Source organism: Adiantum capillus-veneris, chromosome 26, assembly GCF_014529385.1.
Source record: "Adiantum capillus-veneris isolate H3 chromosome 26, ASM1452938v2, whole genome shotgun sequence".
Classification (NCBI taxonomy): domain Eukaryota; kingdom Viridiplantae; phylum Streptophyta; class Polypodiopsida; order Polypodiales; family Pteridaceae; genus Adiantum; species Adiantum capillus-veneris.
Window position 1 is genome coordinate 39,494,373 of NC_140956.1, and position 52,366 is coordinate 39,546,738.

At 38.3% G+C, this 52,366-nt stretch overlaps 1 protein-coding gene and 1 long non-coding RNA gene across 2 annotated transcripts; both read right to left on the bottom strand.

Annotated features, from left to right (window-relative positions):
- Positions 1–21,573: 21,573 nt before the first annotated feature.
- On the bottom strand, positions 21,574–27,071 carry LOC147423299 (uncharacterized). The gene is made up of 6 exons (XM_086501363.1): positions 23,409–27,071; positions 23,152–23,302; positions 22,920–23,041; positions 22,773–22,851; positions 21,899–22,001; positions 21,574–21,796 (listed from the first exon to the last, which is right to left on the bottom strand). The coding sequence occupies exons 2-6, from the start codon at positions 23,215–23,217 to the stop codon at positions 21,723–21,725; spliced, it is 444 nt and encodes a 147-aa protein (XP_086357489.1). The 5' UTR covers positions 23,218–23,302; positions 23,409–27,071; the 3' UTR covers positions 21,574–21,722.
- A 258-nt stretch (positions 27,072–27,329) lies between these two features.
- On the bottom strand, positions 27,330–34,665 carry LOC147423300 (uncharacterized). Its single transcript, XR_015186677.1, has 3 exons — positions 34,588–34,665; positions 29,424–29,545; positions 27,330–29,110 (listed from the first exon to the last, which is right to left on the bottom strand). It is a non-coding gene; the product is annotated as an uncharacterized LOC147423300 (long non-coding RNA).
- Between the last annotated feature and the right edge of the window lie 17,701 nt (positions 34,666–52,366).

A 52,366-nucleotide genomic window follows, 5' to 3' on the forward strand; every position in this document is an offset into this window, starting at 1 on the left:
TATATGAAAGATTGCTACACCACACTTTGACTTTTAACGTCTCCCAATGATATGTGTTATGATATTAATAAGGGTGACACGAGTCCACATACCATAAACTACTGCACATGATATTTTTATGATGCAAAAGTTAGGCCTTGCAGACCCACATTCCTTGTTGGAAGAATTCAACGAGGAAGATAGAGAAAAATCTAAAAGAGCTCACTAAAATTTTCATTACTTCCTCTATTTTTAACTAGAGTAAAACACTTTTTGACTTTATCATTGTTGAGAGGTGCTTGAGAGTGCGGACACTCGGTAAGGACCTCGAGAGTATTAGTTTAGTAGGACGGACTAGGTGAAGGGTCCTTAAGATTAGTTTGTTGTTGGGAAGAGTATCACCTAAGTAGACATTAGAGATTAGGTAAGGAAAGTTGATTTTTTCACATTCTGCACTCTTTTTTCATGTTCAATAGGAGTAGGGTAAGTATAAAACAGCCAAGACTGCATCTGATTTGAGGTGCACTTAAAAACACCAAAAAAATAATTAAACTTATCTTTGACATGCCAAAGATAGGGCCTTTTTGGGGTTGAAACTGGGAAACTGAACTTGCAAGGTGAAAGAACAAGTTGTTTAGACCATCCCCATTGAATTTGTTATCATTTGGACCATTGAAAACCTAGTCGGGCCCAAATCTGGTAAACAAAATTGGCAATTGTGATGAAACTAAGGAAAGTAAAGTAATTTTTGGACCAAACATTGAAACCAAAGCAAGGGTAAACCTCAAACCAAGGGAGAAGTCAAGGTGTGAAACCAAATCTGCAAAAGATTACAATTTTGAAGAAATTTATCTTTGGCGCGCCAAAGATAGATCTCCCACCAGGAGGTGAATTTTGCAAAACTTTCAATTGACATAGCTTCATTGGAGCATTATATAGCTCTTGAGAAAGTTTGAACAAGTTTGGAGCTGTACAAGGGAAAGAAACACCAAAAAGTTGAAAACCTTTACAACGGGACCAAAAAGGGTGGGAAAACACTGGTAGATAGTCCAAATTTTTTGAAACTCATTGGACAAGCTTGAAATCACATATAGAAACCCAGACAAGTCACATTGGGCAAAAATATCTTGAAATAAGAAAAATCTATCTTAGGCGCACCAAAGATAAAATTTTCACCAAAAGGGTAATTTTGTTGATTTGACATCAAGGTTATCTTTGTCAAGCTATGAGAACCCATCCAAGTGATCAAAGTTAGATTTACTCTCTCCATAAGATGTAGCCATCTTTGGTGCACTTAAGATAGCCTGCACAGAATTACAAAGTTTGGGACGCATTGAGTGTATCCAGTGATTGGTGGTAGGAATTGTTAGACACTTTATGACTTCATACTAGCAATTGTGGAATCACATCCGGTTTGACGTGCTGGTGTGCATGAAATCACATCTTGGAAAAAAAATGCTAGACAACGGAGCGAAAGCACTATGCCTAGAACAAAAGGCAATTTTCCATTTTTGAAGTATCTGTACAATTAAGTTGTTTGAGTCCCTATACGAACTTAAGATATGGTAGAGTGTTGGGAAATTTGGGCACGTTGGGAGAATATAGGAGTGGAGCATCCATGGAAACTAGTGTAAACCAAGGAAGACCTTTAGAGACTATAGCAGAACAGGTGCCATACCCTTACTACGACTCAAGTTCCAAGATTTCTTTTTTGACTCAATCAGGGGTTGGGACCTCACTCAAGTTCAAGCATATTTTGACCTTCTTTAAGATTAACAACTGCGATGCCCCAATTTATTTGGATCTTGATAAGGAATTTGCCATAAGGGTAGATGACCATACGATTGAGTTTGAAGAGGAGGTTAGCATGAACAAGCAAGATACTTCATATAGGGATCAAAATGGGGTGCAATATCTCAAAATGCAGGATCCTAATTTGGTAGAAAAATGGGGATTGGAAGTTGACACTTTAATTCCAAACATGGTCGTAAAGGAAGGACCACATGTACTAGAGTTAGAGGGATATGATTTGATAGACACTAAACCTCTAAAGCGTATACCCATTGACATCCCTAGGCTTGGAGTCTATTGTTGGGAAGACAACAATGTCACAAACATGATCTGGACTGCTCATGCCAAACCAAAGCAATTGACACCCTTGAAAATCGTGTATATTTTCAAGATAAAAGAGAAGGGTTTAGCAGAGCTTCCCACTCACCTCTTTAGGGATTTCTATAACAACAATTTTGTTATGATGACTCTAAAGGATATTGGACTGACCAAATACCAGGGACATTTAATCCGAGAAGTCATTACGGGGACAATACCTGAAATTGAATGGAACATGGCACCAAATGAAGGAGCCTATGATAGCATGGCCAATCAGAGAGGAAGCAGTGCAAGAGGCAGTCACCTCAATGATAGAAACAATGGAAGAGATGTAGAAACTATCTTTAACAAGGGAAGAACTAGTGACACTAGGACAAGAAGGGGTCCACACGCATCACACCTACCAAGAAATTGGTTTGAAGGCCTAATGGGATAAACACTAGCTAGCAGAACGGGTGTGGAACACAACCATAGAGTCAGACAAACAGATTTCCAAAAATGGGTCAAAAAATACAGTGGGTTATGGGATCCGTATGACCACTTAGCAAGCTTCAAACAAGTTCTAAGAGCTGAACGTATAACAAACTTTCACAAAGAGTTTGAGGGGTTTGGAATGATCTTAGAAGGCAAGTATTTGACTTGGTTCCATACCATACCTCTTGCATCAATAACTTGTCTAGCAACCTTGGTGATGAGATTTGTTGCTGCTTGCTAAAAAATGGGAATCAAGCATAGCATTGTGGCACAAATCTATAGTTTTAAATAGAAACAAAGAGAAACAAAAGAGATTGCGTGAGTCATATGAGACAATATATTGATAGATGTTTGGAGTTGGAAATCCCCAATCAAGGAGAGACTTGTCTCATTGTTCTTGGAAGGATTACTTAACAAGGAGCTGCATGCTATTTTGTATAGCAAAACACACACCACTTGGGAAGCATTGAGCCTGGACGCAATTGATTTGGGAGAGAATTGTAAAATTTTCAACGAGGAAAGCATTGTTAATGACGCACAAAGTGAGCAAACCACATCTATTATGCTAGCACAAGTAGGACCAACTGTGGCATCTCTTGTCAACGCTATAGAAGACATGCTTAAGCGAATGAATGGCATGATGACTAACATGCAAGGATGTCTATGAAAGAGCTAGGACATGGTCCACCTCAGGAACAACCTATGGGATAGCACAAACCATTAAAATGATGTGCCATTGAAGGAAAACGAATGTTTCTTCATCCTTGTTTGTGTTTGAGGGGAGGTAGTTTGTGTGAGTGCTATACACTTTTCTGTTATGTGCAAACAATACCCACAAGGGGAGGGTTGTTGAGGTGAAGATATTGTAACACTCACACTCATGGGAAAACCCCCTAGTCTAGGAATCATGTGTAAGATGTGTGTGTGCCATTGATAAAGTCAAAAAGTGTATGTCAATAAAAAGCTTGTGTGTATGTAAGAATCATGTGTAGAAGGAAAGGTTGGAATGTGACAAGCTTGTATAAAGAAACCCTTTGTGTTCAAATGCTATCTAATGCAATCATTATGCTCTCTTTCAACATGAATGGTTCTCTTGTCTATCCACTCTAAACCTCACATCCCCAAGGCACCACTGGGGGGGGGGGGGGGGGGGGGGGGGGGGGGGGGGGGAGAGAGAGAGAGAGAGAGAGAGAGAGAGAGAGAGTAATGGGGTTGGACTGAGCGAGGGAGGGGTGTTAAATAAAGAGCAAGGGATAGAGATAAGTGGATTAGAGAGAGGGGGGAAATTTTTTTGTTTATGTTTAAGAGAATTTTATGCTATATTACTTTCTATCTGCTGAGTTAGGTCTCTTTATTTATTATTTTTCTTACGTATTGTACCCTCAATTTTTTCGCTTTCAATCAAACTTTCCCTTTTTAAAATGGGAAAGTTATAATGCTTCAAAGTTACTTGATTGATCAAGTTGCTCTCTCAAAATTTATTGCTTTAGATGCTATAGTTGATATGAGTACATAGCAAATTTATGTATCTTTGTAATGTATAATCAATCATGTTGGAGAAGGTGGCTACATATTTAAGGAGTATTTGTCAAATATTTATAAAGTGAGTATTACATATCCATCAACTCCACAACGCTTTGTTGTTAGCACTCCCATTTGTATTAAAAACAAACCATTTTTTGTTGAATCAAGCATAGTATTTGTCAAATATTTATAAAGTGAGTGTTACACATCCATCAACTTCTCAATTCTTTGTTGTTAGCACTCTCATTAGGAATAAAAACAAACCATTTTTGTTGAATCAAGTAGTGTAAAATTCATTGCTTTAAGCACCTTCATGGGATTCACGTGTCTATAGAAGAGTGTTTGCATGGTTCACCATTCAATCAAAATGAAGAAGGCTCATGGATCTTTTGAGGTCTGGATCATGGAATAACACCATAACAAAGATCATGTCCGATGTCATTTTTTGGATTCCACCAACCAATGGAAAAGGACATGCAGTGGACTCAATGGAACATCAATATGACCCTCTTCTTTGGACAAAGCCATAGACCTTAAACCTTCTCTAGGGTTGCACGATGAAGCCAATGTGTTGGTCCTTTGAAATGCATCATTGAGGTTTGTTCTAGACTTGTGAACTATGGATATTGTAATTCTACACACTCCTATGGTAGCTTGTTGAGAGCACCAATACCCGATGAGGTGTGTGACACAACATTAGACAAAGTAGTATGTCACTTTTGTTCTAATGTTGCATTATGCATTGGGACTTGTCAACGTTTTTTGTATATGTGATGTCGTCGAATGAGATATACATCAGGCTATTTATTTATCTTGGCACATATTCTCACAATATTCATCGATGGCACATCCAAGTCACTCATAGAACAAAGGAAACGGGGAAAAAAGTACTTGTTGTAGACCATCAAGCGAGAGCCAAAAAAGTCCAAATGTGTGTGGTGAAAGAGATAGTGTTGATGTTTATTCTTCAACATGAGGGTGCAGGTCAGAGAATTGGTGAGAGAAAACTATGCACTATGATAGAGGAAATAGGTCCCTTGGTGCAAGATAATCGATAATCTATCCATTCCATTTACTATTGTGTTGGTTTTATTTACTTTGAGTTATGCTACATAATCCTATCCTATTTTTAATCATCCTTTCATTGAATGTTTCCACTAGGTTTTGAGAATTTGTTTAGATGATGCAAAAGTGGACCAAAGATTCATATGGCATTGACGTACTTTTAAATTTGAAACAAGATTTTACTTATGAATTCTTCCAAGGTAGCAGGTTTTGTAGCAAGTTAAAGAAAGGAAGAAGCGCTCTATTTTCAAAATGTACACAATAGAAACATCATTAGTGGTGAATCGTATGAGGCTAAATGGGACGAGAGATCTACATTGTGCTTGGTTTCAATTTGATCATACCAGATGGGTTGGGGATTTGATAACAATGGCATGTCATGTATATGATCCAAGATATTCTTTTTGAGCATACTAGGTGTTATAGGGACCATTGTTTTGCAAGAAACTAAATGCTTTATTGATATGTTGGCCAAACATGGGTGTGAGCCAGCATATTTTTTTAATTTCATGGCAAGCAAAGCACATGCAAACGAGAATCTAGAGTACCATGTGTTAAATGATAGTAAGAGCAATGTGATAGGTATTTCTATCTTTTTCATTGAAAGAAAAGCATGCCTCAACACACAATCAAATATATAGTCACATTCTTGCAAGGAAACCACAAAGAAATTTGTGAGAAGTGGAGACAAGCACAATCCAAAGAGTGGACATCAAGGTAAAGATCAGGTACTTTTTTGTGTGCTTAGAGTAGGTTTTTGGTGGCATCTATTATACAAGATGTACACTATTGGTACAAAACGTGCCATGAGTGTCAAACCATGGGTGAAAGACGAATGGTAGCTAAGTCACAAGGGGCTATCATAGCTCAAAATACATTTGAGAAGTGGGGTTTGGATGCTATTGGTCCATCACCGAAATCAGCCAGCGGCAAGAAGTACATAGTGGTGGCTATTGACTATCTTACTAGGTGGGTTGAAAAAGTAGTCAGGGAGATAAATGCTCACACCATAGATCAGTTTGTTTTTTATTGCATTTGTTGTCAATTTGGAGTGCCTTGGGTGCTCATAGATGATCGTGGTCAGGATTTTGGAGTAACTTGGTGCGTACACTAGTGGATAAATCGGGTATTCAACACAAGTTTTCTTCTCCTTATCATCCACAATGCAATGATATTGAGAGTTCTAATGAAGAGATAGTCAAGATGCTCACCAAGTATGTGTACAAGCATGTAGAAGAGTGGGAGGCTAACCTTGACAAGTGTTTATGGGCTTACAGGACTTCTTGGAAAGTTGCTACCAACTTTACCCCTTATGAGTTGGTCTATGGTGGTGTTGCCCGTGAATTTTTTGTTGGGTTCATTGAAAGGTATGTGGTAGGTTGATAGAGCTCATCAAGATGTTTTGTAGGACTAGATCACTAGCCTTGAAGCTTTAAAGATGGATAGAGAAGTAGCAATGGATTTCTATGTGTGAAGTAGTAAGAATCAATCAACATTTTCCAGAGAAGCAAATAGAGAACGGTGATTTGGTGGTGAGTTATGAGAGCTACCTTAAATTTACGTTCCAAAAGAAGCTCGAGAAGAAGTGGATGGGATTGTACAAGGTACGTCAGCTTTTTCCAACGGTACCTACCAGTTGATGAGGATGAATGGTCAATTTCTCAAACACGTGATGCATGGTGTGTGTCTCAAGTTATACTTTGAAAGGGATTTGTTGCCTACTATGCATTGTTAGAATTGAGGGGGCTGGGAAAATATTTTGAGCAAGAGTTATCTACATCAATAATAAGTTTTTGTACATACAATAATAGTTTTTGTTTAGCTCGATGTTTCCTAGTTTTGCAGTTTCCAAGGTTCATAAACATGTTTTTGGTTGAATATGAATTTTCAACAAGGAGGTTCAACAATGATGGTGCAACTAAATTTGTTCAATGCTATAAAGTTTGCAAGGTAGAGCAATGTGTGCTTACAGGTATATGCTGCGGTGTTAAGCCAAGTATGAGCATCAAGGACAAGTAAAGGGGAGTAGATATGTATGCCTTTATGGGCCAATGTACCTTTCCAAGGTGGCTAATCAAAGTGTTTAAAGTGAAAAAATGTAATTCCTAGAGGTAGTCCTCAAAGTGTTCCCCGAGCTAGTCCAGATGGCTCATCAATTGGAGCTATGGAGTTCAAGTTAAGGCGGCTTCAAGGTAAAAATGGTTTGCAAATCCCCATCGGGTTGGACCTTTTTAAATGGTTAATCAAAAAAGATGTGAGCACATGGACCTAAAGTGCAGAACTTATAGTGCATGTAGACCTTTTTGGATCAGCAATTTGAGTTCCAACGGCCAAGTTATGGGTAGTTAAAGTTTTGCAGGGGGCTAGGTTTGAACCAGTTTGGTCGCCTTGATAAGTGTGTCATCATGAATTTTTTGAGCTCACCAGGGTCTTTAGAGGTAGTTTACAACATGGGAAGTCCACTGGAGGTGATGGCACGTCAATCGGAGTTGTGGGCACCAAGATATGCCCAGTTGAAGCCGAAAATAATTGCATGGGAAATAGGGACAGATGATTTTTTGCAAAGTTTGGGCTCATTATTCGAGGCCATGGAAAAGTAAAAATGCAAAACCGGTGTTGCAAGTTGGAGTCAAGCGTCCACGCTTCAAGTGCTTTTTCCAAGGAATGAATGGGATCATTGAACAGTGAGCGGGAAGGGATCAAATGTGGTGCCGGGGAAAGTTTTTTTTTAAATTTTGTGGGGAGTTTTTTTGAAGCTTGCAGGTGTGGCTCTCATAAGCCATCCCATGGAAATTACATGATTCCACATGCAAAGTGGGGAGCCGGAGTGGGAGTGTATATATATAGAAGTGTGACTTAATATATGGCATGAAAGGAGGAGAGAGGGAGCTTGTGGGCAGCCGACTATGGCAACACCACCTTCCCGCTCTAGCTTGGCAATGCTGGTGTTGCGCAATGGCATTCATCCACCTCCCCCCCTCTTGCTTGGTGATGTGGTGCTACGCAATGGCATTATTGACGGTCCATTGGCTTTGTTGAGATACTTGTTGCCATTCCTTGGTGAGTGGTCGGTGGTGTTTGTCGGAAGCACTCATAGGGGACTATTCTCAGAGGGTGCACGTGGGCCCCTCCCCCTTTTATTGGAGGTAATTGGGTGCTTACTTGGGCTCCCAGTCACCTAAGCCGACCTCCATAAATAGGATCTCTTACCTGCATGTAATGATAAGTAAAGCACGGGTCTAAAAGGAGCGGTCCATGTGCGGACATGCAGGGAATTGGACGCATGTTCGTAGGAGAAGAAGTGTGCCTCGTAAAAAAAGAAAGTTTCTCCCCCTAAAAGGGCCCCCCCCTTTTTGCTATTTTTGAATAGCAGCTACATAAGTTCAAAGGGAGAAAAGAATAAGCACTGCACACATTCTCTTGCTCATAAATCAGTTGCCGATTGCTCCCTATTGTCGATTTCCCCACCCTTTCTCTTCTTCATTGCTTTTTCGCTTTGTGTTGATGTCGGTGTGTGTGTGGTTTCCAAACCGTGTGGTGGTGCATAGAGGGAGAGAAGTGTGTTGTGTAATGATGGTGTGTTTGATTGAAGTATTATGAGTATTATGCAAGCATTGATTTGTTGAGGTGTGGATATGCTTATTTGTGTGCAACATAAGGTGTGTGTTGTGAAATATGTGTTGTTGCAGAGTTGTTATTGAGAGGATTGGGGTGTTCTAAATATTTTGGGCTATAGAGAGGTAATCTTTGAGTGTTTCTAAGTGTGTTTGCATTCCTCTTCTCCAGCGTATATACAAAGCACGGGGAAAAACCTCCTAGTGAGAAAAAAAGTGTGCCAATAGTCCTAAGTGTGTTCACACACCACTACCACATATATGGTAGTAAATTCCCCCTGCAAGTGATGTCATGAATGAGAGCTAGCGCATAGTGTATAGGAAGGTTCCATGTTGTGAGGACGTGATCAATCCACAAAGGGAAGCAAGCCCAAATCTTTGTGAAAAGCTTTGAATTTATCACAAAGCAATGCCTTTATGAACTACAAGGTTTTCTTGTGTTGAATTTCTCACGAAGCATGTCTTTATGAACTACAAGGTTGTCACATACAACAAGTTGGTCTCTCCTACTGAGAGTCTTTCTCTAACATAGTGATAATGCACCTCAAGGTGCTTTGTGTGAGCATGAAAAACTGGGTTCCTTGCAATTGCCAATGCGCTCTGACTATCAGTGTATATGATATTGGCAATGCCTCGTCCAACACTCAAATTGGCCTTGAGGTGTTTGAGCCATACGCAATTAACCATAGATATGAAGACTACTCTATACTCAGCTTCACAATTAAAAGTGGCTACAATAGGTTGCTTCTTGCTCAACCATGATATGTACGAACTATCAAGCATGAAACAATAACCACTTATGGACATTCATGTGTCATAACAACCAACCCAATTTGAGTCCTAAAAAGCATGAAAATTTGGTAGCAATGATCCCCCCTTGGGATAAAACAACCCAAGATGTAAAGTGCCACTCAAGGAAAGATCATTTTAATAGCTTGTCAATGCTTAGATGCTATGCCATGCATAAATTTGCCTGTTTGTGAGATTGCAAACTAAATATCCGGCCTTGTATTGCATACATAAATAAGGCATCCAACAACACTCTAATAAAGAGTGACATCAATAAGATCTCCAACATTATGAAGGCTCAATGTCAAACTTGTTTCCATTGTAGTAGCAATAGGTTTGTAGTCCTCAAGTCTGAACTTACGTAGTAATGTTTCTATGTATCTTGCTTGACACAAAGCAATCCCTCCATCGCATTGCTTAAACTGTATGCCCCAGTAATGATGCCAAATCTTCAAGTCTTTCATCTTGAAAGTGGCATTCAATTTAGTCTTGAATTCAACAATGTGTGTCTCATTTAGATGATTAATCATTAAATCATCTACATACAAAACAACAATGAGAAATACATCACCCTTAAGTTTGACATACAAAGTGCTCTCAGGTGGATTGTTATGAAAGCCTTGCTTCAACCCCTCTCCACACTTTAGTTTCTTATCCTTTATTGACAACATTGTGAGGTTGCATTATATATACTTCCTTAAATATAGCACCATTCAAAAAAGTAGTAACAATGTTTGATTGTTGATGCACATTCAATCTAGAATGAGCTACCAATTGCCCATAGAAAATGAACAGTATTCATACGCCAAGTGGGAGCAAAATTCTTTTCATAGTCAATGCCTTTTTGTTATGCATAACCTTTGGCAATAAGTCAAGCCTTATAGCAATCAATATCACCATCTGGATCACACTTCAACTTGTAAACCCACTTTGTACCAATAACCTTTTTGCTAGGGGGAAAATCACATAAAATTTGTGTGTCATTCTCTATAAGTGCATCATATTTTAATTGCATGGTAGCCATTGGATTTTTTGAATTCTATGCTTCATCAAAAGAAAGAGGTTCCTTTTCATCACCTACACTAGAAACAGCCAAAGCATAACAATCCGAAGCATATGATGCATGGCAAGAACTTGAACGAGTACAACTAGACATAGGTGCATTCAATTTACTATCACACAAAGTATGAACAAGCCATTTTGGTATATGTGTAGCCTCTTCATTCTTAGACCTTTCCACATCAAATAACTTTCCATAACATTTTTAGAAACCCCCATAGGTTGTACATGTACCTCATTGGAACTTACATTCAAGCTTCCACCATTAAAAAGAGATAAAAAAGTGTCATAAATGAGCTTACATTATTATCTTTGGTTCATGATAACAAAGGATGAACAAAATCTTCCACAAGTGTATATCTCATGAAAACCAAGATACATTTTGTTTGTGGATAGTGTAATCTGTAACCTTTGCTTTCAGGATTGTACCCAACAAAAATGCATTTAACAGTATTTTCATTCAATCTTTTGCATTGTGTTTGTGGCACCAAGGCATAAGCTAAACAACCAAAAATGCACATGTGATTAATAGATGGATTCTTATCATGCCATGCTTCAAAAGGAGTAATAGATTCAAAGGATTTGGTAGGAAACACGTTAAGTACATATGTAGCACACATGACAACCTCAAGCCAAAACAAATGTGGTAAAGATTGACTCTTGACTATACATCATGTCAACTCCGTAAGTGACCTAATTTTTTTGCCAGCTTCACCATTTTGCTAAGATATCTATGTCATTGTACATTGGTGTTTTATCCATAATTAGCCAAAAATGCATTAAATTCATAAAACATATAGCCCCCCCCATCTGAATGGAGGGTGCCCATAGTACATTTAGAGCATTTTCAGCCATAACAAGAAATTTCTTGAAACACTTGAACACTTCAGACTTAGATTTAAGGGAACACACCTATGCATGCCTGGAATAATCATCAATAAGTTATGAAGTATAAGTGACTACCCAAGGATGGAGTTTGGATAGGCCCACAACCATCACTATGCACAAGTTGTAATCTGCATGTAGCCATGAACCATCCTTTAGAAACTTTGAACATTGTATCTTACCCACAATACAGTCGGCACAAACATGCTTAGAAGGTGCTTCAAGAGGTAGCAAAGAAGCAACCATATCAGAATTTTGCAAATGCAACAAAGTAGAAAAATTTAAATGCCCAAAATGTGCACTCCAAAATTTAGCATCTAAAGCAACCCACAACTTTATTTGCAAAACTTTGCCGACACTTGCTATACAAAGTGATCTTATACAACCACAACACAAAATGCGAGATGCAACAATTTCATCATCAAAGCTGAGATCATGAATTGTAAATATGTCATCCACAAATTTGACGACAAGACCAAGTCTTGCAATTGCAGATACAAGAAAAAGGTTCTTTTCTATCCTTGGTACATAAAATGCATTAACAAGTGTAAAATAGCTATCATTGTAATAGTTGGCATAATCTTTTTGACTCCCTTGATGGAATAAGAGGTGTTCTTGACAGAAGTGATCGTATTCTCGTGAGGGATAGCCTCTAGAGATGCAAACAAGTCATGATGCAAAGTAATGTGCTTTGTAGCACCAATATCAAAGTACTAAACATGGGACTCTCCGGCAATTGATATACATGTATCATCGTCAAAAGGATCATAAGTACACTTTACACTAAATTCCCACTCTACATCTACATCAACATCACAATCTCCATTAGTAGAAGCTTCTACAATAGGTGTGCTACTAGCCATTTTTTGGCTATTCATATTTGCCATAGTGAGCTACCGCACCCAAGAAAAAACACTTTTTCATTGTGGCCATCATTATTGTTCACTATACATAGGCATGTGCACGTTAAGGACTTTCATCATCACCCCTGTGGAAAATCCAAAAAAATACCTTCTATTGTCCTAGTCACTTTTCCTAAATGATTTCATCTTCTTTCTCTCTTCTATCCTAATAAGAAAATAAATGAGGCTCCCCTCTCCTTTCATTCCACTAATTTCACATTTTTATTCCACTAATATACACTTGATTTTCTGTGTGGAGAGCCCACTCTTTGAGCTATAAGGAGATTCCATCAAAAAGGACTTGCATCAAAGACTTTGAAAGAGTAGAAAATACATGTTTTTGCTTTGAAGCTAGAACAATGAGATATGAATTTTTTTGTGGACCCTAGCCTGCCCACTTTGTCTCACAAGTTACCCCTAGTCTCCTCTCACCTCCCTTCACACATTCTACACACACTCACTCATCCCTCTCCACCCCTCACTCAAGCTTGCACATTCCATGGCCTCTCTCACCTCTTCACCACCATTACGTAGCCCTCTCATATCCATATATTTCATTTGCACCTCTACATGCATACACCCTCTCTATTTCTCTTACCATCTCTTCCCAAGTTACTAATTCCTCTTGTCCATTGGCAAAAGCCTAAAAATTCAGTACGTTAATCATTCTTAACATCTACAAATTTGATATTTTCATCCACAAAGACCCGCATGAACATCACCATTGGCAATGACATGAAGAATTAGAAGTATGAGGAAAAGATCGACGATCATTGTTTTTAAAGGTCTACACAACGGTGAGTTCAAGCTTCTTCAAAAACACCCAAACTTACAATGAATTTTCACCCCCTTTCTCCACTCTTTTCAATCCATTTGTACATGTAACATTAGCATTAGTGATTACTAACACTAATTACTAATCTAGTAACACAAATATCCATTGACAAAACCTTAAAAGGCACCTCACCTTTAAACATGTACATAGTAAAAACTCTCTCTCTCTCTCTCTCTCTCTCTCTCTAAATTTCATCTTTATCTACTATCAATAATACCCTTCTCTTGAGCCCGCATCCATGACTCAAGCAGACAAAGAAGGCCCACCATACTTTTTTATTCAAAAAACCAGAATCTCGATATATAGCTTGAGGGGTCTCCAACTTATAAATAGGCCCCACTCCTTGTAAATCATTACACATATAGCACCCCAACACTTTATGCGTGAAGAGAGACTTAGGTGCATTAACCACTTTTTGAGCTTCACACTTGGTGTGAGGAAGCTTTGATGCTACACAACACAAGTGAGAGAGCATGAGTGTTATCTCTTAAGACCACTATCGTACATGCTCTTCCATCATCAATAAAATTGGGATTTGGTGCTTCAAAGGCATAATTTGGATTTCAAATCTTTGTCCTTCCACTTGTGCAACATGCTTTGGTGAATTCAAGGTGATTTGTATCTTACAGTTGTGTCAATTAAGCTTGTTGTGAAAGCATTTTTAGTGTGATTTCATGCCTAATTCTTGTCCATTGTAAGAAGGGTTCCACAACTTTAACACAATGTGTGTGTGATGGAAATGCTTAGCATTTACTAAGCTTTGGTTTAGTTTTATGAAAGCTATGTGATAGCATCATAACAAACGACATCTTTTTGCAAGTAGAAAACCAGGTATTGCATAAGATCCATATCTCTCTCTCTCTCTCTCTCTCTCTCTCTCTCTCTCTCTCTCTCTCTCTCTCTCTCTCTCTCTACATCTTTCTTGCTCCACTTGATGCGTATGTTTGCATGAGTTTTCTTGTGTTTATTTTTTTGTGCCTCTTCATGATCGTAACAAAAACTCTTTTGTGTCGTAGTTTGCATCCATAACTAGGTGGTGCCCCATTTCTTGTTTGAATTTGATTATGGGTTTGCTATTATTTTTTGTGCTTGTGGTTTCCTCAACCCCAATTGAGTAGCTTGGGAACTTTGAGGAGTGTTTAGAGGTCACTTCTCGTTGCTTGCCCCCGACATCCTCGATTTTGGTGCCCCCACTAAGGAACAATTCTTTGTATATTGGTTTTTCCTATTGCATATAATGAATCATGAAAGTTTGTATGGCCCCTTCTTCTCTCTTGCAAGGCAAAAATGTACACATTACTATACCTCAATGTGTGATTTGTGGAATTTTAGGTCCTTGTAGGTTAGCCAAGGCATTAGTGAATATTTTTATCTTGCCTCTCATTAGGGAGGACCTCAGTTTAAATGTTTATATTTTTGTTTTATTTTAAGAATTAGGCTATGCATAGACCATGGATAATGGACCAAGAATAGAGATTTATCCTTTTCATTTGACACCACATATTAGGATAAACATTGCAATTTTCAACAACATATGGTGTTTATGCTTGGCGCTCAAAGGGTAGGAAAATTTATTGCATCACCATAATGTGTCATCTTGCCTCTTATTGACTATCATAGATCATTTGATGTGCTTTTTTTAATTTTGTTTTAGGATAGATTGCAACCTAGCAAACATTTTGTGTGTAAATCTTCTTTAAGAAAGAAAAAAGGAACGTGTTTTCAATTTGAAATTGTTTCAATGGAGTTCTAATACCAAATGTTAGGATATTCTCTCTTTTTTTAGAGAGCCTAGTGAGGATTTTGAGCTATTTTTTAGCAAATTTTAGAATGGCTTACTCAATAAAAAAGTTGGTAGTGATAGGGAATGTTTAGAAATGTTTGAGGTGTTTTTGAGGAAAGATGCTAGTACTTGGTTCTCCTCTCTATTTGAGGATGTTAGGAGAAGCTATAAGGATATTTTGGATCACTTCAAGAGATTCTTTTTTAACTTCCAAAACACTCAAAAACTAGGGCAAGACATTGTTTCCCACGAGCAAAAAGACCTAGATGACTGCTATACCTACAAGTAGGAGTTTCTACATCTTTGGGCTATATGGGTAAGGAATATTGCTAGCCATAGGGATGGTGTAGAATTTTGAACGAAGGAAAGATTCATAGAGGGTCTATTTTCCACACTCAAGATAAAATTTGAGCTGAGTGTACACGCCTCAGGGGGGTCACTTAATAACTATGTGACTATCACGTGAGTGCAGCAAAAGGGGTTATTAATTTTTTTTTTCTCACAATTTCACATATATTAGGGTAGTGTAAAAAAAATCGAGAAAAATTTGCAGATAAAATAAGAAAATGGTGTATTTAATTTATAAAAAATTCACAAATAAGGAGTTTTTATAAAGAGTCCTTGAACGCACGTGATATACACAATTTATACATATTGACCCCCCTTAGGCACACGCCACCTTTGATGCTGACGAAACTAGGGTTGCCTTGAAGTATAGGGAACTGAAGTGCATTCAAGGAGAGCTTTTGATAGAGGATCCTAAACATAAAGAGACAACACAAGCATCAACTTCCAAGGAGATGCCCAATGCAATGAGCAACTCCAACATTTCATAGATTACTCAAGGACCTTTCTTCTTATGGAAGAAAAAAGAAACCTCAACTTTGATACCAATGTCAGAGAATCAAATACTTACTTTTAGATTCAGCGAAAATTAACTATGAAAGGAGAGAATTTTCCTTATACGAGAGATAGCAAGGAGAACATAGGTTGTATCTAGCCAATTTCTTTACACAAATACACATTAGAAACACTTTAACCATGGATATAATTCAAAGAGAATAACCAATTAAAATTGACAACTCAATGAGGACCAGTCTCCCCTCCAAAAGGACTTGTATTATAATCCTCTCAAGAGAGAGCTTTGTTACAATACATGTTTGTGCACTTGTTGAGACTTGATTGAATCAAGAAGATGGTGTCTTCAACATTCCATGGGATAACCCTCCTTCCCAAACCCTAAACACCTCAATGAGGAGAAAGGAACTATGGAGAAAGAGGAAGATGAAGTTTACAGAGAATTATTTTTCAAGCAAGATAATTGATATTGTATGTACACTTGCTCATGGAAAAGCTCTTAGCATAGCTTAGTAATAAAATAGTAGAGATAGAGAAGAAAAAACTTTCATTAACTTGGATTTGCATCCATAACCAAGAGCTTAAGCATAGGGTCCATCTGTAGATCTCCCATGAGATAGGGAGAGACAGAGAGAGAGAGAGAGAGAGAGAGAGAGAGAGAGAGAGAGAGAGAGAGAGAGAGCATGCTTTGCCAACTTGGCACTTGAGAGAATTTGCGAGAGGAAGAAGAGCCTCAAAAATGCAACAAGTCCTCTCTTATATAGCTATACAAGAGTGCAACTAGTCTTAAGTTAGAAAGCTTCACACTTGACCAATGAGGTGGGAACACCGCCTAATGCAACTCAAGCATGTTCCAACACTTGTCCCTCTTGACTTGCATGCTACAACTCTTCTTGGGACTCATTTTGGCAAGTGGAGACACCACACACACTCACACACACTTGTTTAAGTTCACACAAAGAAAGCATGTGCTACCTTGGACATGTGGCCTCGTCAAGCTTAGTAAACAAAGAATAGAGTCAACTTACTAAATGAAGAAGGGTTGATCTAACCTTAGTCTTTAGCTTTTCCTTTTCATTTAATAAAAACCATAAAATTACCTTTTAAATAATTAGCTCGGGTGTAAGACCTTTGCACAAACCTTGGAGGCTTATGAAGCTGACATGGGGCTACAACCTACTTGCTAAATTAGAATAAACGTTGGTACAAATAAAACTCATCCTTCGGGCTTTAAAACTTCCACCTCCTATGCAAAACCTTAGCACAATGCTTTGGAGATGCTGCCAAGCTACTCCCAAAACCTGTTAAATCTAGATCTACTAAATTTAGACATTTTGTGACAAGTTAGAATTTCACCCCAAGGCTTCTGATAATTCATACTTGGATTCTAAAGAGTTATTCTAATGACTTGAGCTTAGCACAATCACTTTCTATTTTTAGACTCCTATAATTGCTCTTGGTCATCTCTTTTGTCTTATATCTTTAATCAAGGCTGCTCAAGATATAATTATCCTTCCTTGACATGTACCTATTTGACGGAAATAATTAGTTAGCAATTACCCTTGCTCTTTTATGGACTTTTTGGTCCCAAAGCCTTGACCGGGGTGGTCCATCAGCACTTTATCAATTTCACTTTTTCTCTTATTATTTTCCATGGACTTAAGGGGAAAATTCAAGTTGGAAGATATTTTTAGAAGATTATAAATTAATATTCATGATATGGTGCTTCAAAGGTATGATTTGGATTTCAATCTTTGTCCTTCTACTTGTGCAACGTGCTTTGGTGAATTCAAGGTGATTTGTATCTTACAATTGTGTCAATTAAGCTTGTTGTAAAAGCATTTTTAGTGTGTTTTTGTGAGATCGAGGGGATTGGAGCATGCTTATCACCACCCAGTCATGCCCTATATAGGATCTTGGCTTGCTAAACATAGGGACCCCCTTGACTGCATGTCGTTTTGGCCCTTGGCCTTGCCTGGTCCTACCCTTGGCATGACATTACTCCCCCCTTGGAGAAGCATTTTCGTCCTAAAAAACAAGAGTGGTGATACATTAATGTTTTCCATAGTGGCATCCTTCATGGATCTTGCTATTTGCTTTATCGGAACACTGTTCAGCTGGAAGTTCAATGAAACCAAGAGTAACAACTTGATTTTCCACATTGTTTTCCATTTGCAACCGTCATGTGTTACCAGCTCCTATCCAACATAGTGTCAAGACTCTATTTAGAACGCATACGAGCATGCTAAACGAGTTATCACAACAAAGATGTACCCAAAAGAGTACCTCTGTTAACTTTTCATAAAAGTAATCGGCTGACTTAACTTATCAACAAAATATAAGTCATTGACTTATTCTCAATTTTCATCAGTAAACAACCCCACCATAACTAGTGTTCAAGGTTGAGAACCTCACCTAAACGTGAAGGGACAACTAAGTCACAAACATGCTTTACCTTATTGTAAGCAAACTCCAACTAGAGAGATACATTCTTGCTAATTGGATTGCTTGGTGCTAACATACGCACTTTGCATATCCTTTACCACAATATTACACTTGTAATCTACCTATCCTCTTTGGATAACTGACAGTAATGAGGTGTGTTTCCCCAAGCTTTACAGACAGCCTTCCAAAGTGACTGGTAAATGGGAATCACAATATCATACAACATTGTTGAGGAATCAACAATGTCATGAATAAATATCTTGAAAGATCCACAAGCACCCAAACCGAGACATGACCTCTGTTGGTGATTGGTAGATCCAAAAGTAATCTCATATAGATACTGCACATAGAGTGAAAAATGCTTCATAAGCAACTAATGTGATGAATATACATGCCTCTCCAAATCAATTTTTGCTAAACACTAGGGCCCATGCCACCTAGTGTGTATGCATTTAGACAAAAAAATTGAACCTGAATATCCATGATCATACTTGCCAATACTTATGGTGAATGTGATGCTCATAGCACACATCAAAGAGGAGTATAAATAGTCCTGAAAAGAAACTAAATACTTTCTACTGAAATCATTTGCAAGCCTTGTTGAAACCTTTGAACCATAATATAATATGAAACATTAGTGACTTCTAGGTACAAATAATGAAACATTTTCATTAACAAAGCATAGTCTTGCTACATGTATAAACAACTATCTGTTAAAGTTGTTTTACTTGTACCTTAACAAGTCTGACTAGGTATTCAATAATTTTTGCCACTAATTTTTTTTCTGATACGACGTGCGTAAATGGTCTTATAGACGGATTTGAGCACCTAGGGACCTTGTTGCGACACGTAAGTAAAGGGCATCAGTGTCAATCCTAGAGACTCATATTCTCCACAAGTGAAATATGTCTCAGGTAAGGATGCCAAAAAAAAGAACATCCTTCAATTTGAGATGTACTTGTGTGTGGAGGTAACTGCAAACACTCCACGATGTGAGCAAGAGGGATCCTCATTAGCCTTACTCCACACTGGCTAAACCAAACTCCTTGAGTTCCTAGACCATGTTGTATCCCATGTGACAACATGTGCCAAACCAAACCCTACAAATGGATCCATAACTACGTAGTGCAAAAATATATTTTGGACATTATGATCCAAAATTCTTGGCTCTTACATGACCTTATCATCTCTCTGAAGAGCAAAAATGGATGAAAGCATTCAAGCTTAGTCATCCAACCTGAAAAAATCAAGCAAAGCATATGCAAAATTGAAAATAAACCAAATCATATGCGTACCTGGACGTTGAGCATAGTGTTCACTTACCTGTAGTCAAAGGCACCTGCCCTAATTTCTCGCCTACAAAGCCTAAAAATACTAATTGAAAATCAGTGAAATTTAAGTAGCATAACATATGTAACCCTAGGTGTTGCCTTTGCAATCCAAACCCCTTGGTTAATATCTACATTATCAAATCCCTTGGTTAGACTTTGCAGGGAAACTTCTCAACTAGCAACCAATATTAATTGAAGTCAACTTTGAAAGTTGGAATTGTCCACTACCCCTTGGCAGCTTGTGGACTTCTTTCCTTAAAAGTGCAAGTGTGAAAGTTTCAAAAAATTGACCATCACCACTTAACAAGTGATTTCGTAATCACGAACTGGATCTTACTCCAAAATTATACTCGTAAAGAAACTCTTAGTGCTGTAGTTGAAATAGGAGATCCACTCAAGTTGGAATCATATTCACAATGGGATCTTTTCTAGACCCAAAAATCCATAATCTTGGGTTTTTGTGAATAGCCATGCTGTCAAAAATGATGGATTCATCTTTACACCTTGGTAGAGATAAGCCCTTACAAGTTTAAGACGATCAAAAACTCAACTTGATCTTCACACCCAAAGTGTGTAGTGCTAAAATAACACCCAAAAAATTAGTAATGGCAAGACTCTTGCTTGTCCATTAAAATCGATGGGTACTCAACTGGATAGAATTGTTCAATCTTGAAAGCAATCACTAATGGATTACAATAGATGACTCTTAGTCATTCCAAAATAGGTGGCTCTTAGCCCTTCAAAAATAGATGGCTCTTAGCCCTTCCTGTTACCATATTGACATAGAAAGATTTTAGTAAAATCATGCTTAGTTTCACCTTTCCCGTAGAGAATTAGGAGAGAGAGAGAGAGAGAGAGAATGTTGGGCTAAGGAAAATCCCGTACTCTACTGTATTGAATGCCCCCTGCATATGCCTATGTGCAGACAATGGTTGCATGGTAGCTTATACTATAAGCATACAATAGTGTGCTTGTATAACGCTCTCGTAGAGAGAGGGACCATAAGTTACAGCTTGACCCACTTACCTTGTATGTGATCATGACTGTATCAAGCGCATATGTATGGCACTTTGCCTATGCATAAGCATAAACACAAAATGTTTTAAGACATCAATAACCAACCTCATCCTTGACAGAGTAGCTAGTGTTGTAGCGGAAGCGTATACAATGATGGGGTGTCATATGTCGTTCCCTACTAGTATGCTATGCATATCTCTTTAAGTGATGTGAAAAAGTAAAAGTGATATTGGCAAAGAGATCGAGTACCTACTCTAGAACGTTAACTTATCTTTTATGTTGCAATTTTCTAAAGCTTTTGCATATCCTATGTGCATTATTACAACACAACAAGCTCACATCAAATCTCCACAACTTACTAAAACATCTTTAAAAGCTTTTGACTTGTTTTAGCATGTTGGTACTACCCTTCTACCAAAAATAACCTCACACCACTCTAATTATTTGATTGATACCTTGCAACAAAAGCAATTGTATATGCTACATTGCACCCTTTTGCCTTTTCCTTTTGTAATCAAACTCTCCAAGAGATTCTTCTGCCCTCTAAGCTTAAACTCACCTCTTTTTCTAAGTAAAACAAAAGGTGGCTTTCTTCTCATGCTCTTTATTTAAAAGTAGTGAGTTGAGGCAAGTCAAAACAATATATTGGTCCTTTTGAGCAATCTCCTCACGACAAGTTGATGATGGCAAAATTGTAAAGTACATCATGTCATATAACAAAAAGTTGATGTACATCAAGATTGTAAAGTACATCATGTCTACGTCTATGAGACGAGTACATAACATACATGTATATTAGTCACAAGGGTCTACTATGTACGTGAGTAAGCATCAACCGTAGAACAAAGCATAAACCATAGAACAAACCAAATCTTCTCAATTATACTCCTTGAATGTAGTCACACAAAAAAGACGCATAAATATGCATATATTTCTCGAAAAGACGCATAAACATACGCATATCCCTCAAAAAATATATATGGTCTTGAATTTTTGTTCATCAAAGCAAAAAAACCATAGATCATTGCCACAACTTGCTAATAGCTAGGTGATCTATGAAGCATCACGATGTGTCGAGGCACTAAGCTCCACCTTGAGCGTCTCCAAGGTCGCATGAGAGAACCATCCTAAAGTGAGATGCAAAATTTTAAAGTGATTGACACATTTTAGAATCATAATCCATTCTAGTAATAAGTATCACCAAAAGCACAAGCTCACGATTTACTTACCCACTTTTTTGGTGTGCGGGTTATTCACACCACCTTTGATCAATAACTTCATAACAAGCATGATATAGTATCCACAATACTTAGTATTTTCTTGCCATGGCATCTAAACAAAAAGAAAAATGCCATGTACAAAACATGTATAAAAGCCAAACCATCAAATTTTTTCTCAATACAATACCATATATACCTCCATTGTTCTAACATGACAATTTTCCAAATCTAAAAGCTCTTTTCTAAGAACTTGATGCGATGTATAAGCTCCAAAATATTGCAAAAATTTGAAAGCACAAAGATATCACTATCTTATTCAAATAAAAAACCGACACCACAACAAAGTAGAGGAGAACTGCACATACCTCTTCAAGGGTATAATGTATCGATCAATTTCTTGCAAGGAAAGAGAGAAAGAATAAAATTTCACTTTTGTCTTTTTGTAAGCGAGACACATGCCGTACATGGAAACTGAAAAATACAGCAAACATCCAATGGCCTCTGCCAAAAGACATTTGCACAATATATGTAAAAGATATGGTAAATACATAAGAAAAAATCATACATTACTAGCATCTCCATACTCATCCATAATTGAAAAAAAAAGTGAACATGCGATTGGAAAGGTCAACTCTGCCAAAGTAGTTTTGCATTGTCCTCTCACTAGGCAAGGTTTGAACAAAAGGCAACCACAAGCTATCAATGAATCAAACATGATTGAGAGCCTCCTCTTCAAAAATATGCTCAATCTACCTACAAAGTCATGGCCTTATTATGCTACATATCTACAAACCATTCAAACAAAAATCAACTCTAACAAGAAACACTTACATGACAAAGAAATTCAATGCACGTGAACTTGCCCTCTTGCTCGTAATTTTACTTGCAAGTTTAGCATATCATATGATATCTCTGGTCCATATCTTGATGAGCACAATTGGATGGGGATGCCCTTAGAAGATCTATAACATAGGTCACTCATTACATACTATGTCAAAAAAGAAATGAACCCTTATGAAAGAGGGCGTACCTTGGCGTGTTTGAGCCCATCAAGCGGTCATGCACATAAGTAGTCCCACTTGGAGAAGAAATGTCTATATGTGTTTGGATTTTGCCTTTACCATTTTTCATTGGCGACATAATCACCTCATTCTGCTTAATAGGATAGAAAGAAAACAAAACAAAAATGCTAAAAATTGAAAATAAAGCCGTGACAGTTCATAGGTACAAAGTAATAAAGCAACCAAAACTTAGCAAATTACCGGAGATATGGTTTGGGGATGTTCCTCATCCTCCATTTGTGATGTATATTCATCTTCACTCTCCATACTCTTAGTAGCATTATCCTCATGTTCTTAATCCATTTCCTTTTCTAAGACTTCTTCTTCCTCATGTTTGTTATTCTTGTATTTTCTTGAGTAGAGAGACATTTAAGCATGCAAACAATCTTAAACTTAGAATTTTATACATAAGATACAATTATGAAAGCATTGAAGCAGAGAATGAAAGCATCTCTTACCATCCTCTCGTATCCTTTTGCAGTATTTGTTTTCATCTTCACAACTCAAGTTGACATGTCACTCTCCCACTTTGTCATTTCCTCTTGCACATGGTTGGCAAACCATTCTTCGTATGGCATCTTTTGGAAGGAAGAGCTTAAGCACCATCTCTTCTCACCATTTGCATTGAGATAATTTAAATGCTTCTTTTGGTCAAGTTTTATGCGAGTCTCAATGCTTTGAAACCGTGCTTTGGCTTACCTATGGGACCGTGATCCATTAGCCAATTCGGGCTTTTGACTACCATTTGGTCTCCCCGCAGCTCTACGAGGAACGTCAACGATAAGACCATGACACTCTTTGATATGGTGGATAAGGTCAACGCATTTCTTCCATGCTCTATTCCACTTTGGATAGGTTTTGTATACTCAACAATAGCGGACAAGCGCCATCTCTTTCCCTAAACTCCTCAATGAAGAGTTGCTTTGCCTAGACATTAATAGGCATTCTCATATCCTACTCTCTCTCTCTCTCTCTCTATCCAATACACAAAACCAAAAAAGGATCAATTTAATTACATCATATTTCACAAAGTTCCTTTTCTCACAAATGTAGATTGAAGAAGCGGTGTGTTGATCATACCATGATCTCCGTTTCATATGCATCAACATCTCATTGTCGCCCTCTCCTCTTCATGAGGCTTCATTTTGCTTTACAAGCATGATTAGACGTCCCCTTTGATGCCATCTTCATAGCTCCAATCTTTGAGGGTACTGAGGCTTTTTGTAAGCACATGCTCGAGTGAGACCGTCGTGGAGCATTGCATGGTCTTGCAATTTGGATATTTTTTGACAAGCACACTTAAGGTTGAACTTGACAACGGCTTCAATGCAATCCACGGTCCATTCCGCCCAATCCTTCTCTATTCCACCGGCTCCCTCTCATGCAGCCCTCCTCTCCTCACAGCACGTGACCCTGCCTTTTGATTTTTAAATGAGCCTCTTTCCCATGCTCAACCTTAAGCGAAGGCAAAGCTTGAGAAGGCTTGAATGAGGCAGTGAAGGTGCAGCGAGGGAAATTTAGGAGTGCAAGGAAGTAGGAGCTATGGGCCATAGGAGGGAATAGAGGAGGGGAAACTCAGGTAAATTCAAGTTGCCTTGTGAATGCAATGCCTATGCTTGATGAAGTGGAAAAGAGCATCGCAGGCAGCTCAGAGCTATGGCAAGAGAGCAGGACTTAAGGGCGCTAGCAAACGAAGGCCACATTGCAGGGCTATGGCATCGCGTTGATGCCCTGGCGTAGACCCAATGTCACCCCCTTGCGCATCCCAAATTTATCTCGTCGTTATTTGATTGCACAACTATCAGTGGCACCTCAATTCCCATGTTGCCCCCTTTACCACACCCAAATTTACCTGTTGCATAATCCAACAGCCCTGGAAAGCCCCACTGTCGATCCCCTCCATTTAACGGCCTACCATATAGAGAGGAGGGCTGCAAGGCTAGATAGAGTGTACATAGCAGTAAATGTATTGCAAGTTCATTGGTTGGTTAAATGAACTGTTGATGTCTCCCTGCTTGTGTCTGACCATAAACCTGTCATTTTTTATCTGTTAAGGTCTGATTCTACTTATAAAGCCGGTTGGCCCCATTTAGATTAATCATTGGTGAGCATTAACTGCATTAAAGAAAAAATCAAATGCATCATGCACGTTTTTATTGATCATAAATCCCCAGTTAAAGCCTGGGAATTAGCTGTATATCAAGTTCAAAAGACCCTAACTAATCATAAAAGAATAGCCAAGGAAATAAGGGCTAAGAGCTCCAAGCAAAGGAGCTACATGTTTAAGTGCATCTAGAGTTTTTCCTTCCCCATAAAGCATAGTTTCTTGGCTTGGACCATAACACATCAAGGTATCTAGACTAGTGAGAGGGCTCTGAAGGCCAATATTGGGGATGGCAGATGCAAAAGGTGTGATGGTAAGGAGGACCTGCAACACATCTTTATGGATTATCTAGCCAATACCAAGAAGTTACAATCTCTTTATCTCTGCTGCATGGGCTTCATCCCTAACCTTTTACCTTTAAGGAAATATTGTTGGGAGAATGCTACAGGCTTGACATCCCCTTGTGGCACTTGTGGAGGATGGAATATTTGTGGTCATGTTGGGTACAAAGGAATGAAGTTCTTTTCCAAGGGCAATTTAGAGACAACTCAACACTCTTCACTATAGAACTCAAGAGAGTTGCAAAGCTTACCTTCAAACACGTGAAAGATGCCTCATGGATCCCTATTTGTGTAATTCAGAAGAGCACCAAATGGCAATGCTAAGCTTCATGTTCTGCTATCTCTGTATGGTTTCCCTCGTTTTAATATTGTGATGCGCTTACCAACAATGTGAAATGGATGGCATGGAGTTGAAGGTTCCCATTGTTGGTAAGCGCATCAAACTATATAAAACGCGGTGTACAGAGCTTCAAATTGAAGATGAAAGATTGAACGTCCTTGAAGACCAAAATTTGGATGCCGTTGGTGGCTTTTCTAATGAAAATGTTGATATAGATGAGTTTGAAAAGTTTGTACATGCTGGAGGATGTTAAGTATTAGAGGGGGTGGATGTGGTGCCACTTTGTAGGAATGATGTGAAAGACTAGGATTTGAATATATTTTGGGATTTTGAGTACCTTATGGTTTATGCTGAGATTCTATTATGACATCAAATTGTTGGAATGTATGCTAAATGTGGATTTTGGGGCCATTTGGTGCGTTTTGACGCTTGTGAGCCAGGATGTATGGAAGTTGCCAAAATCCAAATTCATGGGCTGAAAATGTATTGCTCAACATGATCTCCAAGCTGGTCTTTATGGCTTGTTGATAGGTAGTCCGAAAGAGGAAGTTATGAGAGCTTTAAGGTTTTTGAGGGTAGGTCTATAGTTTTTTTATTGATTTGGGATGCGTGCTAGGTGATCAGATTCAGCTCACTACAAGATTTTTATGGATAGCCTCTATTATGAGCTACAATATGCACCTTACAATGCCAAGATGGGACGTCATTTGTCCAAGTTATGGCTTTGTAGAGGTTTTGATTGAATGCAAATTGAATTGGTGGTGTAGAATTTTTGTTGATTAATGAGCCAGATTGATGTTCTAGGAGTCTTGGCAGTCAAGAATCTGATCATGCTTTACATCATACAAATATGGCTCAAATCCACCAACTTATGTTTAGTTTAGTTATTACATGCATGGGATTCGTGGTTTCTCAGCTTCACTGGATGGGGTAACTAGAAATTGAGGGGGGATGGATGCACCCATTTGTGGACCAAAGATTGATTTTGGTGTGTTGACAAATTCACGAACTTACAAAAAAATTTAGAGCTTTAACTGAGCATCAAACGAGGTCAAAATTTTAAAATTTTCAAGTCACTTTTGCAAAGTACTTTGGGGGCCTTGGGAGACCTCAAATGAGGGCTTCTCTCCCATTACTACCATGTGAGTGCAAAAAATGCAAGGGACTTTTAAGAGAGCTCATAGTACATACAGTGAAGCTTACTCCCCCCCCCCCAAACCATCAAGGCGTGGGAGAGAGATTCTTGCCTACATCTATGGTGTTGTTGCCATGAGCGTTACGTACATGAGAAGTGGTGGTAGTTTTTGCCATGTGTGGCAAAGCCGTTGCCCCAACGGTGGCCCAGGTGGAAGCCACTTGTGGGGCTGGGCCGTCGAGGCGGGGGGGGGGGGGGGTCCACCTCTAGGGTCCCAAGGGGCCCGACTATTTTTATTGAAGGCAACTTGTACCCTTCCCAAGGGGACAAACATGGTGTCATGATTGTCGGGGTGGGGGGGGGGGGGGGGGGGGGCACTTATATGAGAGAGAGAGAGAGAGAGAGAGAGAGAGAGAGAGAGAGAGAGAGAGAAGAGGGAATTTTGTGTGTGGAAAGAAGGTTGTCCAAGAGGATGTTGCATAAAAAGTGGTTGGCTAGTTTCATGGGAAGTCGAGTGCTAAAGGGGGGGAAAAGAAAAACCTTTTTTATATGCAATTTTTGGGGCTATTGTGGGGAGGAAAAAACACGAAAGGGGAGTTTTTTGGCATTGTTTTTTTTTGTGGGAGCAGTTCTGACAAGCGTTTTGAAGGAGGGTGAGGAGCAAGCAAGAGGGGGGAATCAAGGCCTTCTTCATCGTTGTTTTCTTCACCATCTTCTTTGCTTCTGGACGCTCTTGGGAGCGAGCTTGGTGAGAGCTTCAAGAAAAGCTTCAAGGGAGCTCTGAGCAGTTTTGGCACAAGCTTGGCAATCAAGGAGTGAGCAAAGGGAGAGAAGAGAGAAGATTTATTCTTCTTCTTCTTCATGTGTTCAATGATCAAGGGAATAGGAACTTAACACACTTCCACAACATTTATGATCATAAGACAAAAAGGTTGTCACACAAAGCTTATGCTTGAAATAAAATAAATTCCTCCTAAATTACGTGTCAATCCTATGGTCTTTCCGCCTAAAGAATGGTACAAATTATCCGAAATTTTTTTGAAATTCAACAAGAAATAAATTTTTAATGTCTGTGCAATGGATGGATGTATCATTAACAAGAACTAGGTTCTTCTTTCCTTACATACAAATTGCTTATGTGTGAGACAAAAGCGCAACTTCTTGTGATTCAACGATTGCTTGGAAACGAATGAATGGGGCCTGATTGGTATGTGTGAATGTGAGAGAGCATGTAGGATAATCAAATACTGATGCTGGGTTAAATTCATCACCAAATGACATACCAACTAACATATAAATACCATGTAGTTTGTACCTTTGATTATCAATATTTTCACCTTGTATATATGTGTGATTTTAGTAAGTAAAGGCTGATGTACCACTTGAAGAAATATCATCAAGCCAGAGATGATGATGTCAGTGCCTTGCATTGTGCCTTTGACCATAAGTAAAGAGTGAGGAGAAATAGAGTTACATGGTTAAATTTGATTTTGATGACCATCGTATCTTGAGTCATATGCATAATCAAAGCTGAAATTTGCTCTATCATGTTGATAGATGGAACCTTATTGTCTTTGTTGTGTTTGTGATTTACAGGATGGTTTATGGTTATTGTTGTTGGACCCCCTTCAAAAAGGACGTCTATTAGCAAAATTATCAAAGTGATGACACATCTAGCATTTGAAATTTTTGAGAGATTTTCCATTGGATTTGGGTTTGAAATTGACATGGGGAAGAGCATGAGAAGGAGGTGGTTGTTGAAACATCGATTCATTCGCCCAAAAATGCTCTAGAAAAATAGTCTTATGAAAGCTTTGGACCTATGAAAACGCGAAGAATTTTGAAATTTTTTGTCCTAATCAATCACTTTAAAACCATTGGAGGGAAGCCAATGTATACTTCTTCTCGACGTTGAGAGAAAACAAAATTGCTTTTGCAATATTTTCATGATTGAATATATCCACATATGCACTTGGCTTTGGTGCTAGACCAAAAATTCATTTTTGCTTCTTATTCCTCCTACTAGCATATTCAGCTACGTGCAATTGGATTAAATAGTTCCAAAATCGGTCTATTTATGCTTGCATAGTCTTAATCCTACTTTGCCTGGCAAGATCCCACAATCCACGTGCTTTTGATCTGTATTTGCACAAGGATGGTTTCCATGTTGCTTCATGGCATTCCACAAAAAAGCAGCACTACCAATGAGGTGATTAGCAATAACATCACCATGTTGTGCCCTAGAAAATGCTCATCATAAAAATAGTCATTCAATTGACTCGCCCATGCAAGTACTATGCTAGCATCTTTCGTGCCATCAAAATCTTTGAAACAAAATGTTTTTCGGTTAATTTTTCTTTTTGTCACAGTCTTTATGCTTAGTGTTTGATGCATGCAATAAACTGCTTTCTAGTTCACTGCAGGGTGTATGTATTCGTATGCTAACCTTTGAAATTGCTTGGCTATGCTAGGATCTTTGGGAAGGTGCACCATGGTGCAAGTAACAACAATAATAAGTGAACCAATACGATGAAAAATAAAGAAAATACTTACCTCAAGTGAGCATTCTCCACATTAGAATGGTTTTCATTGATGTAATCAAATTGAGAGCTCATCAAGATCCGATTGGTATGTGTGCATTCAACAACTTTGTAGGCAACAAACTCCTTTCAGCCCTGATTTAAGTGGCAAGAAATACTTCAAAAATCATCAATTTAAGTTGGTAAGAAATTGAGCCTCGATCCTATTTTTTTTCCTTTCTATCAATCGACAGCTTGAAAGTTGTGGTTTGGAAAAAATTCAACTACTAAAAAATTCATTTGATACATGCAAGGGCTCACAATCACCATTTTTACAAAGTGTTTGTAGTTTGTGAAGATTTTGAGCTTTTATGTGGGAAAACCCCAAATAAAGCTAAGGTTCTAAAATAAAGGCTAGCTTTTTAAAAAATCGGGGTGGCTTCACAATGTGAACCCACTATTTTTTGTGAGAAGCAGACTACTGAAGAGAGCAAGGCCATGTGATGGTGAAAGGGAAGCTCTCGGCTTGCTATATAGTTGTTTTTAACCTCTAAAACAAAAGTGAAAGATGCTCTAGAGCCCATTGCAACCAATTTTAGAAGCAAAATCACCACTTTTCATGCAAGTTGAGGTTCTTTCTCCTTGTTTGTAAGTGTTGGTTTTCATTCAAGCTCTCTGAAGCTAAATTCTCTACAAGTTCCCTCTCTTTTACCTAGGTAGAAATTTGGCGATGAGTACTCACTTAGATTTTTGGATTCCTTGAATAAGAGAAGAGAAGTTTTAACGTCATAGCAAAAATCATGAGAGACCTCTTCATAGATCTATTTGACAATTCTTGAGTTCAAGACCTATTACTCAAGAGCAAACTAGGATGACCAATATGTAACATTTGAGTGATAGAAAGGTTATTTGGGTCTCCTCTTCTTATTTGTACACACACACACACATGCACACACAATACACATGCCTTCATACATATACTTAACATTCGTGTAACACCCATGCAGTAATGGCTTGCACACACAAAACACACACAAACGTAATATCATACATACATGTGCATCATTTGACTAGAGGTGTTCTAAAATCAAATGTCTTGGAAAAAAGACCTATGTTTTTCTTGGACAAGAATAGGAGTTTTGTGGTTTTGGACATGTGGACATGTGTAGCTTTCTTACCTTTGCGATACATTTCTGTGAATCTATATGACCAAAAAAGTTGAAATGAAAAGATACTTTAAAAATTGTTGGAACTTCAACATCCATCTAGAGGGATTCACTACCTTTTGATAGCTTATCACATAAGGAAATTAGTTTTAACACTTTAGATCACAAAAGATCTTTACTTCTTAATATAGTAGTTAGTCTAGTTGGTTTTAAATTTGACATGGATAAAAACACACTAAAAATGCTTTTACAACAAGCTTAATTGACACAATTGTAAGATACAAATCACCTTCAATTCACCAAAGCACCTTGCACAAGTGGAAGGACAAAGATTTGAAATCCAAATCATGCCTTTGAAGCACCATATCATGAATATTAATTTCTAATCTTCTAAAAGTATCTTCCAACTTGAATTGGCCCCTTAAGTCCATGGAAAATAATAAGAGAAAAAGTGAAATTGATAAAGTGCTAATGGACCAGCTTGGTCAAGGTTTTGGGACCAAAAAGTCCATAAAAGAGCAAGGGTAACTGCTAACTATATATCTCAGTCAAATAGGTACATGTCAAGGAAGGATAATTATATCTCGGGCAACCTTGATCAAAGATATTAGACAAAAGAGATGACCAAGAGCAATTATAGGAGTCTAAAAATAGAAAGTGATTGTGCTAAGCTCAAGTCATTAGAATAACTCCTTAGAATCCAAGTATGAAATCTGAGAAGCCTTAGGAGGAAATTCTAACTTGTCACAAAATGTCTAAATTTAGAAGATCTAGTTTTAGCAAGTCTTGGGAGTAGCTTGGCGGCATCTCCAAAGCACTATGCTAAGGTTTTGCATAGGAGGAGAAAGTTTTAAAGCCCGAAGGATGAGTTTTATTTTTACCAAAGTTTATTCTAATTTAGCAGGTATAAATTAGCAGGTAGGTTGTAGCCCTATGTCAGCTTCATCAGCCTCCAAGGTTTGTGCAAAGGTCTTACACCCGAGCTAATTAATTAAAAGGTAATTTTATGGTTTTTATTAAATGAAAAGGAAAAGCTAAAGACTAAGGTTAGATCAACCCTTCCTCAAGTTGACTCTAGTCTTTGTGTACTAAGCTTGACGAGGCCACACGTCCAAGATAGCACATGCTTTCTTTGTGTGAAATTAAACAAGTGTGTTGAGTGTGTGTGGTGTCTCCACTTGCCAAAATGAGTCCCAAGAAGGGTTCTAGCATGCAAGTCAAGAGGGACAAGTGTTGGAACATGCTTGAGTTGCATTAGGAGGTGTTCCCACCTCATTGGTCAAGTGTGAAGCTTTCTAACTTAAGACTAGTTGCACTCTTGTATAGCTATATAAGAGAGGACTTGTTGCATTTTTGAGGCTCTTCTTCCTCTCACACATTCTCTCAAGTGCCAAGTTGGCAAAGCATGCTCTCTCTCTTTCTCTCTCCCTATCTCAAGGAAGCTCTACAGATGGACTCTATGCTTAAGCTCTTGGCTATGGATGCAAATCCAGGTCCATGAAAGTTTCTTATTCTCTATCTCTACTATTCTATTACTAAGCTATGTTAAGAGCTTAACCATGAGCAAGTATACATAGAGTATCAATTCTCTTGCTTGAAAAATAAATCTATGCACCTTCATCTTTTTCTTTCTCCGTAGTTCCTTTCTCCTTGTTGAGGTGTTTAGCGTTTGGGAAGGAGGGTTATCCCATGGGATGTTGAAGACACCATCTTCTTGATTCAAGCAAGTCTCAACAAGTTCACAAACATGTATTGTAACAAAGCTCTCTCTTGAGAGGATTATAATACAAGTCCTTTTGGAGGGGAGACTGGTCCTCATTGAGTTGTCAATCTTAATTGGTTATTCTCTTTGAATTATATCCATGGTTAAAGTGTTCCTAATGTGTATTTGTGTAAAGAAATTGGCTCGATAGAACCTATGTTATCCTTGCTATCTATCTTATAAGGAAAATTCTCTCCTTTCATAGTTAATTTTTGTTGTATCTAAAGTTAAGTATTAGATTCTTTGACATTGGTATCAAAGTTGAGGTTTCTTTTTTCTTTCATAAGAAGAGAGGTCCTTAAGTAATCTATGAATGGTTGGAGTTGCTCATTGCATTGGGCATCTCCTTGGAAGTTGATGCTTCTGTTGTCTCTTTATGTTTAAGATCCTCTATCGGAATCTCTCCTTGAATGCACTTTAGTTTCCTATACTTCAAGGAAACCCTAGTTTCGTTAGCATCAAAGGTAGCGTCTGCCTCCTCAAGGGGGTCAATATATATAAATTGTGTATATCACGTGCGTTCAAGGACTCTTTTATAAGAACTCCTTATCTGTAAATTCTTTATAAATTAAATACACCCTTTTCCTATTTGATATGTAATTTTTTAACCAAATTTTTTTACATACCCTTCTATATGTGAAATTGTGAGAAAAATAAAATATAATAACCCCTTTTGCTGCACTCATGTGATAGTCACATAGTTATTAATTGACCTCGTCGAGGCGTGCACACTCGCCTCAACTTTTATCTTGAGTGTGGAAAATAGACCCTCTATGAATCTTTCCTTCTTTCCTTACCTATATAGCCCAAAGATGTAGAAACTCCTTCTTGTAGAGGTATAGCAGTCATCTATGTCTTTTTGCTTGTGGGAAACAATGTCTTGCCCTAGTTTTTGAGTGTTTTGGGAGTTAAAAAGTAATCTCTTAAAGTGATCCAAAATATCCTTATAGCTTCTCCTAACATCCTCAAATAGAGAGGAGAACCAAGTACTAGCATCTTTCCTCAGAAACACGTCAAACATTTCTAAGCATTCCCCATCACTACCTACTTTTTTATGTAGCAAGCCATTCTAAAATTTGCTAAAAATAGCTCAAAATGCTCACTAGGATCTCTAAAAAAGAGAGAATATCTTGACATTTGGCATCAGAACTCCATTGAAACAGTTCCAAAGTGAAAACACGTTCCTTTTTTTTATATCTTAAAAAAGATTTACACACAAAATGTTTGATAGGTTGCAATCTATTCTAAAACAAAATTAAAAAAATCACATCAAATGATCTATGATAGTCAATAAGAGGCAAGATGACACTTATGGCGATGCAATAATTTTTCCTACCCTTTGAACGTCAAGCATAAACACCATATTTGTTGAAAATTGCAATGTTTATCCTAATATGTGGTGTCAAATGAAAACGATAAATCTGTATTCTTGGTCCATTATCCAAGGTCTATGCATAGCTTAATTCTTAAAATAGAACAAAAATATAAACATTTAAAATGAAATGAGAGGCAAGATAAAAATATTCACTAATGCCTTGGCTAACCTACAAGGACCTAAAATTCCACAAATTACACATTGAAATGATAGCTTATTGCTAGCAATAATGTGTATATTTTGCCTTGCAAGAGAGAATAAGGGGTCATACAAACTTTCATGATTCATTTATGCAATAGGAAAGACCAATATATATAAAATTGTTACTCAGTGGCGGCACCAAAATTGAGGAGGTCCGGGGCAGGCCACAAGAGAAGCGACCTCTAAACACTCCTCAAAGTTCCCAAGCTACTCAATTGGGTTTGAGGAAACCACAAGCACAAAAAACAATAGCAAACCCATAATCAAACCCAAACAAGAAAAGGGGCACCACCTAGTTATGGATGCAAACTAGGATGCAAAAGAGTTTTTGTCACGATCAAGAAGAGGCACAAAAAAATCAATACAAGAAAACTCATGCAAACACACGAATCAAGTGGAGCAAGAAAGATGTAGAGCACGAGAGAGAGAGAGAGAGAGAGAGAGAGAGAGAGAGAGAGAGAGAGGAATGGATCTTATGCAATACTTGGTTTGCTACTTGCAAAGCAATGTCGTTTGTTATGATGCTATCACAGAGCTTAAACCAATGCTTAGTAAATGCTAATCATTGACATCACACACACATTGTGTTAGAGTTGTGGAACCCTTGTTACAATGGACAAGAATTAGGCATGAAAATACACTAAAAATGATTTCACAACAAGCTTAATTGATACAACTATAAGATACAAATCACCTTGAATACACCAAAGCACATTGCACAAGTGGAAAGACAAAGATTTGAAATCCAAATCAAGCCTTTGAAGCACCAAACCTCAACTTTATTGATGATGAAAGAGTATTACAATATTGGTCTTAAGATATCACACTCATGCTCTCACACTTGCATCGTGTAGCATCAAAGCTTCCTTCACACCAAGTGTGAACCTCAAAAAGTGGTTAATACGCCTAAGTCTCTCCTCGGGCATAAAGTGTTGGGGTGTTATATGTGTGATGAATTACAAGGAGTGGGGCCTATTTATAGGTTGCAGACCCCTCATTAAGTTTATTGATACTCCTCTTTACAAGCTATAAATCGAGATTATGGTTTTTTTGAAAAATATGGTGGGCATTCTTTGTCTGCTTGAGTTGTGGATGTGGGCTCAAGAGAAGGGCATTATTGATAGTAGATAAATATGAAATAAATAAATAAATATATATATATATATATATATATATATATATATATATAGAGAGAGAGAGAGAGAGAGAGAGAGAGATATATTTTTTTTTTTAATATGTACATTTTTAAAGGTGAGGTGCCTTTTAAGGTTATTTCAATGGATATTTGTGTTACTAGATTAGTAATTAGTGCTAGTAATCACTAATACAAATGTTACATGTACAAATGGATTGAAAAGAGTGGAGAAAGGGGGTGAAAATTTTATTGTGAGTTTGGGTGTTTTTGAAGAAAGCTTGAACTCATCTTTGTGTAGACATTCAAAAACAATGATAGTTGATCTTCTTCTAATTCTTCATGTCACTGCCAATGGTGATTTTCATGTGGGTCTTTGTGGATGAAAATATCAATTTGTAGATGTTAAGAATTATTAATTCACTGAATTTTTAGGCTTTTGCCAATGGGCAAGAGGAATTAGTAACTTGGCAAGAGATGGTAAGAGAAATAGAGAGGGTGTATGCATGTAGAGGTGCAAATGAAAGATATGGATATGAGAGGGCTAGGTAATGGTGAAGAAGGTGAGAGAGGCCATGGAATCTGTAGGCTAGAGTGAAGGGTGGAGAGGGATGAGTGAGTGTGTGTAGAATGTGTGAAGGGAGGTGAGAGGAGGCTAGGGGTGACTTGTGAGAAAAAGTGGGCAGGCTAGGGTCCACAAAAAAAATCATATCTCATCGTTCTAGCTTCAAAAATTCTCAAAAAATTTGACAAGTTTTTGAGATAATGAGATAGCTTTTTTTTTTTGAGGACCTCTTCAACTTTGGATTGAAAAGGGAGACAAAAAATTCAGCAAAAACATGTATTTCCTGCTCTTTCAAAGTCTTTGATGCAAGTCCTTTTTTATGGAATCTCCTTATAGCTCAAAGAGTGGGCTCTCCACACACCACAACATGATCTAAGGATATCAAGTGTTTATGAAAAAACTTTCAATGAAGGAGGTCTTCTATATTTATAATATTTACACATGATTAAAAAACAAGCTAGCGCTAGGGCTAGTCATGGTATTTAGACAAAAATATAATTAAAAAATCTATAAAAAATAAAAATGTGAATTAGTGGAATGAAAGGAGAGGGGAGCCTCATTTATTTTCTTATTAGGATAGAAGAGAGAAAGAAGATGAAATCATTTAGGAAAAGTGACTAGGACAATAGAAGGTTTTTTTTTTTGGATTTTCCCCAAGGGTGACGATGAAAGTCCTTAATTTGCACATGCCTATGTATAGTGAAAAATAATGATGGCCACAGTGAAAAAGTGTTTTTGCTTGGGTGAGGTAGCTCACTATGGAAAATACAAATAGCCAAAAAATGGCTATCACCACAGCTATTGTAGAAGCTTCTACTAATGGAGATTGTGATGTTGATGTAGATGTAGAGTGGGCATTTAGTGCAAAGTGTACTTATGATCCTTTTGACGATGATACATGTATGTCAATTGCCGAAGAGTCACATGTTTAGTACTTTGATATTGGTGCTACAAATCACATTACTTTGCATCATGACTTGCTTGCATCTCTAGAGGCTATCCATCATGGGAATACGATCACTTGTGTCAAGAACGCCTCTTATCCTATCAAGGGAGTCAAAAAGATTGTGCTAACTATTAAAAATGATAGTTATTTTGTACTTGTTAATGCACTTTATGTACCAAGGATAGAAAAGAACCTTTTCTTTGTATTTGCAATTGCAGGACTTGGTCTTGTTGTCAAATTTGTGGATGACATGTTTACAATTCATGATCTCTGCTTTGGTGATGAAATTGTTGCATCTCGCATTTTGTGTTGTGGGTTGTATAAGCTCACTTTGTATCGCAAATGTCGGCAAAATTTTGCAAATGAATTTGTGGGTTGCTTTAGATGCTAAACTTTGGAGTGCGCATTTTGGGCATTTTAATTTTTCTACTTTGCTCCACTTGCAAAATTCTGATATGGTTATGGTTACTTCTTTGCTACCTCTTGAAGCATGTTTGTGTCAACTGTATTTTGGGTAAGATACTGTGTTCAAAGTTTCTAAAGGAGGGTTCAGGGCTACATGCAAGTTAAAACTTGTGCATAGTGATGTTTGTGGGCCTATCCAAACTCCATCCTAGGGTAGTCACTTATACTTCATGACTTATTGATGATTATTCCAGGCATGCATAGGTGTATCCGCTTAAAGCTAAGTGCGAAGTGTTCATGTGTTTCAAGCAATTTCTTGTTATGGCTGAAAATGCTCTAAATGTACTATGGGCACCCTCCATTCAAATCGCGGGGGGGGGGGGGGGGGGGGGGGGGGGGGGGGGGGGGGGGGGGGGGTTGGCGGTATATATGTTTTATGTATTTAATGTGTTTTTGGCTAATTATGGGATAAAACACCAATGTACAATGCCATAGATACCTTAGAAAAATGGTGAAGCGGGCAAAAAAATTAGGTCACTTACGGAGTTGACATGATGTATAGTCAAGAGTCAATCTTTACCACATTTGTTTTGGCTTGAGGTTGTCATGTGTGCTACATATGTACTTAACATGTTTCCTACCAAAGCCTTCCAATCTATGACTCCTTATGAATCATGGCATGATAAGAAGCCATCTATTGATCACGTGTGCATTTTTGGTTGGTTAGCTTATGCCTTGGTGCCACAAACGCAATGCAAAAGATTGAATGAAAAGACTCATTTTTGTTGGGTACAGTCCTGAAAGCAAAGGTTACAGATTACACCATCCACAAACAAAATGTATCTTGGTTTCATGAGATATACACTTGTGGAAGATTTGTTCATCCTTTGTTATCATGTACCAGAGACAGTATTGTAAGCTCATTTATGACAGTTTTTAATCTCTTTTTAATGGTGGAAGCTTGAATGTAAGTTCCAATGAAGTACATGTACAACCTATGGGGGTTTCTAAAAATGTTATGGAAAGTTACTTGATGTGGAAAGGTCTGAGAATGAAGAGGCTATGGATATACCAAAATGGTTTGTGCATACTTTGCGTGATAGTAAATTGAATGCACCTATGTCTAGTCGTACTCGTTCAAGTTCTTGCCATGCATCATATTTGGATTGTTATGCTTTGGCTGTTTCTAGTTCAAGTGATGAAGAGGAACCTCTTTCTTTTGATGAAGCACAAAATTCAGAAAATCCAATGGCTGCCATGCAATTAAAATATGATGCACTTATAGAGGATGTCACACAAATTTTATGTGATTTTTCTCCTAGCAAAAGGCCATTGGTACAAATTGGGTTTACAAGTTGAAGTGTAAACCGGATGGTGAGATTGATTGCTATAAGGCTTGACTTATTGCCAAAGGTTATGCATAACAAAAAGGCATTGACTATGAAAAGACATTTTCTCCCACTTGGCGTATGAATATTGTTCATTTTCTATGTGCATTGGTAGCTCATTCTAGATTGAATGTGCATCAACAATCACACATTGTTACTACTTTTTTTGAATGGTGCTATATTTAAGGAAGTATATATAATGCAACCTCACAATGTTGTCAAGAAAGGATAAGAAACTAAAGTGTGGAGAGGGGTTGAATCAAGGCTTTCATAACAATCCAACTGAGAGCACTTTGTATGTCAAACTAAAGGGTGATGTATTTCTTATTGTTGTTTTATATGTAGATGATTTATTGATTACTCATCTAAATGAGACACACATTGTTGAATTCAGCCCTAAATTGAATCCCACTTTCAAGATGAAAGACTTAAAGATTTGGCATCATTACTAGGGCATACAGTTCAAGCAATGCCATGGAGGGATTGCTTTATGTCAAGCAAGATACATAGAAACATTGCTATGTAAGTTCAGACTTGAGGACTACAAACCTGTTGCTACTACAATGGAAACAAGTTTGACATTGGGCCTTCATAATGTTGGATATCTTATTGATGTCACTCTTTATTAGCGTGTTGTTGGATGCCTTATTTATGTATGCAATACAAGGCCGAATATTTAATTTTCAATCTCACAAGTAGGCAAATATATGCATGGCCTAGCGTCTAAGCATTGATAGGCTGTTAAAATGATCTTTTGCTCCTTGAGTGACACATTACATCTTGGGTTGTTTTATCCCAAGGGAAGATCATTGCCACCAAATTTTCATGCTTTCTAGGACTCAAATTGGGTTGGTTGTTATGACACATGAATGTCCATAAGTGGTTATTGTTTCATGCTTAATAGTTCATACATATCATGGTTGAGCAAGAAGCAACCTATTGCGGCCACTTTTAAGTTTGAAGTTGAGTATAGAGTAGTCTTCATATCTATGGTTGATTGTATATGGCTCAGACACCTTATGGCCAATTTGAGTGTTGGACAAGGCATTGCCAACATTATATACATTGATAGTTAGAGAGCATTGGAAATTGCAAGAAACCCAATTTTTCATGCTCACACAAAGTACCCTGAGGTGCATTATCACTATGTCAGAGAGAGACTCTCAATAGGAGAGATCAACTTGTCATGTGTGCCAATACAAGACAACCTTGTAGTTCATAAAGACATTGGTTCTTGAGAAATTCAACACAAGAGAACCTTGTGATTTATAAAGGCATTGCTTCATGATCACAGCTTTCAGCAAAGCTTTGGGTTTGCTTCCCTTTGTGGATTGATCACGTCCTCACAACATGGAACCTTCCTATACACTATGTGCTAGCTCTCATTCATCACGTCACTTGCAGGGGGAATTTACTACCATATATGTGGTAGTGATGTGTGTGAACACACTTAGGACTATTGGCACACTTTTTCTCTCACTAGGACGTTTTTCCCCGTGCTTTGTATATATGAACACACTTAGAACCACTCAAAGATTACCTCTCTATGGCCCAGAATATTTAGAACACCCCAATCCTCTCAATAACACCTCTACAACAACACATCTTTCACAACACACGCCTTATGCTGCACACAAATAAGCATATACACAACTTGAGAAATCAACGCTTGCGTAATACTGATAATACTTCAATCAAAAACACTTCTCTCCCTCTCTGCACCACCACACGGTTCGGAAACCACACACACACCGGCATCAACACAAAGCGCAAAAGCAATGAAGAAGAGAAAGGGGGGATGGGGAAATCGACAATAAGGAGAAATCGGCAATTGATTTTTGAGCAAAATAATGTGTGCAATGCTTCTTCTTTTCTCCCTTTGAACTTATGCAGCTGCTATTCAAAAATAGCAAAAAGGGGGCCCCTTATAGCGAGATAAACTTTCGTTTTTTTCGAGGCACACTTCTTCTCCTACAAACACACGTCCAATTCCCTGCATGTCCGCACATGGACCGTTCCTTTTAGACACGTGCTTTACTTATCATTGCATGCAGGTAAGAGATCCTACTTATGGAGGTCAGCTTAGGTGACTTGGAGCCCAAGTAAGCACCCAATTACCTCCAATAAAAAGGGGAGGGGCCCACATGCACCCTATGAGAATTGGCCCCTATGAGTGCTTCCAACAAGCACCACCAACCACCAAGGAATGCCAACAAGTATCTCAACAAAGCCAATGGACCGCCAGGAATGCCATTGTGTAGCACCAGCATCGCCAAGCAAGAGGGGGTAGGTGGAGAAATGTCATTGCAGAACACCAGCATCGCCAAGCAAGAGGGGAAGGTGGTGTTGCCATAGTCGGCTGCCCACAAGCTCCCTCTCTCCTCCTTTCATGACATATATTAAGTCACACTTATATATATATACACTCCCACTCCGGCTTCTCACTTTACATGTGGAATCATGTAATTTCCATGGGATGGCTTATGAGAGCCACACCTGCAAGCTTCAAAAAAACTCCCCACAATTTTTTTTTAAAAAACTTTCCTTGGCACCACATTTGATCCCTTCCCATTCACTGTTCAATGATCCATTCATTGCTTGGAAAAAACACTTGAAGTTTGGACCCTTGACTCCAACTTGCATCATCGGTTTTGCATTTTGACTTTTCCATGGCCTCGAACGATGAGCCCAAACTTGGCAAAAAAATCATGTCTATCTCCCCAGCAATTGTTTCCAGCTTCAACTAGGCATATTTTGGTGCCCACAACTCCGATTGAAGTGCCATCACTGGACTTCCCATGTTGTAAACTACCTCTAAAGACCCTCTTGAGCTCAAAAAATTCATGATGACACACTTATCAAGGTGACCAAAATGGTTCAGACCTAGCCCCCTGCAAAACTTTAACTGCCCATAACTTGGCCATTTGAACTCAAATTGCTAATCCAAAAAGGTTGGCATGCACTGTAAGTTCAAACTTTAGGTCCATGGGCTCACACTTCTTTGATTAACCATTTGCAATGGTCCAACCCGGTGGGGATTTGCAAACCATTTTTACTTTGAAGCCGTCTTAACTTGAACTCCATAACTCCAATTGATGAGCCATCTGGACTAGCTCAGAGAACACTTTAAGGCCTACCTCTAGGAATTCCATTTTTTCACTTTAAACACTTTCATTAGCCACCTTGGCAAGGTACATTGCCCCAAAAAACCATATAAAGCATACACATCTGCTCCCCTTTGCTTGTCCTTGATTCTCATACTTGGCTTAGCACCTCAGCATGTACCTATAAGCACATATAGCTCTGCCTTGCAAAATTTATGACATTGAAAAAATTTAGTTGCACCATCATTGTCGAACCCCCTTGTTGAAAATTCATGTTCAACCAAAAACATGTTTATTGAACCTTGGAAACTAGGAAACGCTGCAAGCTAAACAAAAACTGCTACTGTATGTACAAAAACTTATTCTTGATGTAGATAACTCTTGTTTAGAATAGTTTCCCAACCCCCTCAATTCTAACAATGCACAGCAGGCAACAACTCCCTTTCAAAATATAACTCGAGACACACACCATCCATCATGTGTTTGAGAAATTGACCATTCATCCTCATCAACTGGTAGGTACCGTTGGGAAAAGCTTGATGTACCTTGTACAACCCCATCCACTTCTTCTTGAGCTTATTTTGGAACGTAAATTCAAGGTATCTCTCATAACTCATCACCAAATCACCCTTCTCTATTTGCTTCTCTAGAAAGTGCTGATTGATTCTTGCTGCTTCACATAGAAATCCATTGCTACTTCTCTATCCATCTTTAAAGCATTAAGACTAGTGATCTAGTCCTACAAAACATTTTGATGAGCTCTATAAATCTGCCACATACCTTTCAATGCACCAAACTAAAAATGCATGGGCAACACCACCTGTTTACCATAGACCGCTCATAAGGGGTAAAGCTGGTAGCAACTTTGTAAGAAGTCATGTAAGCCCATAAACACTTGTCAAGGTTAGCCTCCCACTCTTCTACTTGCTTGTACACATACTTGGTGAGCATCTTGACTATCTGTCCATTAGAACTCTCAATATCATTGCATTGTGGATGATAAGGAGAAGAAAATTTGTGTTGAATACCCAATTTCTCCACTAGTGTACGCACCAAGTTACTCCAAAATCCTTGACCACAATCAGATATGAGCACCCAAGGCACTCCAAATTGACAACATATGCAATAAAAAACAAACTGATCTATGGTGTGAGCATTTATCTCCCTAACTGCTTTAGCTTCAACCCACCTGGTAAGAAAGTCAATAGCCACCACTATGTACTTCTTGCCACTTGTTGATTTGGGTAGTGCATCAATAGCATCCAAACCCCACTTCTCAATTGTACTTTTGAGCTATGATAGCCCCTTGTGACTCAGCTACCAGTCATCTTTCACCCATGGTTTGACACTCATGGAACGTCTTGTACCAATTGTGCACATCTTGTATAATAGACGGCCACCAAAAACCTGCTCTAAGCACACAAAAAAGTACCTGATCTTTACCTTGATGTCCACTCTTTGGATTGTGTTTGTCTCCACTTTTCACACATTTCTTTGTGGTTTCCTTGCAAGAATGTGACTATATATTTGATTGTGTGTTGAGGCATGCTTTTCTTCAATGAAAAAGTTAGAAATATCCATTACATTGCTCTTACTATCATTTAACACATGGTACTCTGGATTCTAGTTTGCATGTGCTTTGTTTGCCATGAAAGCTAAAAAATATGTTGGCTCACATCCATGTTTGGCCAAGATATCAATAAAGCATTTAGTTTTTTGCAAAACAATGGTCCCTCTAACACATAGCATGCTCAAAAATCATACCTTGGATCATATACATCACATGCCATTGTTATCCAATCCCCAACCCATTTGGTGTGATCAAATTGAACCCAAGAACAATGTAGATCTCTCATCCCATTTAGCCTCATACGATTCACTACTGATGATAGTTCTATTGTGTATATTTTGAAAATAGAGCACTACTTCCTTTCTTTACCTTGCTACAAAACCTGCTACCTTGGAAGAATTCATAAGTAAAATCTTGTTTCAAATTTAAAAGTGCGTCGATACCAGATGAATCTTTGGTCCACTTTGCATTATCAAAACAAATTGTCAAAACCTAGTGGAAACATTCAATAAAAGGATAATTAAAAATAGGATACAATTATATAGCATAACTTAAAATAAATAAAACCAACACAATAGTAGTGGAATGGATAGATTATTGATTATCTTGCACCAAGGGACCCATTTCCTTTGTCATAGTGCATAGTTTTTGCTCATCAATTCTCTGACCTGCACCCTCATGTTGAAGAATAATCGCCAACACTATCTCTTTCACCACACACATTTGGACTTTTTTGGCTCTTGCTTGATGGTCTACAACAAGTACTTTTTTCCCCATTTCCTGTGTTCTATGAATGACTTGGATGTGCCATGGACGAATATTGTGAGAATATGTGCCATGATAAATAAATAGCCTAATGTGTATCTCATTCGACGACATCACATAATACAAAAAACATTCACAAGTCCCAATGCATAATGCAAAATTAGAACAAAAGTGATATACTACTTTGTCTGATGTTGTGTCACACACCTCATTGGGTATTGGTGCTCTCAACAAGCTACCATAGGAGTGTGTGGAATTACAATATCCATAATTCACAAGTCTAGAACAAATCTCAATGATGCATTTCAAAGGACCAACACATTGGCTTCTTCGTGCAACCCTAGAGAAGGTTTAAGGTTTGTGGCTTTGTCCAGAGATGAGCGTCCTATTGATGTTCCATTGTGGCCACTGCATGTCCTTTTCCATTAGTCAATGGAATCTCCAAAATGACATCGTTGTTGTAAGTTTTAGAAATCTTTGTCACCTTCATGACAAGATCAATGTCGGACATGATCTTTGTTAAGGTGTTCTTCCATGATGCACACCTCAAAAGATCCATGAGCCTTCTTCATTTTGATTGAATGGTGAACCATGCAAACATTCTTCTGTAGACACGTGAATCCCATCAGGGTGCTTAAAGCAATGAATTTTACAGTGCTTGATTCAACAAAAAATGGTTTGTTTTTAATACTAGTGGGAGTGCTAACAACAAAGCATTGGGGAGTTGATGGATATGTAACACACACTTTATAAATATTTGACAAATACAGTGCTTGATTCAACAAAAAATGGTTTGTTTTTATTACTAATGGGAGTGCTAACAACAAAGCATTCAGAAGTTGATGGATATGTAACACTCACTTTATAAATATTTGACAAATACTCCTTAAATACGTAGCCACCTTCTCCAAGATGATTGATTATACATTACAAAGATACATAAATTCGCTATGTACTCATATTAAATTCGCAATAAATTTTGAGAGAGCAACTTGATCAATCAAGTAACTTTCAAGCATTATAACTTTCCCATTTTAAAAAGGGAAAGTTTGATTGAAAGCAAAAAGTTTGAGGGCACAATCCATAAGAAAAATAATAAATAAAGAGACGTAACTCAACAGATAGAAATTAATATAGCATAAAATTCTCTTAAACATAAACAAATTTTTTCCCCTCTCTCTAATCCACTTATCTCTATCCCTTGCTCTTTATTTAACACCCCTCCCTCACTCAGTCCAACCCCATTATCCTCTCTCTCTCTCTCTCTCTCTCTCTCTCTCTCTCTCTCTCTCTCTCTCTCTCTCTCCCCATGGTGCCTTGGGGATGTGAGGTTTAGAGTGGATAGACAAGAGAACCATTCATGTTGAAAGAGAGCATAATTATTGCATTAGATAGTATTGTGAATACAAAGGGTTTCTTTATACAAGATTGTCGCATGCCAACCTTTCCTTCTACACATGCTTCTTACATACACACAAGCTTTTTATTGAAATACACTTTTTGACTTTATCAATGGCACACACACATGTTACACATGATCCCTAGACTAGGGGGTTTTCCCATGAGTGTGAGTGTTACAATATCTTCACCTCAACAACCCTCCCTTGCGCATAACAGAAAAGTGTATAGCACTCATACAAACTACCTCCCCCCAAACACAAACTAGGATGAAGAAACATTCATTTTCCTTCAATGGCACACCATTTCAATGGTTTGTGCTATACCATAGGTTGTCCTTGAGGTGGACCATGTCTTGGCTCTTTCATAGACATCCTCCTTTGCATGTTAATGATCATGTCATTCATTCGCTTAAGCATGTCTTCTATAGCGTTGACAGAAGATGCCACAATTGGTCCTACTTGTGCTAGCATAGTAGATGTGGTTTGCTCACTTTGTGCATCATTAACAATGCTTTCCTCATTGAAAATTTTTCAATTGTCTCCAAAATCAATTGCGTCCAGGCTGCATGTTTCCCAAGTGGTGTGTTTTTGGCTATACAAAATAGCATGTAACTCCTTGTTAAGTAAACCTTCCAGGAACAATGAGACAAGTCTCTCCTCAACTGGGGATTTCCAACTCCAAACATTCATTGATATATTGTCTCATTTGACTCATGCAATCTTTTTTTCTCCTTGTTTCTATTTAAAACTATAGATTTGTGCTACAGTGCTATGCTTGATTCCCATTTTTGAGCAAGCAACAACAAATCTCATCACCAAGGTTGCTAGACCAGTTATTGATGCAAGAGGTATGGTATGGAACCAAGTAAAATCCTTGCCTTCTAAGATCATTCCAAACCCCTCAATGTGAAATTTTGTTATATGTTCAGCTCTCAGACTTTGTCTGAAGCTTGCTAAGTGGTCATACGGATCCCATAGCCTGCTGTATTTTTTGACCCATTTTTGGAAATTTGTTGGTCTGACTCCATGATTGTATTCCACACCCGTTTTGCTAGCTGGTGTTTCTCCCATTAGGCATTCAATCCAGTTTCTTGGTAGGTGTGACACATCTGGACCCCTTCTTGTCCTAGTGTCACTAGTTCTTCCCCTGTTAAAGGTAGTTTCTACATCTCTTCCATTGTTTCTATCATTGAGGTATCTGCCTCTGACAATGCTTCCTCTCTCATTGGCCATGCTATCATAGGCTCCTTCATTTGGTCCCATGTTCCATTCAATTTCAGGTATTGTCCCCGTAATGACTTCTCAGATTGAATGTCCCTTGTATTTGGTCAGTTCAATATCCTTAAGAGTCATCATAAAAAAATTGTTGTTATAACAATCCCTAAAGAGGTGAGTGGGAAGCTCTGCTAAACCCTTCTCTTTTATCTTGAAAATATACACGATTTTCAAGGGTGTCAACTGCTCTGGTTTGGCATGAGCAGTCCAGATCAAGTTCATGACATTGTTGTCTTCCCAACAATAGACTCCAAGCCTAGGCTGTCAATGGGTATACGCTTTAGAGGTTTAGTGTCTATCAAATCATATCCCTCTAACTCTAGTACACGTGGTCCTTCCTTTACAACCACAATTAGAATTAAAGTGTCAACTTCCAATCCCCATTTGTCTACCAAATCAGGATCTTGTATTTTGAGGTATTGCACCCCATTTCGATCCATATATGAAGTATCTTGCTTGTTCACTCCAACCTCCTGTTCAAACTCAATTGTATGGTCATCTACCCTTATGACAAATTCCTTGTCAGGATCCAAACAAATCGGGGCATCGCACTTGTTAGTCTTAAATAAGGTCAGAATATGCTTGAACTTGAGTGAGGTCCCAACCCCTAATTGAGTTAAAAAAGAAATCTTGGAACTTGAGTCGTAGTAAGTGTCTGGCACCTCTTCCGTTATAGTCTCTAAAGGTCTCCCTTGGTTTACACTCTCTTCCATGGACGCTCTACTCCTATTTTCTCCCAATGTGCCCAAATTTCCCAACACTCTACCATATCTTAAGTTCATATAGGGACTTAAACAACTTAGTTGAGCAGATACTTCAAACCTGGAAAAATGCCTTTTGTTTTAGGCACAATGCTTTCCCTCCGTGTCTAGCACTTTTTTGCCAAGATGTGATTTCTTGCACACCAGCACTTCAAACCGTATGTGATTCCACAATTGTTAATATGAAGTCATGAAATGTCTAGCAATTCCTACCACCAATCACCGGATACACTCAATGTGCCCCAAACTCTGTAATTCTGTGCAGGCTATCTTAGGTGCGCAAAGATGGCTACATCTTATGGAGAGAGTAAATCTAACTTTGATCACTTGGATGGGTCCTCATAGCTTGACAAAGATAACCTTGGTGTCAAATCAACAAAATTACCCTTTTGGTGAATATTTTATCTTTGGCGCGCCTAAGATAAATTTTTCTTCTTTCAAGATATTTTTACCCAATGTGACTTGGCTAGTTTTCTATATGTGATTTCAAACTTGTCCAATGAGTTTCACAAAATTTGGACTATCTACTAGTGTTTTCCCACCCTTTTTGGTCCTATTGTAAAGGTTTTCAACTTTCTAGTGTTTCTTGCCCTTATACAACTCCAAACTTGTTCAAACTTTCTCAAGAGCTATATAGTGTTACAATGAAGCTATGTCAATTGAAAGTTTTGCAAAATTCACCTCCTGGTGAGAGACCTATCTTTGGCACGTCAAAGATAAATTTCTTCAAAATTATACTTTTTTGCAGATTTGGTTTCACAGCTTGACTACTCCCTTGGTCAGAGGTTTACCCCTGCTCTGGTTTCAATCTTTGGTCCAAAAATTACTTTACTTTCCTTAGTTTCATCACTTGGCAGGTTTTTTTACTAGATTTGGGCCCGACTAGGTTTTCAATGGTCCAAATGATACCAAAATCAATGGGGATGGTCTAAACAACTTGTTCTTTCACCTTGCAAGTTCAGTTTCCCAACTTCAGCCCCCAAAATCCCCTATCTATCTTTGGCGTGTCAAAGATAAGTTTGATAGTTTTTTTGGTTTTTTTTAGTGCACCTCAAATCAAAGGCAGTCTTGGTTGTTTTCTACTTAGCCTACTCCTACTGAACATGAAAAAAAGAGTGCAGAATGTGGAAAAATCCTTACCAAATCTCTAATGTCTACTTAGGTGATACTCTTCCCAACTACTAACTAGTCTTAAGGACCCTTCACCTAGTCCGTCCTACTAAACTATTACTCTCAAGGTCCTTACCGAGTACCGCACTCTCAAGCACCTCTCAGCAGTGATAAAGTCAAAAAGTGTTTTACTCTAGTTGAAAATAGAGGAAGTAATGGAAATTTTCGTGAATGCTTTGGGTTTTTCTCTAGTTTAGGTTGCCTCGTCCATGGTAACAGCACCAAAATGTAGATCGGCTGCATATCGATGTTAGCAAAGCGAGAACCACATACATCAAATGTCGATCCGTGGGACGTACTTGACCCGACTAGTGCATGGAGCCTGCACAAGATAGCTAATCTCTCAAAAAACCCTTGCCTTCTCTATCCTATCTTGTAGTCAGTTACTAAAAACTAGTCAATACGGCCGCAAGTCTATCACATGACTTTTGGGATAGATAGGAGTGTCCGAATGGACCCAAACTTGCCACACTAATTCAATAGGTCACATTAGACGAAGTCATGCTCAAAAATGTCATTTTTGACACATGGACAAAATTGCGCCTAAGATAAACATCAAAATTTAGGTTTATTGTTTTGGTCTCCTAATCATCTCACAACATCTCTAGAGCATGCTCTATCCCCTAAAAGTTGATTTAGAATGTTGATTTGTGCATTATGAGCCGAAATAGCTCGTAGATGAACACATCTAAAAACACAAAAATGATGTGAGAAACTTACGTCAAATTGAAGAGCTTTCAGTTGCGAATCCCGATGCACTTCACAAAATGCTAATGTTGCAATCCATGAGGGGGGAAAAGAGAAAACAGATCCAGGCAATGAAATCAACACTGGTACTCTCACTTTCATTATCCAACTCTCTCCCTACTCTCCCGCACCCCCCTTTTCTCACTCTCTCACTCTCTCCCCTCTCTTGCGGCCGCCCTCCTCACTCACTCACTCCCACCCTACACCCTCCGCCAACTCTCTCTCTCTCTCTCTCTCTCTCTCTCTCTCTCTCTCTCATGCCCCCCCCCACCCCTGCGCGCCTCCTTTCTCACTCTCATACTCCCTGCACATGTCCTCCATCTCCCACTCTCTCTCACCCTCTCTATACGCTTTCTTTCTCTCCTTCTCTCTTGCTCTCTCATGTATTCACTCTCTTCTTCTCTCTCACGCCTTCTTTTCCTCTCACATTTTCTCTCACTTTTTCACCCTCTATTCTCTTTTTCTCTTATTGATTTTAAGAATTACCAATAAATTCTCACGTAAAATCAATTCATAGGAGTTGATTGTCAAAAAAAATAATCCGTATTAGCATGATCCAAGAGAGCGGTTTGTCATAAGAAACAAAGTCCGTGGTTGTTGCATCCATACTGACGGTTGCACGCAAAGCTCCATTGATAGGTGCAATATCTTTGACCATCATAGAGCCACCAAATTTTGACAATGAACCATTAAATGATTAGTTTGGTTCTATTATTGATAGTCACATTTTAGCGGGTTGGATTGATGCACATATTGTGCCGTACAATCACCTTCTGTTGAGGATTCCTCTTTGTCATCTTTTGACAAACTTGACCATTAGAACAAACAATAATTGTGTTGTTGAGCTGATCACTTTGATAGGTGAGAGAGGCCATCAACCTATGATGGCCTATTTTATTGTGTCCAAAGTCTATCTTGGCCAAGATTCCATACCTTTAGATAAGGATGGTGTCCATGGAAGAGAGTTGATCATGTCTTCCACCTTTGATAATAAAATTAGGGCCATTTTAAAGCTCAACCATATTGAAGAGAAGGTGTTCGTGGTATGGGAAAAGAACCACTTACATCATGCATGGAAAGATTGGGCATTGTGTGAGCCATTAGAAAAATTCATAACACCAAATATTGAGTGCACCCTTGTGAAGGATGCTCTTAGGAGATGGCATAGTTCTTGTTGGTTCTTGGCATAATAAACAAGTAAGGTTATTATACATTGGCACAGTTTGTTTACATTGTCAAATATATGAAAGATTGCTACATCACACTTTAAATTTTAACGTTTCCCAATGAATGTGTTATGATATTAATTAGGGTGACACGAGTCCACATACCATACACTACTGCACATGATATTTTTATGATGCAAAAGTTAGGCCTTGCAGACCCACATTCCTTGTTGGAAGAATTCAACGAGGAAGATAGAGGAAATCTACAAGAGCTCTTTGTGGCACTGCCATGAACCGATCAAAGTGGCTTAGACTTCCATTATCTTTGCTAGCATAGCTTTTGTGGAAGGTTAGTGTAATTTACACTATGTGTGCATGTATGACTTGAATATAGTGTATGTTGGATTTAATGCACCTCTATGCTACTTAATGCAGAACGAGTTTGATGTGATGTATCAAGAAAAAACTAAAATTCGCCTGCAAGAGGCACACGAGATTACTTTTCAAAATTACAAAGCAAGCTATGTTATGAATGTAAAGAGTATAGAGAGTTTTTTTGTTGAAAAGGGGTTGGAGATTGCTATCATCACTAGCCCATACAATGGTGCAAATTTTTATAGAAGTGCAGTATCTCCTTCATGGGTTGGAGAGAGAAGAGGTACAAAATGACCCCCCTTATATTGTCAAAGATTGCTCGCTCACATATCAACCCAAGGAGTGAGTAAAATTTAATTTCATATGTGATTTTTTATTTGACGTCATATCATGTTCACTTTTGTAAGAAGTATCATTTAGTAGACTTATTGGCCAGGGGCGATGAGCAATGATCGAGGCCGCTATTCCTACACAAGAGAAGCCATATTTGCGATGGTTGAGAATGGATGTCAACTAGGGGCAATTGTATAGTTTAGTAAGACTTGAGAACGGTAGCATTAAACATATACATAAGTGCGGCATTACTTAAGATTCTTTTGTAGGGTGTATTCAACTTTGCGAAGAAGTTAGAGTACAAAGTTCTACGGTGAAGAAGATCCATGTATGGACTCTATGTGATTATGGCTTGTCTCTTAAAGAGGAAATGCAAGCTTATGAACGAGCTTCAACAAAGAATTTTTGTGGTAGAAGTTAGCAATATGGGCCATAAACAGTGGGGAGGAGCATCCGCACTATGCACGCGTTGTGCGTCACTTATTATACACGTATTTAAATATTTTTTTAAGGGTATTTTTTATCAATGTTTTATGTTCTCATACATATTGTATGTGTTGTAGATGGTGGGTGGGCACCCTCATAAAGCCCCACAATACCTATTCCTTGAGCATCCCATTGATACGTGGGTGGAGTCGGTGAGTAAGGAGACTGAGATCTATCCGGATGAGTGGATTCACAAGATCCATTGTAAAGATGGTAAAGAGTGGATTGATATTATTTGTAGCACTACACAAGAAGGAAAGTGGAAAGGGTAAGAGTTCCAGTGCCAGCCACCATTTATCAGCTAGAGTATGCTCTTTCTTTTAGCACAACCAAAGGACGTGCATGCCCAAAAAATCATGAAGGCCAAGTTCATCACAAGAGTGAGAAATGACTCTGAGTGGCACTCGAAATCACGAAGGTCGACTACCTCTCAGGCGGGTGGACGGAGTGAGTATAGCCATTATTCTTTCAATCATCACAAAATGGCTTCTGAAATGCTTGGTTCTTTTTCACATGGTAAGGTTATGTGCAAAACAAAGTGTTTGGCAACAATTAATTATGTTTTTGATGTAGCACAACCTTGACACACTCGAATGCAAAGATGGTTGGTGGTGGGGTTGCTAGAGTGGTTCCTCTAAATCTTGCAAAGCTTACAATGTAAAACATCTACACTCCATCTACAAAGGGTGCTTCACAATCTGAGAAGCTCTCTTGAGTGAGTTTATGGTGCATTAGGTTCCATTTAATAAACCTAGTATTGTGGCCACTCATTGCATCATGTTTTGCATTGCAAAAGCCTGCAAACAATCCATCATTTTACAAGCTCCCTATCTCACACTCACCTAATGGACCTTAAAAGGTGGCTTGGAGGGGTGCCACTTGTGT

Coding starts and splice junctions, on each gene's coding strand:
- LOC147423299 (XM_086501363.1), bottom strand. CDS start 23,217: ATGGAGAGTGAAGATGAATATACATCACAAATGGAGGATGAGGAACAT. Junction 22,852..22,919: donor ATGGGCTCAAACACGCCAAG/GTACGCCCTCTT, acceptor CCTATGTTATAG/ATCTTCTAAGGGCATCCCCA. Junction 21,797..21,898: donor CCCGCACACCAAAAAAGTGG/GTAAGTAAATCG, acceptor ATCTCACTTTAG/GATGGTTCTCTCATGCGACC.